General features: G+C 33.4%; 1 protein-coding gene across 1 annotated transcript; it reads left to right on the plus strand.

Annotated features, from left to right (window-relative positions):
- The first annotated feature begins 36,498 nt into the window (after nucleotides 1–36,498).
- Nucleotides 36,499–43,211, plus strand: SLITRK6 (SLIT and NTRK like family member 6). The gene is made up of 2 exons (XM_019444098.2): nucleotides 36,499–37,070; nucleotides 39,444–43,211. The coding sequence occupies exon 2, from the start codon at nucleotides 39,468–39,470 to the stop codon at nucleotides 41,988–41,990; it is 2,523 nt and encodes an 840-aa protein (XP_019299643.2). The 5' UTR covers nucleotides 36,499–37,070; nucleotides 39,444–39,467; the 3' UTR covers nucleotides 41,991–43,211.
- The last annotated feature ends 28,878 nt before the right edge of the window (nucleotides 43,212–72,089 follow it).

Here is a 72,089-nt window from a genome sequence, read left to right on the forward strand (position 1 = left end):
CATGGCCCTCTTGTACTTTGAATAAAGTACCACTATCATTGTGACATACATAAATGAGGAATCCAAGTCACATGGCCAAGACCATCATCAATGTGGCAAAGTGGGCACACTTTGTCCAGAGAGGGAGAGCACAGCAAAAACACCTTGGAGAAGGAAATGAAAAGTGAAGGACAATAACCCAATCTACTACAAACACTACTGGCACACCTATGAACACACAGAAATGATTTATTTTGGATTCAACACCTCTAAACATTTACCACAAACACATAGGCACATATATTCAAACACACACTACACTACATACACACATACACGCACTCACACACCCGCGCCTTTTGTTCTATTAGCCCAAAAGATGGCATTCCTCAGATATTTTTTAGAAATTGGTAAGTAGATTCCATTATTTGAAAAAAAAATTATGTAGAAGTCTTAATTCATCATATAGTACAAACAACACAAGCCTTAAATCTGATGACTATCATTTCCTTGTGTCTGTCCTGATTTCCTCACTTACAAAAAATGTGAATACTTTTATGTGTGAAGTTGTGCCGTTTATAGATTCTTCTCCATTTTTCATCTCCTACTATTCTCATCCCATTCCAATCAGTCTGAAAATGATATCTCCTGATACTGATAGTCTTTGCTAGCCTGATGTCCTAAGAATATTTGTGTGGAACAATATGAGCTTTTATTTGCAAGGGCCCAAATACAACAAAGTTTATTGGGGGATTATTTAGGCTAATACCTAAGGCAATCATTTTATAAGTAGATAAAAGACAATGAGATTATATATTTCTCTAATACTGTATTTTTAAATGTGATTATGAAACTAATTTAGCTTCCAAATAAAGCATATATATAGATTATATATACTCAGGCATTGAAGCAAATTTTCATAACTTATAAATGTGCAATGAGATCTATTCTAAAGGGGATTAGACATTTTAAACCATCTTCTTGTGTTATTAATTTAGATAATACCAGTAATTTCAGTTCTTTGAAAACTATGCCTTTTATATATTAGGAAAAATGTATTTTTAAAAATATTTACCAATTTATTGAGTTATATTAATTTAGCAGATTTAAAAACTGATTCACAGTGAGGTGGAAAATTTGATTCATGGTTTTCTTACATTTTACTTTCAAGCAGGAGTAAGAGAAGCATAAATTCTAAATTTTGCTTCATATCTTGTCCTTTTTAGTTGGGATGAAGTTTTTAATTTTTTTGAAAAATAAAAATACTTCTGAATTGTTTGGTTATTAATTTTTAATGATTATTTATTGTCTACTCTGTGCCAAGTTCTGGTTGGAGCTATAATAATGCGGCACTTTCAAGAACAGAAAAGACGAAGAAGCATACAGCCTGCCTCCACAACCACAGCATGCCAGTGGGGGGGGTCTGCAACCTGAGGAGCGCATGCCAACAGCCATGGCCCCTTCAGCTGCTTGTGGGCCCGGATCCAGCCCTGTCTCTGGTCGCTGGCATGCACCATGAGGCTCACCTGCCACCAGCCCCTTCAGCTGTGCATCTGCTCAGCCCTGGCCTGATTCCAGACACGAGCCTCCACTATCAGAGGCCATGGCAAGACCCAGCAGCCACGATAATATACACTGGCAGCCAGGGTCCCCATGCTGCCAGTTTGTTTCCATGTCTGCCAAGAGGACAACTAGATGGGAGGCTGGCTATAGTTGAGCCCGATGCTGCAGCCCAGGGACTAGAGATAAGGCTGCATTGGGGCCCACAAGCAGCAGTGAAGGCATTTGTTGTCAGCATGCACTCTCGTGGCTACAGGATCTTACCACGTACACACATGTCAGTGGAGGGGACAGGCCAGTGGCACACAAGTGCACAACTGAAGGGACTAACCCCAACTGTGTGCATGGCTGTGGAAATCAACCACAGGTATCTAGGTTAGCATCTTGTACTCCTATAGCCACTGAGGTTTGAGCTGGCTGCCAGTGTGGATCCCAGGCTCTGGCAAGGGCAGAGAGAACAAAGCAGGGAGAGACTCAGGTGGCTGGCATCTGCTAATGCAAATATTTCTGGGGCAAAGACTGATGAAATCTTCAGGGGGAGTCTATGACAGCTGTGCTGTTTCTTGGTTTCTTCAGTAGTGACAACTGCTGGGGTCCTCTGTAGAACAGATCACTGGAGGGAGCCCATAGCTGCTCCTGTTACGTGGTGGATACTGATGGCCCTGCTCTTCTTTCTTGGTCCTAGCAGTCTATAGCTTTCCACCTTTTCTGGTCTCTGGGTGAAACATAGCACAGCACTAAGCTGGGCCAGCCTGGGGGATAGGACACTGCAAGAAATATGGAGTTGTTCTTCCTTCCTTTTTGGAGCAATTATTCTCAGGGTTTTTTGTTGTTGTTGTTCCACTGTGTTGCTGAAGTCTCTTAAGTGGACTTCTAAACTCTCTTAGAGATGTTTTTGTTCCTGGATAGCTGTTTAACTGTTAATGTCCATGGGGCATGGATGCTGGGTTCTTCCACTTTGCCGTCTCTCAACTTGACTCTGATTTTTTTTATCACGTTGCCATAAAATATATTTAACGACCACAGACCTAAGTTTCTTGTCATGCATACTAATCGAAAATAAATAATATTATCCAGGGGCGCCTGGGTGGCTCAGTCAGTTAAGCATCCAACTCCGGCTCAGGTCATGATCACAGTTTGTGAGTTGGAGCCCCACGTCGGGCTCCGTGCTGACTGCTCAGAGCCTGGAGCCTGCTTTGGATTCTGTGTCTCCCTCTCTTTCTGCCCCTGCCCCACTCGTACACTGTCTCTTTCTCTCTCTCTCTCTCTCTCTCTCTCAAAAATAAACATTAAAAAATTTTAAAGAAGAAATAATATAATCCAAATTCATTAATTTCCATATTGATTTTCAGTGTTTTACAAATCTGTTAAGGACATGGCTCTACAATAAAGTAAAATCATTTATATTTCGTTAGTTTTAGAAGTAGAAATAATTTTCCCAAGCATTGCACCCTCAATATTTATGTTGTTACCTGGCAACAACTATTAAAATCATAACCTTTTTTTTTTCTAGGTGCTGTAGAAAGTCTAAGACATTACCAAGTTTGTTTAGTTTCAGTAATTTATCTGTGGCAAACCTAAAATGTTCCCAAATACTCCATTTATAAAGTTGATTGGGAAAGGTCCCAGTACTGCTGATACTTATATAAGTCTTCTTTGTTTTGTTCTTGCAAAATCCAGAAGGCACTAGGGAAATGATTGCAATGGATCACAAACATGAATATTTCAGTACTTTAAAGACTCCTCCTCAGCATATTGCAGAGTATAAAACAAAGTGCTATTTAAGCCAAGTTAAGGGAAAAAATACCAAGTATAAGATTTTCCAAAATGAAGCCAACCAGTTGCAAATGCTTTTCTAAATGAAGAGTTATTATGATAATATAATGGTATGAAGGATGATGACTAAAATGGAGCTAACATTTTTCATAAACAAACAAAAGAGACTTCTGGCCATTTTGGTAATTTTAGAAAAGGGAAAATCATAAGCCAACTGAGGAGTTGGGGGAAAATCAGGCTGTATGTTTTTCAATCACTCTCATACATCAAGATATTCATTCCTGTTATGTTTGTTAATGGGTTCTAGTTTGACACCCGACTGGTATTTAAAACATATTAATTATTGTTTTCTTAATTTAAATATTCAACTACAAAAATGAAAATAAATGATGATGAGACAAAAGTAAGTTTTTTGAGAACCCTGTAGCTTACTTGTTCTTCTCCTGTCTCTCTTTCTTGTTGGAGATGAAGCAGAAAATAGATCACATTAAAATCATGGAAAATTCCAGGACAGTTTAAAATAGGATATATAAAAAATTAATAGTCTTTTACAAAGAACATCTAAACAGAATAGTAAATCACATGAGTAAGCTATTCTAAAGAGCATATACTTAAGATAAACTTATTAATGGTATTTGTGAACATGGGGGGGAAAAGTCGTACAAGTTAAAATAGCAGAAGAAAGGTCACATAGGAAGAAATGTGCAGATTGCAATGATAATTCAATACTGAATAACTTCACTAAAATAACATGGAACTTCCTTTTCTGAAGATGTTTAGACTAGGTTATTTTCATTATAGAAAAAAAGGAGCAAGTGGCTGTATATTGACATTATATCTTAGACATAGTGCTACAAAGTGTCTTATTGATAACTGAATGGAAGTTCTTGTAATAAATTAGTTGTTTATCAGCAACAAAAGAAAAACGTGGTGGGGGGGAGAAAGAGGGAGACTTCTATTTCAAGGGTATCATAGATAGTTGCAACAGAATGTTGCCTCCACACAACAACACAACAAGCCAGACCTGCTAAAATATCACAGCTTCTCTGAAACCATCAGAGAACTCATATGTATAGAAACAGAAAGTTATCTGCCTTTTATAAGAAAGTAGAGACCTACGGCTCTTCTCGTTACTGGCAGAGCAATGAAAGGCAGAAAACCCACCACAGATGGAAGTAACAGGGACATGACAGAAAAGCTGAGAGGAATCCATCTTACGGTCCACCAAAGTCATGTCTCCACGTCTGCAAGCACAGAGAACATAAGTCAAGACCAAAAAAGAAAAAAACAAAAACAAATTACCCATTGGACGAAAAGCTGACAGTAGGTCAGATATAGGGCACAGAGAGATTTATAGTGTAGAAAGTGGAAGCTCAGCTGTAAAGCACAGAAAAGATCTGTTGAATCTCCTCTTTTCTCAGATCTCAAGTCCCAAAGAAGGAAAAATTTGATCCTAAAAATATTTGAACCTAATGGCAAACAAAATCAAGTTAAACATTCAAAACTACCCAGGTCCCGTTCAGCTACTGATCAGATTGATTCAGCTCCCGACTCAAGTAATCTGACTCAAGGAAGGGTATGTTGTTACAAAATAACAATAACAATATTACACTAGCATCACAATACACATAAATAAACAAGAAAATATGAGACATGGTCATAAGAGAAAGTGTCAGTAGAAGCAGACACAGAAATGTCCCTGAAATTATCAGAAAGTGACATTAAAGTAAATAGAAATCCTAAATACATAGTGAAAATTGACAACATGTTAACACATATTAAGATATGAGAAAAGTCCTCAGAAACAAAGAAACCAATAAAAAGGAATAAAATGGAATGGAATGTTACATTAAAAATACAGTATCATAAATAAAGAATTCATTGATTTTTTTAAAAGGAATTTACTGAACAGTGGGAGAACTTGAAGTCAATTAAAAATACATATCTATACTGAAAAACAATGAGGAAAAAAAGAGTAAAGAACAAAAAGTTGCAGACCCATGGTACAACATAAAATGTTGGAGTACATATGGGGTTTGGTTGCTGAAAAGGAGAGGAGAGAGAAAGTGGGGGAGAAGAAATAAAGACATAACAAATGAGAGTCTTCAAAAATTAATGAAAGACATCCACTACAAATATAAGCTTAGGAAACCCGAGCAAGATAACTACCAACATGTTGCCCAGGAGGTGGTTAATTTTATGTGTCAACTTAACTAGGCTAAGGAATGCCCAGGTTGCTGGTAAAATATTATTTCTAAGAATGTCTGCGAGAGTGCTCCCAGAAGATATTGGCATTTGAAACAGAATATTGAGCAGAGGAGATTGTCATCACCAGTGTAGGTGGGCATCATCCAATCCTTCAAGGGACTGAAGAGAACACAAAGGCAGAGGATGGGTGAATTTGCTCTCTGCTTGAGCTAGGACATCCATCTTCTGCCTTTGGACATGGATCTTCCTGCTTCTTGTGCTTCTGGGTTCAGACTGGTATAATTCTATCTTCAGAATGAGCGAAACATACATTAGTTCAGTGCATCTTGTTTTCTTAGACTTTAAGATCTGAAGGGCATATACATAAAGTAGTTACACTATTATAAGACTCATGTAAACAACAGTATTGTAGAAGGCATTTATGAATAACATTATGTTCTTTCAAAATAATTAAAAAGCTGATATGTGCTATTGGACTAGGTTGTTACACAATATCAGTGAACTGTACAATTTTAAGTACAGAGTTGATTATTTTTTTTGCTAATCTACCAAGTGGATGTTTTTCTTATACTTTAATGGAAGCTTGAAAAAAATAATTATCTCCATTGTTCTATGAAATCTGAGGAGAGAACTTCATTTTTTTAAATGACCATTTTATCCTAGAGCCTACTGACAAATGACAAATAGTTGCCAAATAACAGAGTAAATAACTTGGGCAAAAACTATTTGGAATAGCTTTTTACAATGTCTTCCATCATAACAAGAGTATTTAGATTATTTGGATTCTAGATATATAGACCTCTTTTGAATCATAACAAGTCTTTCAAGTATGCTTCATTTTTGGATCATAACATTCTAGACTTAGTGAAATTTCAAATAGCCTGAAGTCTGGAAATACATGCCACATGTAAGAGCTATGTGTTTATTAATATAAGGCTATATTTTCTGACATAGCCTTCTATAAGAAAATATCAGGATATTATAAAATTACTGGAAATAAGATAATTATTATAATCAATTTAATATATATATATTACATAATACTTGATTATATATCTTTATTCTATTTACTACTGATTTCTCCATACTTAGAAAAAGAAGATTTTTAAAAATCTTTTCCTAGTAAAAGTCTAAAAGAAAACAGAAGCTTACAACAACTTCTCTTATATTACTCTCAACATCTCAGATCCTGAAAATAATACTAAATTATTCCAATGAATATTTCAATGGAAATATTTCTGAATTACTAACTCTTAAAATGAAGACAGTCAGTAACGAATATGAAATGAGAAAAGGGAAATTGCCAGCTTTGAAGTGCAGTTTTAGACAGCCTCACAGTGATTTTAGTCAGTAATTCTAGTGTCATTGTGAAAGAAAATGTCAGTCTTCTGCACAATAACAGTGTAGTGATATTATGGGCTTTTAAAAGACAGTAACAACTTCAGTATTTCATCTGAAGCATGTCTCTGAAATGCAAGTTTAAAATGGAGGGTCATAGATACTATTGGGTACTTATAATGTTAAGAGACATTTTGTTATTTTATTTTTGAAGGCTCATTAGATATATATTTACTTTTAGTTTGAGATTTATAAAGAAAGAATAATCTACTTACTAATTTGCTGGTAATTATCAGGGGAAAAAAGCAAATATTTTGTCATTGAACTAATACATGTATCTCCTCATTATTTATAATACATAATTATAGCCTGATTGCTGCTCTTACTGAAAGTTTAAGAACCAAAAGGAAAGACTAATAGATCAAAAGGGGAAGAAGGCTCCTGAAAGCTTATTGTAATACTTTACTTTTTTATTATTATGCCAGAAACAAAAAAAAAGTTTAGCAATCCTTTGAGGTAACAACCATAATGGGGACAAACCCATTACTTTTATCTGTGCAACTGTACCACACATTATGGATATCCAAAGTTGCTGGAAGTTATAAAAAGGAATATGCAACATAAAGCCAATACCAAATTTTATTCACACTTTAATTTTGCCTTCTACCTTTTTAATGCTATCTATAACTTCCTCCTCTTTTTTCACAGGTCTTTCCATATAGCCTAGCAAGAATGGCTCAAAGGCTTTTTGTTTTAGAGATTCATAAAGTTGAACATAGAAGATGTAAAGATTAAGAGATAATTTTGCAATGTTTAATATGATTTAGACTAGGAAATTTTGAAGACAACACTCTAATTCATCTAGAGCTAATAGTAATGAGAAAAGTAAGGTAGTATATTTTGTGATCTAGACGCAAACACATAATTATGTATTATATACCTTAGGGGTTGCATTTATAGAAGATGAATTTATAGAAGCATTATAGGATAAAATGACTTCTGTCTTTTGTAGCATCTAGAAGAAGGAGATAAAAGGTGGTTTATGGAAATCTGAGTATCTTTTCTTCCAAAACAATTGTAAATCAGTCTAATTGTATATTGATGGGTATTTCATCTCTATCCTATCATTATTAATTGAACAACTAGATGAATATATTTTAGAAAAAAATATTATATTTTTGTTTTTGTAGAAGAACAAAAATAAGGAAAGCATTTCATTTAGAATTTATTTTAAAATATATTTTAGAGAGTTTTCAGTTTATTTTGTTGTGATTTTACATACAGGAAACTATTTTAAATAGACTACCTCTATTGATCTTAGTTTTATTTTTCCCAGATTCAGTATGGTATTTTTATTGTTGATGGTAAAATAAGGTCACTTAAGATAAAACAATCCATCCATGTCTCAGAGTTTGAGGTGAGTGTGTGTGCATGTTTGTATGAGCATACAAGCACACATCATTGTAAGTTTCTATATTTTTACAAGAATATGGCAACTTAATATTAACATTTTGGAAAATTTTCTCCTGTACTTTAAAAAGTCTGCATTATGACTATTAAAACTTGCATTACCTAGAAGTAAAAAAGTAAGATCAAAGATTTTTATTGCAAATATTTCTGTAAAGTTCTGGGGGGGATTATGCAATACACAAGGGTGTGTGTGTGTGTGTGTACACAAACGTGTATAGAACTGAATGAATAGGATAGAAAAGAACTGTAGGACAGTAAAGTCCACAAAGATTCACTAGAATCTGCTTATAGTGGATTAAGGATTTGGATAAATTTGGATAAGCATAAGTTTGAAGGCAAGTTCCTAATCTTCAGAGTATTCTAATGAAATATAATCATTTCCTCTAAGATCTTCCTTACTCACGTTTGCTCTGAGAACCTTCATATACCTTATGATGCCACTTGATGATATCAATTTAAACTACAATTTTCCTCACAGGAATTTAAAATGTAAATACCATAGGGACGCATGGGTAGCTCAGTCACTTGAGCAACGGACTCTTCTTTAGTGCTCAGGTCATGCTCTCAAGGTTCATAAGTTTGAGCCCCATGTCTCTCCCTCTCCTTCTGCCCCTCCCCCTCTCAAAAATAAATAAATAAATAAACACTTAAAAGTAAATAAATAAAATGTAAATACCATTAAAACTACATCATAAATGGATGCCACCATATATAAGTTCTGTTCTTACAGACTTCTTGGTCTCAGGGTCTCTCCCTTATCCCTGGAATCATTCTGAAAAGAATATCAACTGTTTCCCCTTTCATGATCTTAATTGTTTTTCCTGGTCATGATTGGACACACAGAATACTCTCTTTTACACTCATATGATTACCTGAGAATACTACCTGCCCTATCTTGATGAGAAAAAATTTAATGTGTAAACTGTGGCCAAATAATACCCATAACTTATTATTCATTCCTTATATTGTGTGTAGAGATTCTTAGAAACAGATTTAGCTACTAGTGACCTCCTTTAGAGGATAATGCATAAATAAGAGAAGAATATTTAGGAGGATAAAGGTAATAAATCCTCCCTTAAAACCACATATAGAAATTTATATAGCAATTATATATTTTATATATTTCATTCAATTCATCTCATTCACTTAGTCATTCACTAAATCATACTTTCATTCAACAAATGAGTATTAAGTATGTACTATGTGCCAAGAATCTAAGTTACTTACAATGTAAAATGCCATGACTTGCATAGTAAAGTCCTTACCCATTTAAAAATTTTAAGATTGTAAAACTATTATGTGTGGATACATTTCTAATTGGTTTTAAATTTATCATTTTAATTCATCTGAAATTCATTGCTTATATATTATGAGGCAGAAATGTAACATTGTCATTTTTAATTTAGGGCTTTTATTTTATTTTTATTTTGGTTAAACTGATTAGACAGTTCTTCCAAACCATAGTTTTAAGTAGCCTGTCATTTCCCCATTGACAAGAAATGTGATATCTATTATACACTAAGATGATGCAATGTCGTGGTTAGGGGCTCAAATTTTGAAGCCAGATTTCTTAGGTTCAAATCTTGGTACATATTTGCTAGGTCAGTTTGGTCAGGTTACTTAACCTCTCTGTGCTTCCATTTCCTCATTTTAAAAGAGAGAGAGAGAGTGAAGTAATTCTTGCAATTTAGAATTATTTAAAGAGAGAGAAATCATTCTTGCAATTTAAAATTATCATATAATTTACTTAAAATACTTGATACAAAAAGGAAAAATTGGCTATTTTTATTCATGGGTTCACATATATTCATGATTATTTTTTACGGGCTTTTGACTATTGCTTTTATCTATTTGACGTTCCTGTGTTCAAACACTGAATGTATTTTTGTATCAGTAGACATAGTCCTGCTTCTTTATTGTTGTTGTTATTTTGCAAATGTATTTGCTATTTAGCATATTTCCATCCACCATAAAACATCCTTATCAACTCAACAGTTTCATACTCATGTGGAAATCATGTATAAATTTTGGACAAACTGACATTTCTCAATATTGTTTTAAGAACAAGATGTTTTAGGGGTGCCTGGGTGGCTCAGTCAGTTAAGCCTCCGACTTTGGCTCAGGTCATCACATCATGGTTCACGAAGTTGAGCCCTGTGCCAGGTAGCATAGAGCCTGCAGCCTGCTTCAGGTTCTGTGTCTCCCTCTCTCTCTGCCCATCCCCTTCTCAGACTCTGTCTCCCTCTCTCTCTTTCAAAAATAAATAAACATTAAAAAAAAAAAAAAAGAACATGATGTTTTTAATTCAGACATTGTTTTCTGGCCTTATAAAATTTTGTTGGTTGATTTTTAAAAAATATTGCACAATTATTCTTTTAAGGTTACTGTTGGGTATTTGATAATTTTATTTTTGTTTTGAATGAGATAATTTTCCAAATATTTTCTAGTCAACTATTACAGACATATTGGAAATCCAGAGTTTTTTTCTTATATCTGTTTTAAGCATGTTGTATCCTCTCTTTAGATATAGAGATTTCCACATTAATATTGTAAACCTGTGTATAGAATATTATTTCTTGGACTTTAGTTAGGGCTTCATTTAGGCATATTATTTCCTCCTGTTACCAGTAAAATATGCACTTTTTCCAGCTTTCTTCAATTTAGCTATGCTTCCCATGTTTCCAAATTTGCTTACTTATAAAGAGAAAAAAATAATTTCATGCCGGTGCTTTATAATCACTCTAAACATCATGCACTACTCACATGCACAAATGTGTACATGTGGTACATGGATCAGGCTCTACTGTGATGCTCTGGAAAATTTGGAGTGAATAGACATGGTGTGGAGCTCCTGAAGAAATGGTACTAATGAAATAAATGTATTTACACAATTTCAGAAGAAAGCACTAAATTACATAAACCGAAACCTGTGGAAACTGCATATTTAAGTTTTATTAGCAGAAATAAAATTAATTATAAACTGGAAGCTCATTCACAATGATCAGGGATAAATTGCTCATCAACCTAGAACTTATTAACTTCAACCATTTTATGAAATTTTTCTTTTTTTCCTTTTAGATATTATAAGATTAATAAAGTGCTAAGAAACTATAAAATTAGATTCTTTTAGAATCACTGAAAGCCTAAAAATATAAAAATTGTAGCTTATTAGAAGAGATAAACATAGTGAGAAATATAAAAATATTAAATTCCTCACATTAACCACTTCTGCTTAATGTGTACATTTAGTTTTACACTTAAGAGTGTGAATATATTTGGTTTTATTAGCTTTCTAAAGTGTGTATAGCATTTACGAAAACTGAATTCGTTTGCTTCAAAATTTTAAAGATATAAGAACATTTTGCTGGGGCGCCTGGGTGGCTCAATCATTTGAGCATCCGACTAAGGCTCAGGTCATGATCCTACTGTTCATGAGTTCAAGCCCCGTGTCAGGTTCTGTGCTGACAGCTCCGAGCCTGGAGCCTGCTTTGGATCCTGTGTCTCCCTTTCTCTCTGCTCCTCCCCTGCTCACACTCTGTCTCTCTCTTAAAAATAAATAAACACTAAAAATTTTTTTTAAAAAGTGCATTTTGCTAAATAATTTTGTAATCAATGTACATGTATTTAGAAAGTTTAGTACATTTAACCAATAATTTTTATTTAATAAATTATGCACTTTAATACTTAGAAAGATCTAAATTATTTTGCACTTAAATACACTAATCATTTGAAAAATGTAAGCCTGATATTTTCAGCATTAAGAAAAATCATGATAGTAACGTGTGTTTTTCTTTTTATATTGGATTATTCTGTACAATAACTAATCTATTGACATCTTTTCAAAAGTATTTAATATTAATATTTTACAGCAGATGTGGTGGCCCATAAAGACCAGAAGTAATTTTCATATTGCATTTCTTCTGACAAATACAAGCTGTAACTGAATGTCACTCCCTTTTTTCCAATATATTTTCTAGATAGTGTATTTAATAGCAAAACCATGCTATAGAATTTAGCATGATTAAAATCCACTAGACTAATCTCCTTAAGATCAAATCTCATAATAGAGAGTCAGTGAATTGTGAACACATGCATGAAAGCAACTATTGCTTTTTTCTGCTTCACAGAAACTAGAAATTAATACTAAATTTTCTAATGCTCAAATATTTCTATGGTTTTAAATTAAATATAAGAAGAAATTATGTGCTAGCTTCAAACTTTTCTTCTGCAGCTTCCTCACCTCTCAGCCTTCACAGGAAAAGAGGGACTTGCTCTGAATTAGGCTTTGGCTTTAGGGAATGTTGTGGCTGGTCTGATCTTCTACCCAGACCACTAAAACCTTCTCCATATCAGCAATAAGGTCATTCACTTTTTTACTATCTGTGTGGCCACCGGAATAGCACTTTTAAATTCTTTCAAAAACTTTGTCTTTGTATTCACAACTTGGCACCACAAAATACTTACAATAGTAACATCAACGATCATGGGTCACAGATCATCACAACGTATGTAATACTAATAAAAAAGTTTCAAATATTCTAAGAATTGGCAAAACGTGATACAGACACAAAGCAAGCAAATGGTGAAGGAAAAATGGTGCCGACAAGCTTGCCCGACGCTGGCTTGCCACAAACCTTCAGTTTATAAAACGCGCAACGTCTGTAAAGCGCAATAAAGCGAAGCACAATAAAACAAGGTATGTCTACATCGTACTCACCTTTCTTGTAATGATGTAAGATGGCAATGAGATAAGGTGAGGTGATGACATTGGCGTCGTGACCTAGCGTCAGGTCACGTACCCAGTGTCAGGTTACGTACAAATCGGCAGGAGGGTCATCTGCTTCCGAATGTGCCCTTGTGGGAAGGTAAATGAAACCGCGGATGAGGGGGAACTATTGTGTCTCTAGCAAGGACCTATATGGATGCTACTGTCAGAGGAAAGCTTGCAAGGCTTAACCAAGACGGAAAAACAAACAAACAAACAAACAAACCAGAAGTTCAGCATCTCTTACTTGGTAGATAGCCACCCAGAGGCCAGAGATGAGTGCTGAGTAGAACGTAGCATGCAAAATACAGCTCTGACAGCCGCAGAGACCCCATTCTGCTGAAGGTTAAGAATGCTTTTATTATTCTAATCGGTAGGACTTAGAGTGGGTCAATCTAATTTTTAGGAATGTTTCTCTCTTAAAAAGTGTAGGACTGAGACGTTTGGGTGGCTCAGTCAGTTAAATGTCTGACTCTTGATTTTGGCTCAGGTCACGATCTCACAGTTCCTGAGTGAGCTTATATCGGGTTCTGTGCAATAGCTAGGAGCCTGCCTGAGATTCCCTCTGTCCCTCTCTCTCTGCTCCCCACCAAAATAAATAAATAAATATATTTTAAAAACTGTAAGACTGGATTAGATATCCTAAAAAAGATTTTATCTTTAAATTTTGTATTTTTTTACCAGTGATAATTCTGTGAAATATTTTATTCAGTGAAATACGTGTATATTAGAAAACAAAAAAAATCTAAGAACACCAAAGGTAGGGTATATCAAACTTAATGTATTAACATAGTCAGGTAAGTAGGAGCATGATTATAATTATAACATTGTTGTCTCACTGAGTGAGGCATTCTGTGTGTCCGAGACAAATGACTGGAAACTCAAACACCTCATTATAATATTTTTTCTGAGAAATAAGAGGGTGAGTAGGAGATGATTTCTTTCTTTTTTTAAAATGTTTATTTATTTTTGAGACAGAGAGAGACAGAGCATGAACAGGGGAGGGGAAGAGAGAGAGGGAGACACAGAATCTGAAACAGGCTCCAGGCTCTAAGCTGGCAGCACAGAACCTGACACTAGGCTTGAACTCACAAACTGTGAGATCATTCCCTGAGCCAAAGTCAGACACTCAACTGACTGAGCCTCCCAGGCATCCCAGAGATGATTTCTTACCCCATCCACATTTTTTGTTTGTTTTTTTTGCCTTTATATATGGACACAGCTATAACTATGCTAACAGAAAATATTTTATAACAATAGTAAAAATCTAGTAATATTATCATGTCAGGCTCTGTACTGACTTCTAGTTAGTCGATTTAAAATTCAATCCAATTGAACAATTCAACAATTCAAGAGGAAGTTATTATATTATTTTGCTTTATAAATCAGAAAACTGAGGCAGAGTGATTAGTATTTCAGTTTCATAATGTGGACCCAGAGAGTCAAGATTCTGAACCCATTCCTGATTCTTACCTATGACTTTATAGCTCCTCTTTTAACCATCTATGATACTGCCTTATATCTGTGGAGCACTAGATACGTGCAATGGAATTTATTCTGATGCCCATAACCTACTTTATTCCCATCTGACTCTTATGCCAGAACCACCTCAGTCTTAGGCAAACCTTAATAGTCACCCTACAGGGGGATATCTAATATGGAAATTTATAATAAAGTGCAGAGTTTGAGACCAGACTGACCTGGACTTGCCTTCTAACTCTTCAAATTTTTATTTACATGACATTTGGAAAACCACTTCTTTAAGCCTTAGTTTCGTCCTATAATATGATTGTATAAATCGTATAGAACTTATACATTTTTGAGGAAGACTTGAGATGAACATATGTAAATTTTTATAGTGCTTATCATAGACTAAGTAAGGACTGAGTTTGCACTTTTATTAATATTATCATTATAGACATTAAAAAAAAAAAAAACGCCTGTGGATATTACATGAAATATCCACAATGTATAGTTAGTGATAAAAAATGAGGAAATGTCTTTGTAGGTTGGTTCCTAAGTCAGTTTAATTTTAACTCCATGATAATGCTTTTGAGATAATTTGTGAATATATCCAGATCTTCAAGTCTTTTAATGGTTTAATCTTTCCAGCCATATTTTCTTTTTGCCTAACATGTTTCAAAGGACAAACTATTCCCTTTTTAAATGAACTTTATTATAAAAATGTACCTAAGCATTTCTCTTCTTATGCAGAGTTAACATGTTTGAGGTCATGGGGAGGGATCAAACATTACTTATGAATGCTGAAAAGTGTGCTTCTGATAGTAACAGAAGTTGTAGCTGCTGAATAGTCTCAAATTGTTCTTGTGTACAACTCTTTCATGTCTCAGTGTTGCTGTAATGTTTGCAACTGGGCTTGCTTGAGACCAGGAATAGTAGGGTTTTTAACCTCATAAAGACTGCAAGTTTCCATGGCACACCTGTAATAATTCTAAATTCCTCCAAAATTTATTAGAGGTTAATCCTTCTAACATTCATTTTATGTAAACTTGCCTCAATTTTCTTTGTATAAATTGTCCTATTAATTTCTAGTTTTCTCTGTACATGAAACAAGTTATATTCATTTTTGTTTTCTAAAATATTTACATTTTTCTACAGCATATTTTATTATACATGAAATTCATGATTTTACATTGACGTTATGGTTTCAATGACTCCATTTATTTAAAATAGTATTTCTGGGTGCCTAGGTGGTTCACCCAGGTAATCTTCCAACTCTTGGCTTCGGCTTAGGTCATGATCTCACCGTTTGTGGGTTCAAGCCCCACATCGGGCTCTGCACTGACAGCGTGGAGCCTACTAGGGATACTATCTCCCTCTCTCACTGCCCCTCTCCTGCTTGCTCTCTCTCTCTCTCAAAAATAAATAAACATTGAAAAAAATAGTATTTCTGAAACCCAGTTATCTATTCAGCAATTTTATCAATTGCCTGTACAAAAGATTAATGTTTGGCGCTTGGATTAATATTTTAAAATTAGATTTTTGAGGCAATATATTATGAATTTGGTAAGCTTTCTATATTATGCTTTATTTTACTGTGTTTTAATGATTTTAAGAAATATGTTTCTTTTTCTCTCCCAGTTACTGATCAATTTCTACCCTAGATAAGTAGTTTAATCACACGATCATGTAAATATCAGAAAGTGGATCATTATTTAATAATTGATGAATGTTTTAGGGCACCTGAGTGACTCAGTTGGTTAAGCGACTGACTTTGGCTCAGGTCACGATCTCATGGTTCGTGAGCCCCGTATTCAGGCTCTTTGCTGACAGATTGGAGCCTGGAGCCAGCTTCGGATTCTGTGTCTCCTTCTGTCTCTCTGTCCCTTCCCCACTCATGCTCTATCTCTCTTTCTCAAAAATAAATAAAAACATTAAAAAAAATTAAAAGAATAATTGATGAATATTTAGCCATAGGTTTTATCTGGTATAGTTAATAAAACCTTATTGGTCAAATCTCCTAGAATTAAAAATAATCACACTGTCAATTATCTAGAAGAAAATGTATAGCAATTTATTAATTTGTGCTAGCTTTTACTTAATTAAAACACTATGTTACTTTCTTATTTTTGTCATAATTATTTACTTATCTTTAAAAACACTTTTTTAAGATTCTCAATGTTGCCATCTGCTGGAGAAGTATCATTTGGGCAGTTAGGGTTGTATTGATGCATGGTTTTTAATTAGAATCTTTCAAAAATTATCATTTCAAATACTTAATATTTTAAAATATCAATAGAGAAAAGTTATAATTTATTCCAGATTTATTTTATTTAACAAAATTTAATTTAGTTCAGATTTAATTTATTTATGCCAGGAAATTCCCACTATAGTGACTTTAAAATTTGAATACAATTGAACATACCAATTAGTGATCTAAATTTTTATCCTGATAGATGTATTTCTTTTTCAAAATTCTAAGATAAATATATTTTGGGATTTGTTTGTTTTAGGTAAACTATATTTAATCACTGGGAACATCACTCCAAAATATTTTCAGTTGCCTGTAGCCTATAAAGCATGCAAAATTGGTGGCATCTGGCATAGTCCTAAGATACCAATTTCTTGATCTGATAATACGGAAAAACTGAGGCTGCTCTTTAACTCTTCAGAAGCCACAAGGCCACACACTGAAGATTGTTGGGAACTGATAAATTGGTTTCACAGTCAAAAAGTATCGGTGAATTGATATGTTTTATGAATTAAATATGTGAAATGTTTAAAAATATCATTCTACCTCATAATGGATTATTTCCCTAGTTTATATAAGTTTGAGGTTACTTGGAATTCTTATACAGTATTCTCTTTAATCAAATATAGAACCGTCTATTCCTTTCTATGCCATGTCAATAGTAGCTTTTTTACAGCAGATGGCAGCACTTGCAATATCATCACATTTTAAAAATAAAAAAAACCCTAAATGCTTAATTTTCAAATTATTGAAAAGAGTTAAATAAAAAATACAAAGATTCATTATTTTAGCATTGGTATTGTATCTGATGTACATATAAATTTAACATTATTAAGCCCGTAAAAATGACATAAAACATCTTACTGAAATATTTAAGATGAATTATTTGGGACAAAATATATTGAATGTGATTTAAAAAATCTTCACTAATAAATCACATAACCAAACAAAATTCAGCTATCCTCATCAAGTTTAGAATAATGTCTGTATTTAAAATAAAAAATAACCTATTGCCTGTTTGTTTAGTGGCTCAAAAGGGCCTATCACTTGATATGAAAATGTCTTGCTAAAACACTTTGGTTGGTGAATGGCATTATAAAGTTACAACTCTTCAAATATTTTTTTAAAAATTATTTATTCATCAATAAACATAAAGAGTAAAATTTTATAAATCCCATTTGGAATGGTTCCATATAGATCAATTTTCATATGAATGAAACTTGCCATATTAAGAACTCATATACATACATTTTTTTCTTTTGTATTTTGTTCTTATGGAATTAAGACTCATATGAAAATAATATGTATGGAGTATATATACATATATATATAAATAGAGTATATATACTCTATATATAGAGAGAGACAGTATATATACATATATATATAGAGAGAGAGAAAGTATATATACATATATATATGTATGAATTTCCTCAAATTAGAATATCCTTACAGGGCAAGCATTTAAATTAGTTATACAAAATTTAATACTGATAATTAGATGGTTGAAGTAAACACCTTTGTTTTGGCCCATTTAGAAATATACCAAATATCAAGAAAAAGAAAAGAAAAATACAAAACAAAAGAAACCAATACATGATTAAAAACCCCTAAAATCCAGGGTCACCTGGGTGGTTTGGTAGGTGAAGTGTCCGAATCTAGATTTCAGCTCAGGTCATGATCTTATTATCATGAGATCCAGCTCCAGTTGGGCTCTGTGTTGGTTGTGGGACCTGGTTAATATTTTCTTTCTCTCTCTTTTCTCCCTCTGCCCCTCCCTCACTCGTATGCATGCTCTCTCTCAAAAAAAAAAAAAAAAAAAAATTAAAGCCCCTCAAATCCAAAAATATATACTACTATTTAAATACTCCTAAATTTTAGTAACCTGTGGATTAAGACAAGTCACCTAGTTTCGCTTGTTCACATCCCAGGCCACTGCAATACACCCAACATGTCTCTATCCATTTCTATAGTATCTCTAATGCTCATAAACCAATATGATAATGTCCGTGATTCTGTTTTTCCTCTCCTTTGTGGCTTCCCATGTTAATTGTCCTCTATATTACTTTGAGTAATCCCATCAGTCAGGGGTTGTCGTCTTCTCATGCTGAGTGTATCTTTGCTATCTAAGCTCCAGCAGAGTGCTTCTGGTTTAGAAAGATTCTCCCCATCTAACCCACACTTTGTCACACATTAACAAGCAAACAAGTCAATACAATGTGTGAAAAGCCCACCCAAAACTTTGTCTTATGAGTCTCTTCTTGAAAACAACTTCTTCTGATTTTGCCTATAATTCCTCTTCTGCAAAAGCACAAAAATGAACACCCCTTGAAAATAAAATTTAAAAGAATCATGAGTTTGGATGTATTTGATGTGTCATAACTGTCACCAGCTAGACCCCAAGACATGACCTTTGCTGCTCCTGCTGTACCCAATGACCTTTGTCCCACATTTTCCCTTAAACTCTTCTCTCCAGTTTATCTCTTAACTTAGGCAAAAGACTGGACAGGTCTTTTCCATCCCATGATGAAAACTGAAACTACCCCTGGAGCATAACGACTGTCTGGAGGAAAGGCTCTGGCCAGCCTAGACCACCCAGTGTAGTTTGAAATTAATCCCTGACTCGCTTCTACCTCGATGGACCATGGCGTGACCCATGAAGTGACGGACAGTTACCTTTACCTTATTATAATACTAAAATATCTCTCAAGGAGGAGCACAAGCCTCATTTACATACCATACATGTATAGGCATGTTTCCTATACATGTGAATTATGTAGCATATATATGTATAGGCATGTTTCCTTAAGGTGCATGCACTACCTTAAGCCTGCCTCTACCTATGATGTCAAGGCACCCCTTTTAAATATTCATCCCAATCCTAAATGAAAAGAAACAATCCACCTTTGCTTGGGGAGTTATGGCTTTGTATATTCCCCTTGATCTCCTTATTTGCTACAAATAAAGTTTCCTTTGTGTGACAATTCATCTGGTGGTTTCTATCTGTGACTCATCAAGGAGTGAACTCATATTAGTGCCTTTACATAATGTCTATTGTTTTCATTACTTCTTCCCAGTCATAATGCATATATTTCTTTCATCCTGACCTATGTATTCATTTCCCCCAAAGACAAAACCCAATATGTCCTCAAAAAATCATACCTCAACAGACCCAATAGTCATACTTCAAAAAACATAACAAGAAGACTCTAAATTCCCTTTATGCAAAGCTCTAACTATAAAATATTGAAAGGATGGACTAAACATCACCAAGTAATCATGCTCCTCATTCTCCATACTAACTTCTGATCTATGCATACTAGAATGGCCATTATAAGGAATATTCCAACTTGACAAAAAGTGTACTTGAAAGTAAGGGTTCCTAAGACAAGCAAACAGAATGGAATACCTATTTTAACTGGCATGCAGACGCCTCTGGAAGTCTTCCCACTTCCAAAACAGCTTTATTGAAAGATTCATTGCAAAGGCTAGTGAAAAATTAAAGACACAAGGAGTACCTAAAATAAAAGACTGCAAGGCTGAAGTGACTCCTCCTACTTCCTTCTATCCTACTTTACTTAAGTACTCAGTCAACTAATCTTCTATCTGAATTGCCTTTCAGTCAGGAAGAGACCACAAGGCCATAAACAAAAGTCCATCAAGGTAGTGGCCTTACAACTGCAACAGCCTCAAGGCCAGAAACATAAAACACCTGGCCTCCCCCACTGCACCCTCCTACAAGTCCATCATCAAAACACTGCCCAGAAATTGGTATCTCATTTGTAATTACGCAGGACACTGGGGGGGGGGGGGACCCACAAAACATTGTCCTCAAAGATTTTGCCAGTTCCTTTGACACCAACTCAAATTTTCCCATATCTACCTGCTAAGTAGGGTTCCTTTATGGGTCAGTCCCAGAATTGACAGGACACAGAGAGATTCTCTGCTAAATTGCTACCAGCTATCCCCTCAAACAGTCAAGACAAAACTAAGATTAAAAAAAAAAAAAGGAAAACCTTGCCAAATTCCTTCAGTTTCTGGGGCTACATTTTCTACTCTTGCCTATAGTCGCAGACATTCACTTTTGAATGCCCCTTCTTTGTAAAGAGAGCCTTCATAACATTCTTCTTTTCTAATCTTATACTCTAGTAGACTTTTGTCTGCTGCTCATTTCGTATCCACTTCTTCATTCTTTGAAGCAGTGAGACAAAGAACCCAAGGTATTGAGATAAAAAATCCTGCAACAATAAGACCTGGGAAAACTGGCAGAAGCCAGTGAATGGTGAGAATTCTTACCAGAGTTAGCTCTCCTGGATCTCTATAGGTCAATTGATAGAGGAAGGTAAAATCTCACATTGTCCCTTATTGGTTATTGATCTTTTTTCTCCCAGAAACAGCAATGGCCTTCTTGTTCATCAAGTTTTGTGTGTCAAGAATTTGGTTTGGCTTTTTTCCTGCCTGGGTCACCCAGGCTGTCAGTTCCTGCAGATGCAGACAGCACAACCATCAGGTTGGGGGCCCAAAGATATGGTCATACAGAAATGTGAATTGTGGGGCACCTGCATGGTTCAGTGGGTTAAGCATCCAGCTCTTGATTTAGGCTCAGGCCATGGTTTGTTAGTTTGAGTCCCACTTTGGGCTCTGCACTGAGGATGCAGGGCCTGCTTGGAATTCTCTGTCTCTCCCTCTCTCCGCCCATCTCCCATATCTCTCAAAATAAATAAATAAACTTAAAAAAAAAAGTAACTTTTTCCCCATTTGCAGTGAGGACCCAATGGAATGTTGCCAATTTTAAAGTGAATTGCCTGTCTTTCTTTTAGCTATCTTTGGGAGTGGCTGAAGATCTTGAGAGAGTAGTATCTCTTTTACACCCTTTGTGGAATGTTTCCTACACCCATGGTATCATTCAATATCACCAGGAATATTTGCTGTTTATCCTAGCCAAAACCTGACGAGATATTTGAAAGGATTTTTTTAAGTAGATCTGTGGTAGGAAGTTGGCCAAATTAGGAAGCTGATATTAGGAACTTAATTGGGACTTTTTAAAAGGCTTCTTCCCCCAAACTAAAATGAAACTATGTACACAGAAAGAAAGAAAAAACCTTCCAAAGTCAAACAGCTCCAAATCAGGAAGGTAGATATTGTGAGAAGTAAGATAGATGATTCATTTTCAGAAATACCTAGTCTAGTTAACAAAAAGTTTACAACCTATTGGAAATAGGTACAGACCCCCACTCCCTACAATGGAGTCCCAAACCCTTAGACACTTCACTTGCTGGCTCTTCTCCCCCTCTCCTTTCAGGGGCTTATTTTTCCATGGGCTTTGCAATGAGCATGTGCCAAAGAACTGAAGTCTCTGAGTCACCTCAAGGACTGTTTGTTTCAATTTGTTCCAATCAGACTACTTTTTGCCTTATGTGGGCATAGCAGATTTCCTGGTAAGGCTGTAACCTCTGTAGTACTCAGCCAGTGAGGAATCAGGGAAGGAGTTAGACATTAAGAGATAAATTGTCTGCTGTAACTGCCCTTGCGCACTAAATACCCACTTTCACAAGAACATTGATTAAAGCCAAACTTCACTATACTCAGAATCTCTGCGCCCCTCCTTTAATTGGGTCAGTGGGCTTATTTCTCACAGATATCTTCCGATTTCCATCTTAGTTAAAGATCTTCTCCCTGATACAAAGAAGCAATTTGAAGATAATATAGTTGAATGCATTTCAGAGTGCAACCCAATTATTTGAGGAATTAAAAACACTTGTCTTAAAAATTGAGACCAACTTGTACAACTCTTTTGACAAATTGAGTCTTTACAAGAATGGAAAAAGCCCACTTATTCTGTTTACTAATCCCCAAACCTTTCCCATTTATCTCAAAAGGCTTATATGTACTATAAAAATTCTGGACTCAGGCAATAAAAAGTCTTTCTTGGAAGAACTTGCATTCATTCTTTATCTGTGGCTTTGAGATGTAAATTCTACTCAATATTTTCTAGGAACTCAGACAGAGCCTTCTCTATAAATGCAAAAATGGAGATAATTCTTATCTGAAGTGGAAAAAAGCACTGGGGGCAAAGACTATTTGGAAACCAGGCAGATGAAAAATCTTAAAAGTCTTCTCCACAAATAGTAAGTAAAAAGTTTAAGTCATCAAGTAACCTTAACTTACTCTGTCCATGGAAACATGAGTTGGATCCAACAGTTCTTTTGTAAGCTACTGAGTTTTGCACTATTTTGCCTGTTTCATGGCTAAAATTTTAAAACAAAAGCTATAAGAACTCTGTTTGCATCTGTCTGTATGTCTCTCTTTATATATATATTATAGATGTATGATAGTATTCATGCACTTTTCTAGATACTGATTCATTACATGTTTTCATCTACTTCAGCTCCGAGGGTGGGCGGGGTGGGGGGGGTGGGGTGGGGAACAAAACATGAAAAGGGATCTGCAGTTAGACACTTGGCCATATTGTTGGGAGGAGATGAAATATATGAAACCCTTTCATCTTCAGTGTACATAGGTCATAGGCTTATCTTAGTTTCCTCCCATGTTTACTCGTGAGGACTGCAACTGCCAGAATCCCAAATAGATCTTATCTTTTTCACATCAATCATCCCTCTCTCACAAATTTGTACATGGCATCAAGCCATTTTCTGACTCATCATTTTTTCTGAAAGTGTTAGCACAAATGTCAGTTCTATGTGGAGTCTTGCTTAAATGCTCAAATCCAACTTTGTTTCCATATTATAAATCAAACAATTTTTCTCTTTGCCATCATTTCAATTGTAATTAAGTATAATGCTGATAGTTCTTTTCTTACTACTATTATTGATATGGTGTAATCTAGAAAGGTAGGGATATTTTTTCATGCTGATTACTATATCCAATAGCTCCAATTGGTCTGGCAATAATTAAGTTCTCCATAAATATTTTTTAAATAATGTCATAAATAAATAAATAAATTTTATTGCCATATAATAAGCTATGGAAAAAGAGCAGTAGTGAATATAACAATCTGGCTTTCGAAAAATCAATGCTCAAAATAATGCCAAAGTTAAAGGGATATAGATGTACATATCTTTAGGTAAGGGTATGTGTGTGTGTGTGTATATTGTCTAATGGTGATGTGGTGATAAGATGTTGACACTGATTTTTAAACTTTGAAATAATTATAAATTGTAGTGTTATTTATTCTTAAATAATTGTTTAACTTCATTTGCCACTACTCTTTGCAATAACAAAGTAGTTCAAAGATGATGTTAATTTACCAACATCACTTAGCTTGCCAAGGAAGTTTTTTTTTTTATACTATTTCCTCTTAGATAAATTCATTCAAGTGAAGAAATAAGCCACTAAGCTAGAATTACTTAGAACTACTCAGATTTATCTGGGGGTTTTGGATAAAACTCTACATTAAGGAACAGATGGACAACTGCTATGTTTTTTGGCAACTTATTTTCTCTTATATAAACTAAATAGACTGTTTTCATATGTGTAGGAAATACGTCTTTGTCCTTTTCCTACAAATACTGCATATGTCTATTCTACAGATGCTTTTTAGAGAACATATTAGGTATGCCTGAGTGGCTCAGTTAAGTGTCTGACTCTCAGCTTCAGCTCAGGTCATGATCCCAGGCTCATAGGATCAGGCTCTGAGCCTGGAGCCTGCTTAAGACACACACTCTCTTTCTCTCTCTCTCTCTCTCTCTCTCTCTCTCTTTCTCTCTCTCTCTCTCTCTCCCTCTCCTTCTGCCCCTCTCCTGCACTCCTGGGTGTGCTCTCTCCCTTTCTAAAGAAAAAGACAAAAACCAAAAAACAAAAAAAAAACATATTAAATTTCTTAGTACTTATCCAATCATTTTGATACTTTGATATTGCTTTTAAGGCATATTAAAGGGCATAGAAAAGAAAGTTGGTTAACATTTTGTCATAAACTGCACTCATAAAATTAAATAATTAATTTTATTACAAGTATAATAATATATTTTTGTACAAGTCTAGCGTCAAAGAATATAATTGTGTTTTTGTACTACTTTGTACCTCTGAAACACCAAGCCAACTCAAGGTTGTGCTTAATTTTATAATATAAACTTTTGAAATGAAATAAAAATATAGACATAAACTGAAAATATTACTAAAACTAGAATTACAAAGAGAGTTCAGCAAATTAAAGATAAAACACTTAGCACTTTGAATATATGGATATAATTGTAATACCATAATGAATAATTTTTTTAATTGCAAGAATAAATGGACACATATACCATATTCCAGGATGGAAAGCAGACTCAATATATGAATGTTTATATTCTCCAAATGAATTTATAATATTGAATTAATTTTTATCACAAATATTAACTGTGTAATTTGATTATAATTTCCATCCATATGTGAAAAATGTATATGACTAGCTAAATTCAACAACAGCAATGGATAGTTCTTTTCTCATATAACAAAGATACAGGCAGAAATTTAAACTGTGCAGGAGAACATTGCTATTTCTTGAAAACCACAAGCAAATGTGCAAGCATAGGTATTAAGCTAGTATATCTATTACCCTCCCATGGGCATGGACATAGTTACATGTAGGGATATAAGTATTACAGATGTATGACCTCTTCCAGATCACATCCAGAAAAGTATATCACTACTGATTGCCTGTTCTCATGTAACTTGGCACTTTGTTGGAATACACTGACTGTGTGATTGTGTGCTTCTTTTTGCCACCCTACATCCAATAATAGCACATTATTATCTTGCAACTAGCTGTTGTGGAGGTATTTACATCACAAAAAGTGGCAAATAGTGTGTATACGAAGGTCCCTCCCACCCCACGAAGAAAACTTGATGTGAAATATTTACCATCAATCACCAAGGAGTGTTGTACTTGAATTCAGAGATTAAAAACAGAACATTTTGGGTCATGACAAACAACCATGTGTGGTCATGGAAATGAATAGCTGAAGAAATTAGAATCAGAGGTCTGCAGGTAGAATAGTGATTGCCATCAGTATAATGATTTAAAGGGGAGAGGAAGACGGTGAGTCAGTTTCTATTTCTCTAGATTGAAAACATGGTGAATCTCTGGGAGATTAGTTGCATTCCAGAAGGTTTTAAGGAAGAGTATGGGATAGTTAGTGACCTTTGGCCTCAAAGAAACAACGATTTTTACAAAGATGTCAGGGAATATATAACTAGATGTAAAAATGGGAGCAAACAGTTGTATTTTTAGCCCTTTTATGTTAAATCATTAAACTTGTTATTTCTATAAATAATATATTAATTTCATTTTAACATTTATTTCATTGCATTACAAAGCACTTTATGATTTTTTTATCCTGGATTTATCTGAATTAATTTAACTTTTATATTTTCTCTTTCCTTTGATAAAAGTACTTCATTTTTCCATTTATTATAATTTTCAAGTTTTTATTATTTTTGATTGTCATAAACAATAGAGTTTTAAAAGATAGCCATGTAATAATATCTACCACCAAATATAATTTTAGAAACTGCTTCTAAAAACATTATTCTTAGCAAATACAAAAATTATATGTTCTTTTTAATATCTATGCTATGTTCTCATCTTAAGAAAATTGTTGGTAATAATGTAATATTTTTATGTATGTATTTTATGATTGGGCTCTTTGTGTTTGTGTTTCTTTATCCATGATTAGGAAGTTGTGGTTAATACTGTATTTATATTCTATTTATTTACTAATGTAGCTATTGAAAAAATTGTATTTAGTTACAGTATTGTATTACCCTAGAAGTCTGTGACATTGGAAATACTTTTTTGCTTAAATTTCAATTTTGTAACAGAAAAAAAAAAAAAAAGAAAGAGAATTCCAGTGCCAAATAGTTGGCCTGGAAATGATTATTATTGGAGGTAACACAGAAAGAGTTTTCAGGTATTCTCTCACATGTAATACTTGTGTAAAACGAATACCCAAAACAACTATACAACATAAAATTTCAGTAAAGTTAATCATATAAATTATTCACTGTAAGTTTAATGTCTAGCATTTACTATTTTCATTTCAAGTAAATGAAGTGTTTTCTTAAATCTAATGTAGGATTCACAATTTTAAAACACGAAGAAAGGTTATGAAAATCTTAATGTATTTTATTGTGTTAATATATAAACATAGTCTACCATGTAAGTATATATGCTGAAACAGTTTTCATTAGTGTTTTCTAACAGCAGAGGGAGATATTGAACTACAAATTAAGTATTTTTCAGTACACATCTTTGCTGAATGATTTATAGCCAGTTAGACATTTGATTTTAAACTTAAGTTTCTTGAGATAACACCTTCTTTTATAAGTCTTTAATTAAGATGTCTTTTCTTCAAGGTATGTTTAAAAAACAACAATGTATTTTATAAAACCTAAAAATTCATATTATGCTAATATTTCACTTGATATTTTACTTAAATGTCTCAGCCTTAAACATTAAATAACTCAAACCTAATGCATTTTATATTTTATTAGAACTGCCTTATACAGGGAAGCATGATTCTTACACTCAGCCAGACCAGAAAGCTAGTTATTTACGAGCTGTGTGACCCTCACCAAGTTATTTTTCTTTCTTAATTTATCACTTTCCTTACCTGTAAAGTGAAGTTAAGAATATTATATCTCTTATAGGGTGTTGTGAAGAGTTTTTTTTTTTTTAATTGAAATATATAGTAGGTGCCTGGCACCGTAATTTCTTTTTTAAAAATATTAATATATATTTATTAAGGTTCTTAATAATATCGTTACATTTAGAATTCAAGTAATATTTATTAAATGAGTGACTGTATAACTAATATCCACAATGATGACTCTGAGCTTCTAAAAAATATGTGGAATATAATACCTTAACACTTTAAGAAAGAACAGCAAAATCAAGTCGGATGATAAGCAGTATTATGTTGTTTTGTTTGTTGTAAGAAGGAAGAACCGGGTAATCAGAATACCATAGCCCCTTGCCAGGCCTAGTGGCATATTCTCTCATATCTCACTCCTGTCCCCACTTGTTCTTTAGATAATCCAGGGGTTTGGTGAATGTCCACTCCCATCATTAGTACATGCACACACCTTCCATATCTAAAATATATTTGTGTCTATTATGGGCGAGGGTACATTGGGGGGATGGAGGAAGACATGTCTATTATGAAGGAGAGATTATGTATCCATTTGAGGAATCTTATGTGGGGTGTCTGGGGTCCACTTTAGGGCAGGCAGTGGGGTCCACTTTAGGTCAGGGAGACTACAGAGTTCATCGGATGTGGAGCATGCAACATGAATCTGATCCAAAGGGCTTCTGGATTTATATATTGCACAATAGGCTCTTCCCTCTTCCCTCAGGCACACCTAAAGTAAGTGGAGTAATATGTGACAAATTGATTTCCTCTAAATGTCAATCTTTGTAGAAGCTTGGTACTCATTGACTTAGAAGGACAAAGAAGTATAGGTGGTTAGTATAATGTAGTATGATGAGGATATCTATATCTATATCGATATCGATATAGATATAGATCACTTGATCAATTATACAGTTCTTCAGATATATCTATGAGCTAATCATATATATGTATGCATATGAAAAGTTCATGTTTGTGTTTTCAACCAATGCAATTCTTTGCCCACAATTGTCATTAATGCTTATGTATTGAATGAAATATGTTTTAGAAAAAGTATTTTTAATTCAAAAAAAACAAATTCTTTTTTAATTTATTCCTATTATATATAAGACTAAAATCTTATCTTATTACAAATTATGTCCACTTATGAGAATATTTGCCCTGACTAGCAATTTTATCTGCTGAATAAACAAATTCTGAAGTCAGAATAGATAGATAGGTTGAAGTCTAGACTCTGCCTTTACTAGTTCTGTAACATTGTGTATATTACTTTTATGCACCAATTTCCTCATTCCAAAAGCACTTGTCACATAGATTTGTTCTAAGAATAAATATGTTACTATGTATAGAGTGATCACACTAGTTATAAACATGATGAGAGCTCACAATTATACATACATACATACTACTATTTATTATTAGTAGTAGTAATTTAATATCTAAAGATAAAAAAAATTTTTTAAAGATAGTTGGACACTAATAAATAGCTGTAGCATGTTCTTTGTTGTTGTTGTTTAATTGAGGAACATTTATAAACCCTTTTAAGAATATGATGGGTAATAAAAACAATGGAGATTGTCAGTTATTCTTACAAACAATATATTCTGTAATACTTTGCTTCTAATCATGCTCAAATTGGTCAAATGTTTCTTAAAATATACTGTTAACACATCATGATAATTGTTACAGGCCAGCAATGGAACAACTACATACATAATCTACATGTTTAAAGTAAGAATTCAACGGAGCATGCTCTCTGCAGCTTTTAAAGTTGTTAAGAATTTTTAAAAATATCCACTAGAGGGAACTAAAAGAGTAAAAAAGCTCTGAACCAAAGGAGGTGTTAAGAATGATTCCCTTAGTTCTTAACAATATTATACAAATATCCAAGATTAGTTTTAGATTAAAAACTCTTGTTTTCAGTTTTTCTTCTTCCCTCAAACCAAGAATTATTAAACAGTGATTTCTACTAGTATCAAAAATTTGTAATATTTTTGTGGAAGACATGTATTTCTATGTATGGAAAGGAAAAGCAGGTAAGTGCTATTTTGAATTGCTTCCTTTTTTAAGATAGTTAAGCTATGTTTTTAAAATTGTTTTACTGCTAAACAACTGTTTAAAAAGCTGTGAGGTTTCTAAAAATCAGTTTCCTAAGTTGTAGTAGGTTGGAGTTGCTAATGAAAATGAGGAAATAATTTTTATAAATGCCCTTCTGATCATAATCAAAGAAAAGAATACAAATATTTGAGGAGTATTTGTCTTACTGTATCATGTGACTTCAAATTTAATACTCTTTGAGAGGGAGGGAATTTAAAGTCTTTATAGTTCAAATGAGTGTTTTATGAGGCTTGAAATTTTAGACTGCCTAGGAAAATCCCGTATGATACATCCAAAATTAATTTGAAATTAATTGTCAACTCCCTTTCCTTCCCCTACCCCCAAGACACAACAAAGGATATCTGTCCACTTAAACAGTCATTTGATTATTAGGTATTAATTTTTATTAGAATTTTATTGCTGTTGATATTTCATTGGTATTATTTATTATATATCACAATGGTCTATGTCCTATTACAATATTGGGAAACATGAAAGTTATAAATAATATTGCCCTTATTTTCTTAAACATGTAATATTATATGGGAAATATACAATATTGAACAGTCATAAGGAAGCCTCAATTATTTCAGAGGAAAGACTAAAGATTAATATAGGTGAGATGTATACAGTAAAATCATCAAAAGGATAATTATATTAATAAATATCCATATTTATCTTCATGTAGATATGCAGGTAAGGGATAAATGCATTTTTTGTACATTGAATATAGATTTTGAAGGAACGACTCCGTGTATCTAAGTGAATTATTTACAACTCAGAAGCTTTTTCTCTATGTTGTTATACTCTTTAAAACGTTATATACCGAAATGCAATATTCCTTATTTTGTTTTGGAGTTTTCATCAAGATTCCTGTTTAAAAAAAACAGCCAACATTATCGAGTGAAACCTGCCATTAATGATTTATTCACTTTCTTGTTTAATACTAATACTCCAGTGATGATAGTAATAGTTCAGTAACTGTCTTTTTATGTTAATTCCATTGTTATCAAGTAAAATGATGCAAAATAGAATAATTCCGGAGTCACTTCTTGAACTATGCACTTCCATTTCTCAATGAACATGTGTTTCATTGTCAATTATTTTCTTTACAGAATATAGATCCAATTGTAACAAAAAAATTTTATTACTATCCAAATGACTGTAAAATTTGGTATTTAGATTTCCATGTCAACTAATCAAGCCTAGACTGGAAAATGTGCTACTTTCATTCCACAATGTGGAGATCATCTCCATATAGATGATTTTAAAGCATAATTAAATAAATGTACATACATGTATGATATGTACAGTTTTATTTTATTAAAATAATACATTGAACTTAATGAAACTGACATGTTTTGTAAAAATGGGTGAATATCACAATTACGAGATTAAAACAGTTTGAATAAGTTATATTCCTCATGACACAGCAGTAGGTAATAGGGATAGTCACTGATGTCCAAACTGTGATTGACAGTAGAAGGACATCCAGAAATTTTAAATCTCCTGCAGGTGAACCACCAAGCTGAGCATCTATCATGCTTATTTGATTCAGTGGTATTTGCCTGGCATTATTAATCATCTGGTAACAAAGTGATCTGGTCACACAGGTTGTATTATAATAACTGCCAAACAACAATATTTGGAAAAATCCAGGGAATCAAGTTTTTAAAATTTTCAGTCTTGATCTTTAGCATTAGTTTTTGTTATATGGACAAAAATTTTAAACATATAATGTATATGCATCCCTAGGAATAGTAAGTGTCCTAAGATTACACTATAGTGAGAAAGACAAAGAAACTATTCAACTTGAATAACTACTTATTTGAGTGTTTCCTATGTGCAACTCACTCTATAGTACCAGAGAAAAAATACCAAGTAGATAATAGCTTTCCCTAGAGGAGTCTTTACCATCAAAGTAACTCCCAGTCTACCATTATTACACTGGACCTTGTCTCTTGCTACTACTCATTATTCATTGTAAAACATTCATCAACATTTTTTAGTTGTATATATGTATACATATACATATGTATGTATATATATGTGTGTGTATATATATACATAGATATGTATACATACACATCTATGTATGTATACATACATGTATACATATATACATACATATATATATGTTTAGTTATCCATTTGAAGTAAGGAACTTTATGAAATCACAAATACACTTTACATGAAGACAGAGAATTTCTAATCCAAGCTTCCAAGAGAAAGCTTTTGTTCTGTTTTGCTTAGGTTTTGCCAGGTTAAATAAAGGTATCAGAGAGTTCCTTTGTGTCAACAGATTTCAAATCAAAAACAGGAAGTATGATTGTAAAAGCTCTCTTAGAATAAAGCAATTCCATTATTAGTTTTATACCTTTGCTCCCAGAGCAAATTGACCATGAAAGAAACTTAAGATTTAAATAACAAATTAACCTTTTTTATTAAAGAGTCAATGCAAAAGGCAAGTTTCCTAAACCACTTATGCATGACTTTATAAAATATTGTATCTATCATATAAACTCCCTCTAAGACATATAGACTTTTCACTGTAAAGTTTGCTACTTAAATTTCAGTGTCAACTAATCATTGTTAGGTTGGTAAAATTATTACTTTCATCCCACTATATGGAGATCATCTCCATATAGATGATCTTAAAGCATAAATATATATAGACATGGAGATAGATAGAGATAGAGAGGTATATGATATTCATGGTTATGATATTTACATGGTATTACATGATATTTACATGTTTGGAAAAATGGCTACATATTATAATTATAGGGTTAAACATTTAAAATAATTTGCATTCCTCAGTGATTATTCTTGATGAATATATGCAAATGTCCTTCTCATGTACAAGATGTTATTGCCAAAAGTTGAGAAATTTTATATTCTTCTATATACAAAGGTCATGTTCCTTTATTAAATTGTATGTTATTGTCAAAAGAAAAAGTATCCATGATCATTATGCTCTGATTCTTTTAACAGAACCAAAAATATAAAATAAAATAAAATAAAATAAAATAAAGATGGCAAATTGTGGGGCGCCTGGGTGGCGCAGTCGGTTAAGCGTCCGACTTCAGCCAGGTCACGATCTCGCGGTCCGTGAGTTCGAGCCCCGCGTCAGGCTCTGGGCTGATGGCTCGGAGCCTGGAGCCTGTTTCCGATTCTGTGTCTCCCTCTCTCTCTGCCCCTCCCCCGTTCATGCTCTGTCTCTCTCTGTCCCAAAAATAAATAAAAAACGTTGAAAAAAAAAAAATTTAAAAAAAAAAAAAAAGATGGCAAATTGTTTCAGGCTTCTCTTCCAGTGAAGCATGAAAGAGAACTCTAAGTTCAAGATTTGGAAAACAAATTCTAAGGTTACTGTATGGCATAGTATTATGAAAGATAGAAGACAACATTCTTTAATTATTATCTTTTATGAATAAGATTTGTGTAAATAAGTTCAATTATACATTTTAAGTAGACTTTGCCCCATTATTATTTTTAAAGATTTTTTAAAATTTTATAAGAGGTATTAATTCTGTATACAATAAACAGGATAGGAATACAAAATAAATATTTGAGTTGAAGTTAATCTCTGGGATTGTTAGTAGATTTAACTTTTTCTGTTTCTTTAGAGTTTTCCTTTAGAGTTTTACAATGGAACATACACATTTTCAAAAGTATATACAATTTTAGAGAAACTTTTAGCTTGAAATAAGAAACAGGAAATAGGTCTTTATTAATGTTTGTGAAACTAGTGCACAAGTTTTCTACATATCTGTAAATTTAGATGTTACTCACAAATTCTGTAATATTAAATTTTAATAACATTATCTTGAGTTTCATTGTAATTCTCTGAAAGTACATAGCAGACAGAGCCCACAGGAATGCTGTTACTCAAGAATTTGTTTTGAATATATTTTTTAATAATTATGTACATACTTTCAAAGTGACATTATTTTGGGATTATTTCCTTGTTTAAATATCTCTTCAGAGAGTGAAATCATCAATGAATATTTAAAATGCATCTATAGTATTATAATCCCCAAAGGGTCACCAAGGGTTATACTTTCTACCTTCAAAATATGTTAATATACCTCAGTCTACACCACAGACAGTGTAAAGACCTTTCTCTTCAAGCCTTCCAGATTCTTGTGTTAAAATCAATCAGACATATGTTTTCATTTTACCACTTAAATGTGGCACTGAAAAAAGGTGGGCAGATGTTCTGATGTAGAGCTAGTCCTGTACAGCATGAATCAATCTCTTTCACTGTTAGTAATTTTTCTTTACTCTTTCCAGCGCTTAATATTGATCTTTTCATTCTATTTGTCCCACATGCACTATCAGTCCAGTCCAACAAATTACATAAAATATTCTTCCATCTGGCCTTTGTCACCATTAGATATGTAAAATGATTCCCCACCCTACCCACCTCCCATCTACATGAGCAGAGAAGAGAAGGCATTCTCCTGAGTCCTGGTGTTATGACTGTGCACTGTGACTTGTGTACACTGCTGCTCTAAAATGACTCACAGAGGTAGGTTTATTTCTTCTGGTTGCTTGGTTATTTTCATTATAATTAGAACTTTCATGTTTTCCCTTGAAGATGCACATTCTAAGAAGCAGTTAAAAGTCGCAATAAAACATAATGTAGACTATGTGGTTAAAAATAATTGATTACGTTTTAACATCTTCCAATATGGAGTCACTGGGGGTAAATTATGTGGAAAGGTTAATAAAATCTAGTTTTATTAGGATCACTTATTGAATTTATTGCTAAAACTTGGAGAAAGATACACTGGGAAAGTATTTTTCCATGTAACAATTGGAAAATAAAAACAATGTTAAATTAAATGTCCAATAATCAATAACACATTCTGCCATAAGCAATTTGGAAAGAATGGCAGCATGATTGATTTAGTGAAATAACTGAGGAATTACCATTAACAAAATCTAGAGAATAATGGATTTAGCCATAATCATTTTGTATGTACTATTATATATATATACATATATATATATATTTTTTTTACTATTGAGTTTAAGGTAATGCTGAATAATTCTTTATCAATACTACTCCTTTGAACTAAGTTCAAAGCTACAGAATGCTTCTCAATCAATTCTTTTTACCCAACCATTCTTTGTGTTTCCACCCAAAATCTAGAGAAAAAGTAAAGAATAATAAATATAAAAAAGGGGTTGTTAGTTACTTCTCCTCTTCCTTACCTTTGAATTGACCAGTAATTTATGTATGAGGACAACATGTCATGTATAGGTAAGGGATTAGAGATAAATAGCTTGAAATACCTGCTAGGTGTACATTATGGATAAAATAGACACATAATCAAATTGGAGGAAATGAGAGAAACCTGGGTCGATCTATAGGGAATTTAATTCTACTTGTCCATGTGTCTGTTTGAACCACTTTCCTCCACAGACTATACTTCCAGAACATTTCTTCTGTGGCCTCAATTCCAAAACTAAAGGAACACATTTGGAGAATTGTGTATACAGTGCTGGAAGGGAAGTTACTAGTTCCTTGTTTTCCCATTGATTCTAACTCCGTTTTGTCCCTACCTATCTAAATCATTAGATTGAGTGAAGCTAATGTAACCTGGCCATCAGCGAGCAGCAAATTGGGCCTGAGATTAATTCCTTACCTTCATTTTCTCTTATTTCCTTTAGTCTCTTTATCTTTATCATCTTTCCCCATCCCCCTACCTATACCATTATCCCTATTTCATTTTAAAACACCCAGTGTCATGAAAATAAATGAGACACTTAATGAGTGAAAGAATATAATATTAAGGAATGAGAGAATATTAAAAACTGCTTCAAAATCCATATCTTTTAAAGCAACTGTTCCACACTAAGGATATGAAAACTTTATGAATTTGAATGCGTAACGGCACACAATCATTAAATAATAATCCAATCTGATATTCTCCCATTTTGATGATTTAACCTACATAAAAACCTTTTTTTTTTTCCTGAAATGAGACCTAATATTATACAGGCAGCCTCTAGAACCTAGGGTGAACGGTGTTTCTAACCATAGACTATTTCAAAATGAATAAATAATGGCATCTAATATATTCATTTTGGATGTAAAAAAGTTCAGGTACTTAGAATGCAGGTAGAAGGAATGATTTTTTAAAACACAGGCATTTTGGGAAATAAGGAATCTGACAGTTGAGAGTTTTATTAGTGATGATTCAGAAACTTTTGAGAGTTGAAGAAACAAGTAGCTTTATAAATAGAATCTTTTTAGGAAAAAAATGCTCTCTCCAGCTAGTACCATAAAAATCAGGATATTGTAATTTCTACATACTCATTCAACTTGTTTCATTTTACCTGAAATGACATCATTTCATATTTTGGAGAATGATAAGCAAAATGTTCTATTAACAATAACCATCTGTAATAAAGATTCCTGAATGAATTTCATAGTAATAATATTTCCATTCCAAATAAATATTATCTTAACTGCAAAAGAACCTCATTTCTAGTCTCATTACTGAACATTAGCTGTAGGGAAAGAAATAATGAAGTATACTACTGAGAGTCTCTGACATGAGGCTTTAAAAAAATTAAATGGTAAATCCAAAACTGCAAATATTGCAGGAAAGTAGTTCACGTGAACATTTTAATAATTAGTGCACCGTTTCAACGATAAATACCAGTAAAAAACAAAACCAAAAAAGCAAAACCGAACCTGAAGCAACCATTCTACAGGCCACATGGCTTGCAGCTTTTCTGCACACGTGTGTGTAAACAGTACAGTACTGTGCTAGCTGAGAATTTAACATAATGTGTTAGTTAGCTTTTATACAACGTTTAAAATGGTACATCATTATTTCCATCAAAATTTACTTGCACTCTCTCTGGTATTGAAAGGGAGGGGAAAGGCCATTTGCAGAAAGAGGAGGAGTTGAGCAGTCCCAAGGTGGAGCTGTCTCTTGTGTTAAATGACACTGGCAGGGTAAAGAGCTCTGCTGGGGAAGGGCTTAAAGGCTGAGTCAAAAGCCAAGAAGTCTCTTTATTTACGCCTACCTCCCAGCCCTTGGCAATCTGACTAATAACAAACTGAGCTAACAAGAAAGACTAGAAAGGGAGGAAAGAGAACACTGCTGCAGCTTGGATCTACAACCTAAGAAAGCAAGAGTGATCAATCCCAGCTCTGTGAAACATCTTGTTTATTTCCTGTGTTCAGCAGCTTGCAAATGGTTAACTATATGCAAAAAAAGTCAGCATAGCTGTGAAGTATGCCGTGAATTTTAATTGGGGAAAAAAGGCAACTGCTTCAGGATGATCTAGTATGCACTCTGCCTGAAATATTTTCAATGAAATGCTCAGCATTTGGTCTTTGAGCAGAGGTTTTTAACTTTATGAAGCAATGGGACCTGCCAAAAAGTGAAATTTGAGAAGAAAGTACGTGGTGGTTGGTGTTTTCTTTTTTAGTAAGGAAACTGAATTTACTTTGAACATCTCTTCCAGCTGTGCACTACAGATAACGTCAGGAAGAGTCTCTGCTTTACAGGTAAGATGAATGTTTTCAGGCTTTTCGAATGCCTATTTTTGCATTATCTTAAAGTGATTCAATTTGTATGTTTGTCCTTTAAAAAAATAACTTTGCATTAAAAGATATCCAGTTTCATTCCTACTCATGGGCACAACTAATGCTGTAGCAGTTGCCCGTTTTCTCTGAGCAGCAGACAGTCCAACAGCTGGCTGCACAGAGGAGCAAATAATATAAGATGCCACTATTTATTTCATGGCATGCAGTGTGTTGTTGGAAACTAAGTATGTATGCCTTCTGAAGGAGAGAGCACTTCCAAACACCATTGTTGATTTTAAAACATAAGCAGAATATTAAAAGACTCTTTGTATTTTGTAGGCTACTTTTATTATTTCCTGACTTGAAAATACATATTTTTGACCTCTTTAACATTGGATCAGATGTTGTCAATATGGAACCAGTGTTCAAATTTGTGTGCATTTCTGAAAAGATTGCAAACTGTTCCCTAGGACATTTTGAAGAACATAAAATGAATATAAGATTTTAAAAAAATAACCAGAGATTGTCATTTGGAAGTTATTTATTGTTTTCTCAAGATGATGTGACTGGTGAAATGAATAATATTATTTCTTAGTAATCTATGAAGAAGTACTTTTAGTGTTTGTGGAAGCTAATCCACAAGTTGAAGACTCCCAACTACAAACCGTTGGATTCTAAACATAGACTCTGAGCTGTTTAAAATCAATTTCCCCATGGAAACATTTAATCTGCTAACTTTTCCTTCATATGGAAAGGCACTATACTGTTTTATTTCCTCAGCTGCCTTTTACCATTCAGAAACTTCATACTAGATATGTTTTCAATAAAACAATGTATTTTCATGGGATGAAATTTTTTTTTCAGGATTCTTGATTGGGGTTTGGTAATGTTCTATCTGATTGTGAATGTTAATTAGGTTCAAAGTTATTGTTCACATTCCATTAAAAGTAAATAGAAGCAGATACCATTTGGAAAAGTTGAAGAGTTTTGAGATACGGTGTTTATTTACCTTTCAATTTAATTTATATGAATTTAAGATATACTACTTAAAGGAAAGAAATGCCACTAAACGCCACTAGAGTTACATGTATTTATCTTGTCACTGCTGCCTTCTCAGAGTTAAATCTTTTTTAAAAAATTGCTATTTCAGCTGCATGTCTTAAATTTTTAAGAAGTTGGAATATATGATGCTGTTATCCTGAACTGTCATTTTTTATTTACCTAATTAGAGGTATCCTCAAGTGTTTCAGGATCGTGCAGTTTGTTGTAGAGTTCATTGTTTGTGACTTTAAGCCTTATTATAAAGGAGATCCACTGTTTAATTATGTGATGACATTCAGTGCCCTAAAGCCTATTTTAAGACCTTGTTAGAAAGTCATTTGCTAGAAGTTTATATGAGGCATTGCTTGTTCATTTACAGCAGCTAGAAATGTGTTACAAAGCTCAGCTTTTCTTCTTCAAGGTTATGATATTAACCTCATACATAACAATTTAAAAGCAGCAGGAAATATCCTACCTTTAGAAATTCAGTATACAGTCCGACAAGTGAAATTTTAATGGGCACCCTTAACCATATGTATCTAATACTATCAAGCTTATACAAAGTGCCCTAGACAGCATAGTTAAAATGAAATTCTTTTCATAGTGAACTACCATCTTACATGGTCAGAGACTTATTTTCCTCAAGGTTTTTAAATAGATGATAAAATTAACAAGTATCTTGAGCCAATCATCAAAACAGGTTAAAACACAGACACAAGTATTAGATGTTACATTGTAACGTCCAGTTCAAAAATATAAATAAATAAAGGAATTGCATTATTAATGCATATGTGCATACATATATACATACATTTTTTCTAACTCTTTCTAACATTTTTGCATTCCCTACAGTATTCTCTGCTTCTGGCTAATATCATGTATTTGTCTTATATTGCAATCCTTCAGCCTTAGATTCATCAACTTTGTGTAAAAAAAAAAAATCAGCATCTTCTCAAATACACACCTTTACATCATATCAAAGTACTGATGGCCCAATTAAGCAGCACCTCTCTCGTCTATTAAAATGCAGTTTATTTGGCAAATGTGAATACCACTGATGATATAAAATTTAAAATTCTCCTTGAGCTAAATTTTGTATTTTTATCACAGGGCAAGTTCGAAGTAAAGCAAAACATGCTTGTCATAGTATTAGAAAAAAAAAATAAAAGAAAATGTTGCTGCAGAAGGTATTCATAGTTTCAGAGTAATTTTTTTTTCCTTTTGGAGGAAAACCTTCTATTTTGTGATTGTGAGGTTCATCTCCTTCCTCCCTCTGCCCACTAAAGTGCATTGCTATTGCATTTTGTTTTACAGAATCAGATTTCATCACACGACAACATGAAGCTGTGGATTCATCTCTTATATTCATCTCTCCTTGCCTGCATATCTTCACAGTCCCAAACTCCAATGTCCTCGACCAGAGGTTCTTGTGATTCTCTTTGCAATTGTGAGGAAAAAGATGGCACAATGCTAATAAATTGTGAAGAAAAAGGTATCAAGAAGTTATCCCAAATAAGTGTACCACCATCACGACCTTTCCACCTAAGTTTATTAAATAATGGCTTGACAATGCTTCACACAAATGACTTTTCTGGGCTTACCAATGCTATCTCAATACACCTTGGATTTAACAATATTGCAGATATTGAGTCTGGTGCATTTAATGGCCTTGGCCTTCTTAAGCAACTTCATATCAATCACAATTCATTAGAAATTCTCAAAGAGGATACCTTCCATGGACTGGAAAACCTGGAATTCCTCCAAGCAGATAACAATTTCATTACAGTGATTGAACCAAGTGCCTTTAGCAAGCTTAACAGACTTAAAGTGTTAATTTTAAATGACAATGCCATTGAGAGTCTTCCTCCAAATATATTTCGGTTCGTTCCTTTAACCCATCTAGATCTTCGTGGAAATCAGTTGCAAACATTGCCTTATGTTGGCTTTTTAGAACACATTGGCCGGATATTGGACCTCCAATTGGAGGACAATAAGTGGACCTGTAATTGTGACTTATTAGAGCTAAAAATTTGGTTGGAAAACATGCCTCCGCAGTCTGTAATTGGTGATGTCGTCTGCAACAGCCCTCCAGTTTTCAAAGGAAGTATACTAAGCAGACTGAAAAAGGAATCAATTTGCCCCACCCCACCAGTGTATGAAGAACACGAGGATCCATCAGGATCGTTACATCTGGCAGCAACTTCTTCAATGAGTGAAAGTCACGTGTCAACCAAAACCACACCTCTTTCAAAACCAACCACCAAAGCACCAGTTTTGATACCCTATATTACAAAGCCATTCACTCAACTCCCAGGACCCTACTGTCCTATTCCCTGTAACTGCAAAGTACTATCCCCATCAGGACTTCTAGTACACTGTCAGGAGCGCAATATTGAAAGCTTGTCAGATCTAAAACCTCCTCCACAAAATCCCAGAAAGCTTGTGCTAGCAGGGAATATTATCCATACATTAATGAAGTCTGATCTAGTGGAATACTTCACTTTGGAAATGCTTCACTTGGGAAATAATCGTATTGAGGTTCTTGAGGAAGGCTCATTTATGAATCTGACAAGATTGCAAAAGCTCTATCTAAATGGTAACCACCTGACCAAATTAAGTAGAGGCATGTTCCTTGGTCTCCACAATCTTGAATACTTATATCTTGAATACAATGCAGTTAAGGAAATATTGCCAGGGACCTTTAACCCAATGCCTAAACTTAAAGTCCTCTATTTAAATAACAACCTCCTGCAAGTTTTACCACCACATATTTTTTCAGGGGTTTCCCTAACAAGGATAAACCTGAAAACAAACCAGTTTACCCATCTCCCTGTAAGTAATATCTTGGATGACCTTGACTTATTGACTCAGATTGACCTTGAGGACAATCCCTGGGATTGCTCCTGTGACCTGGTTGGATTGCAACAATGGCTACAAAAACTAAGTAAGAACACAGTAACAGATGACATCCTCTGCACTTCTCCAGAGCACCTGGACAAAAAGGAATTAAAAGCACTAACTAGTGAACTTCTTTGCCCTGGTTTAGTCAATAACCCATCCCTGCCAACTCAAACTAGTTACATGATTGTCAGTACCCCTGCAACCACAACTACAGCTGATACTATTTTGAGATCACTTACTGATGCTGTACCACTCTCTGTTCTAATACTAGGACTGCTGATTGTGTTCATAACCATTGTGTTCTGTGCTGCAGGGATAGTGGTTCTTGTTCTCCACCGCAGGAGAAGATACAAAAAGAAACAAGCTGATGAGCAGATGAGAGACAACAGTCCAGTCCATCTCCAGTATAGTATGTATGGCCATAAAACAACTCACCACACTACTGAGAGACCCACTGCATCACTCTATGAGCAGCACATGGTGAGTCCCATGGTTCATGTCTATAGAAGTCCATCCTTTGGCCCAAAGCATTTGGAAGATGAAGAAGAAAGGAATGAAAAAGACGGAAGTGATGCGAAACATCTCCAAAGAAGTCTTTTAGAACGGGAAAATCATTCACCACTCACAGGGTCAAATATGAAATACAAAACCACAGACCAGTCAACTGAATTTTTATCTTTTCAGGATGCCAGTTCATTATATAGGAACATTTTAGAGAAAGAAAGAGAACTTCAGCAACTGGGAATCACAGAATACCTAAGGAAGAACATTGCTCAACTCCAGCCTGACATGGAGGTACATTATCCTGGAGCCCACGAAGAGTTAAAATTAATGGAAACTTTAATGTACTCAAGGCCCAGGAAGGTATTAGTGGAACAGACTAAAAATGAGTATTTTGAGCTTAAAGCTAACTTACATGCTGAACCTGACTACTTAGAAGTCCTGGAGCAGCAAACATAGATGGAGAGATTGGGGCTTTTGCAGAAATGCTGTGATTCTGTCTTAAGTCCAATCCTTGTAAATAAGTGCCTTACATGAGTGTGTCATCAATCAGAACTAAAGCACAGCAGTAATCCTATGGGAAAAAAAGAAGAAAAAGAAACTCAGGGATCATTGGGAGAAGCCATTGCATTGTCTTTGGGCAATTTTGCCTACCCCCGATAAAATAAATCCTTGCATGTAAATCATCCAAGGATTATAGTAATATTTCTCCATATACTTAAAAGTGTTTCAGAAAAGTCCTCTTGCACATCTAAGAGGGTTGAGTCTTTAAGCAACCCTTATTTTCTTGAATTACCAGTGGATGAAATAGAATTGGGTTTTGTCATTTAAAAGCTATAACTGTATATGTAGTTATTATAATATGTAAGGAATATATTGTTTATATAATCAGTATATACCACAAAAATGTACATTGTCAGATACACCTAATTTTCTTGAAATAAAGGCAAAAGGAACTGGAACTTCAAAATTACCACTAGTAATAGTAAAGAAAAAAATAGAAGGTTGAATTAGTAGGCTATGAGGAGCCCAAGACTTCAAAGTTTTCATTTGAGGGTTAGAAAAATACCACTGCTATGCTTTCTGAATTTGAAAATAGGAGTGATTAATAGTTCAGGTGGATAAATAGGCAAACTTTTTTGGTTTTTCTGCACATTTTGTGTGGACAATCTTATTGTCAATGCTGCTGTGAACTAAGGTATGTCATTTGTGCTCAAAGTTCATTTTTTTTCCTTGGGATATTTTTAAAATGCTACTGATACTCAATTGTAAATATGATTAGTGCATAAATTAAGTTTAGTTTCTTTCATAGCATTAATCCTTTGTAAATTTGAATGACCATGATAGAAATATGTTTCTTGTGGCAAGTAATAATTCACAGGTGTAAAACAAATAGGAAAAATTGTGTTTTTAAAAATCTTTATTGATGTAAACTGATAGTTGCCATAAATTAGTAGCAAAAGGCACGTCTAAGGGTAAGTGTTTTAAGTTGCCTCAGGAGTGGGACAATGTAGCTTTATTTTACAAGAAAGTATAGCTAGATTTCTATGAACTATTTATTCTGTACAGTTTTGTATATTTTTGGTTCACAAAGGTAATTATTCTTGGGTGCCTTTCAAGAAGATTAAAAATACCACTCACGACAATAAAAATAAAATGAAAACTCTCTTTTTAAATGAACTTTCTTCAATTAGTTTGATTTGTAATTCAGTCAAGTCAGGATTAACGCAAACACACGCATGCACTGAGGTACATGCATGAGAAGGAGATTTCTGTCTGTTATCTACACAGAAGCTTCTTGTTCACTATCTGCAAAAAGGCCATTCTGTGTCTGGGTATGATTGACATGGAGGCAGACCTAAGTCTGACCAGTAGTTCCCCCTTTCCAGCAGATTGTTTTCCCACTGACTACAAATGAAAGTGATTTATTTTTCTTCTTTCTGATTATAGAATCAATGACAAGCAGATTTCCACAAGGCAAAATAGAATTAATCAAGGTGATCTAATTCTGTTTTCTGAACACCATGCAGATCCATGCACAGGGTTAGTAAGGAACATATTTCAAATTAGAAAGGACTTTTTCTAATTTACTTACTACTATTTTAGTGATTCCTGAATGTTCTATTAAATGTTTTGGTTTCAACACCAACTGTCTGCAATACTAGCAAATTATACATTATTTCCTTGATTTTGAATAAGAAGCCTTTTTGCTGATAAAGACAGTAAGGGTCTGTACTTCCTGGTATGAAAACTAATTATGAGTATGCTGTGATATCATAACACTAGGTTTTCTTTTTTACTAAAAAAGTTTTTAATGTTTATTTATTTTTGAGCAAGAGAGAGAGAGAGAGAGGACAGAGTGTGAGCAGGGGAGGGACAGAGAGGGAGAGGGAGACACAGAATCTGAAGCAGGCTCCAGGCTGAGCTGTCAGCACAGAGCCCAATGGGGGGCTTGAACTCACGAACCATGAGATCATAACCTGAGCTCAAGTCTGACTTCAGCCACCCAGGTGCCCCACTAGGTGTTCTTTTAAATCATTGCATATATTAATAGAAAACAATAAATGATTATGTATTTAAAGAGTTCATTGAAAACCTAAATTTCTCTACTAATGCGCAAGGTTGGAAAGAACAAAGATGAGAATTCTTAGTGAGTTACACTCATTAAGGGAAAATCTTTGTGTATATGGGGTGCTATATATATTTATCCACTAAAAAAAAATCAGCACAATAATGACTAAAAGTTACATTCTAAAGACAAAAACAAAGCAAGAGGAGATTTCATGTTATTGCACTACTTCTATTCACTAGAGTATTTGCCAATATTATCTGATTCCAATCAAGTGCATAGAGGTATTAGAAAGACTTAAAAAATTCCCATGCCTGGAGGATCCTTGGAATGGATCCATGAATGCAGACAGAAACATGTCCTTAGGAACATTCTTGTTTTTTAGGTGAGGTAATTTTTTTAAGCCTTTCATTGTTAATCACCTAAAGTAGTAATATTCATTCTCCAACTTATATCAAGATGGAAGAAAGTTATATGTTAAGTCATGTAAATATATCCTCCAAATTAAATATAACTTCAAAACTAAAATCCGGTGGGAGTCTGGATTAATGTTGTAGAAATCATTATGATTTCCAAAGGGTAACAAGCTTTATTTTTATTTTTTTAAGTTTCTTTATTTATTTTGAGAGAGAGAGAGAGAGCACTGGGGTGGGGCAGAGAGAGAGGGAGAAAGAGAAAGAGTCCCAAGCAGGCTCTACACCGTCAGCATAGAGCCCTATGTGGGGCTTGATATAGGGCTCCATGTAGGGCTCCATGACAGGCTTGAACTCAGAACCATGAGATCATGACCTGAGCGGAAATCAAAGTTGGACGCTTAACTGACTGAGCCACCCAGGTGCCCCACAGGGTAACAAATTTTAAAGACTTAAATGTTTCAGTCATAATGGGATCTGTCTTGTGTGATTTGCTTCCCTACTACAAGTAGTTGAGAGTTGAAACAGCCAGTGATGGTCTTTAACTCTTAATGGGTCGTGTGACCTGTGATAATCACTTAGAACTTTGGTGATTTTACCTGCATGTTCTATTTCTTCTCACTCCTACTAAAGATACACTTTTATTATAGTCCCTGTTTGATTATTTGCTTAATTAAATGGCCAGTGTGTTTTCTTTCTTTAATTGTTAGATTCAAAGTCCCAAGTCTGAATTCAGTATCCCCAGCCTTATTCCTATGTACCTTGACATTCTAACAATTAAACCAACAAAATAAACTTATAATTATCCTAGTTTTTTTTCTTGATGTACATGGAAGTTACAGTTTTCTCACTGCATATCAGTGCAGCTTCTGTTTTATGTCTGAATCTTGAATTTTTGTAGGATAGTGATACTAGTGCATAATCATACAGGATCAAGTCTTTTTAAATGTGTCAACCTGTTAGACATAGATGGCATTAATCCTTATTTAAGAAATCATTTGTCACTAAATAACCATGAAAATTCTTACTGCAAATATATGAAAGTATTCTTCAGATAATCTTCCATTGCTCTCCAAACTGGATGGAGATTTTATAATACATGTAAGAAAGGATTATATCAGTAATGTTGATTCTCCATTTTGAATCATCTTTATAACATGGAAGAAGAAAGCCTGTCTTTACAACTCTAGTAGTAAGTAAACTGAAGTACCAGCTAAATGGCCTTTAAGCTGCCTTGATATTTTCACCCACTTAATTTAAAAGGCTTACACTTTGATCTAGGATTGAAAATGTGATATGAGTATCCCCTTGTCATTAAACACAACTTTTAAAAATATAAATAAATAATAAAATAAGATTGAGTCTTAATATACATGTAATTTATTTTGTACTTTTTTTCTTTAAGTTATTTCTTATTTTTATTCTTCTATGGTAACTAATGTACAAACATTTGAAAAAGATGATGGATACTACTAATTTGACGAATTGACAATACACATTTTTTAATATAAACAGACACAAATAAATAAAGAAAGCTCAACAAATACTTCCACATGTAAGACTTTGTACATAATTGTCATTGGAGACTATTCTTTACGTGAAAAGAAAATTATCCATGTGCATTAAGTGCTGACTATTTGGGAAGAGAGGTTTAGATCTCTCGGTAATTAAGAAATGTTTCTACAATGGATTTAAGGACTCCTCTCTATTTCTTTTCCATGAACGTTTTTATTATACAGGCATAAATGGCTGCAGTTCTCTTCTTGAGTAGATGGGGGATTATAAAACCTTGTTCTTGATAGGAAAGGAGACAATTACAAGTCTGTCTCAAGAGGAATGATCCTATATCTGAGCACCCATATCGACTGATCTCATTGATAAGGAATGGATAACTTATTAAAAATACAATATTCCTTTTTGCATTTTCAATTCCATACATCTGTTTCATCTGTTTCAAGATTCCCTGAGGTTTTTAACCATAACTGTCTCTAATTAAAAGTTCGATATAATAGTTTATCTTTGAATTACAAGAGTTATATTATTAAAACTATATTGTTTAATAAATTTCTGTACTATATGGAAATAAACACCAGTATCTGTTTTATAGAATGCAACTAGTTTTTAAAAGAGGAATTTATGTTGACTATATATACATTCGTTCTTATGTATATGTAATATAGAGGAGACAGCCAGATGTAGAATTCTCTTCTAGCTGCTTTGAAAGTGTAATCAAAAATAGACAAGTACTCTTCTGTTTGTAAATGTCTTTCAGAAGATTAGTGAAGAATAGAAACAATGCAAAACAACAAATTGATCACACACACAACACACAAACATTCATGTATTTCCAATTAAAATAACTTACAATTGTACACCTTTTAAATAGAGTACTTTTGTCTCATAATTTTTAAACATAGAAAGCAGAAGACCTTCCACAAGTAGTTATTGCCTCCTACATATCTTAGGTTCCATCAGTTAGAAAAATCAGTAATCTGCATTTAAGTAAGGTATTTTGACTTGCTCACTTAGTATAAAAATCTCTGGTCATTTAATTGTCATGTCATTATATTTGGCATTATAGGTGGACTTGAACAGATTGTACACACAAAATATCATTTTTTGCCCCAATTAATGCCTTCAATTTTAAATTCAGTGTTATCAGTGATGAAATCACCATTAGTGAATGGATGATAAGTGTGTTTTCATCCCATTACTTAATGGTATAAGCAATACAAAGACATATAAGCTCCTGTTACCATGTTTTATGATTCACACGTATCATAAGGCAATACATGGTAGAATAAGAAAGTTAACAATAGAGTTCAGAGAAGTCATGATTCTAGAAGAATAGGATCAATTTAAATGCTACATATGATTTCATCAATTAAGATTTTCATAGACACATTTTGGGCCTATTCCTAGCATTCTGCAGTACTTTACCGGGGAAGACATTGTATTATGACAAAGCAGACACATTTCTCAGATATCAGAACATCATAAATTTCTAGAGTTTATATATTCTATTTTTTTATTTTACAAATAAAAGGTTTGAAATATTTGTCCTGTATTATATAACTAGTAAGAGTAACAAGATCAGAATTGGAACCCTGTTTTATTGTTGTTATTTTATTGGGTTTTGTTTTATTCTCAGGGCTGTGGTCTTCATCAGACTGTCATAACCATGAATATTTATAGGCCATATGGAGACACAGAAATGTATGTCTTTGCTTCTGTATTTAGGTAGTACATTCTTTTTCTAAACATTTAATTGAAAGAAAAATCAGACATTTCCGTAACTCTGGACATATATCATGTAACTGTAGATTGTTCAAAATGACATATAAGCACATTCTAGATACAGGTGGAAAAATGCTAAATGATTTGCTATATTGAACAACATGTGCACATGGCAGATAGAACTCATAATGTAGTTTATTTTTTCAAATTCAGAATAATTAATTATTTATCAATAGTCTATATATTTTTAAACACAATTTAGTATGAATTTACTTTCTCTTCTATCTCGTAGACTTAAACATTGACAAAGAAAATACATACAGATAGTTTTCATGATGCATTGCATTAATTAAAAACTTCATGTATAAACATGTAACTTAAATGTTGTTAGAATTGCCTTACACATAGAGATTGTGGTATCAGATATTTTCATTATTCTATTTTTAAGACTTCTACTTGCAACAACAAAACAACCTTTGCCAGTGCTTGTAAGTTAAAATAAAGATCATCAATTCAGTAAATATATCATTTGAATCCTAGAGAAACAACTTTATAATTTGAGGAATTTTTTAATTATTATTTTTTATTTATTGTTTAAGTTTATTCATTTTGAGAGGGGCAGAGAGAGAGGGAAAGAGAGAGAATTCCAAGCAGGCTCTGTGCTGCCCAATAAAGGGTAAAGACCCATGAACCGTGGGATCATGAAGTGAGCCGAAACTAAGAGTCAGATGCTTAACAGATTGAGCCACCCAGGCACCCCTTATTTTTTCTTTCTAAATAAACTTTAATTTTAGGGCATTTTTTGGTTCACCACAAAACTGATCAGAAAATAAAGGTCTCACATACCTCTTGGCTCCACAGAAGCCTGGCTTGCCCACCATCAACATTCCCTACCAGAGTGGTACAGTTATAGCAATTGATGAATATACATTGTTTAGTATCACCCCAAATTCCATAGTTTGCACTATAATTCACTATGGATGCTGTGCATTCTATGAGTTTTGGCAAATTTACAATGATATGTATCCACCAGCATAATGGTATGTATCCTCCATTATAGTAACCTAGAGCATATTTTCACTCCCCTGTAAATCCTCTGCTTTGTCTAATTCTTCCACCCCTGAACAATTACTGATCTTTTTACTATTTCCATTCATAGTTTTGCATTTTCAAGAAAGTCATAGAGTTGAAATCATAGTATGCAGCCTTTTCAGATTAGCTTGTTTCACTTAATAATATCATTTAGGTTTTCTCCATGGCTTTTTATGGCTTAATACCTTATTTCTTTCTAGTGCTGAATTATATTCCATTGCTTGGATATACCACAGTTTATTTATCCATTTTCCTACTGAAGGACAATTATGGTCATTTCCAAGTTTGAGCAATTATGAATAATGCTGCTATAAGCTACTTAATAAGCCACTTGGGTGGCTCAGTTGGTTAAGCATCTGTCACTTGATTTTGCTTAAGGTCGTGATCTCACAGTTCATGAGTTCGAACCTTGAGTTGGGCTCCGTGCTGACAGTGTGGAACCTGCTTGGGATTCTCTCTCTCCTTCTCTCTCTCTCTGCCCCTCCCCTGCCCTCTCTCTTTCTCTCTCTCTCTCTCTCTCTCAAAATGAATATACTTAAAAAAAACACACACAAAAATAACAAAAACAAAAATAAAAACATATGTATGTTGGGTTTTATGTGGACATAAGTTTTTAACTCATTTGGGTAAATACCAACTAGCACAGTTGCTGGATCATATAATAACATTTGTTTGGTTTTGTAAGAAACTGCCAAATTGTCTTCCAAAGTGGCTATAACCATTCTTCATTCTCATCAGCAGCAAATGAGAGTTTCAGTTGTTCCACAGCCTCCACAGTATTTGTGTTGTGAGTATTCCAGATTTTGGCCTTTCTAATAGGTGTGTAATGATATTTCATTGTTGTTTTAATTTGTCTTTCCCTGATCACATATGATGTAAAGCATTTTTTGGCATATATTTTTGTCATCTTTATATCCTCTTTGGTTGGGTGTCTGTTAAGTTATTTGGCCTATGTTTTTAAGTTTATTTATTTATTTTGAGAGAGACAGAGAGAGAGTAAGTGCTAGCAGGGGAGGAGCATAGAGAGAGAGAGGGAGAGAGAGATTCCCAAGCAGGCTCTGTGCACTTGGGCTGGACCTGTAAGCTCATTACCGGAGCCGAAATTAAGAACTGGATGCATGACCAACTGAACCACCCAGGTGCCCTGGCCTATTTTTTAATCAGGTTTTTTCTTATTGTTGAATGTTAAGGGTTCACTGTATATTTTGGATGGCAGATGTTTATCACATATGTTTTTTGCAAATATTTCCCCTAGCCTGTGGTTTTTCTTCTCGTTCTCTCTACAGTATGTTTTATAGAGCAGAGGATTTTAATTTTAACGAAATCCAGCTTGTCATTTTTAAAATATAGATCATGCCTTTGATGGTATCTATAAAATCATCACCATGTTTTAAATCACCTAGATTTTGTCTGATGTTATCTTCTAGCAGTTTTATAGTTATGAGTTTTATATGTAGGCCTACCATACATTTTGAGTTATTTTTGTGAAAGGTAAATCTAGATTCTTTTTTTCTTTTCATATGTGGATGTCCATTTGTTGAAGAGACTATATGAAGGATTTTAAAATCACATACAATTTATGGGGTGCCTGGGTGGCTCAGTTGGTTGAGTGTCTGACTTTGGCTCAGATCATGATCTCATGGCTTGTGAGTTCAAGCCCCACATTAGGCTGTAGCTGTGCTACAGCTCAGAGCCTGGAGCCTACTTCAGATTCTGTGTCTCCTTCTCTCTCTGCCCCTCCCTTGCTCACACTGTGTCTCTCTCTCTTTTTCAAAATGAATAAACAGTAAAAAAAATTTAAATCACATACAATTTAAAAATAGTTTATTTATAATATAATTCATTTTAGTCTTTATATTTAATATTTGAGTACCATTAATACTATGTATTATTGCATGTCTAAAAGAGTATAACATTTAAGAGAGAAAAATGTGAAGTTACAAAGATTAGTATTGTGTAGTTACAATGTTAAAACTGAGCTTAACTGGACTTTCCTTAGCAGTGATCCTTTATAAGATCTACCCATAAGTAAATTATACATAAGTGATAAAGTTATCTAAAATTTAGTGTTAGCCTACCTATACTCAGTTGTACATGCTTTATATATATTTAGTTTAGGCCTCATGCCAAACATGCAAGTAATGTCATTACTACCATCTTACCTGTAGGTGAATGAGGCTCATGAAGTTAAAATGCCCAGAGTTAAACACAAAGTAGTGCTCAAGTTCAGATTTCCCTCACTTAGAAAATTCCAGCTTCTACTGTCTTATCATTCCTCATCTTATGATGATCTTAAAAAAACATTTCAAAATCTGTTACCATGTCATTTGAATGGGTTAAACACTATATTATTCACATTTGCAAACATCATACTTTTTCATCACATTTATCATATTTTAATTTTGAATATGTTTGTTTAGCTTCCACTCATGCCTTCAACTTATCAATATAAAAAGTAATCTTTGATATTTCAGAGATCTGAAGTCTCCCTACATGTGTTGACATTTTATTTAATTTCAAGAAGAAGTATTGAGAAACACATGTATTTCAGACACTGGTGAATCACTTCAATAAAGATTCTTCATCATTCACACCTTCAACATTATATCTGTGATATATATGATAACACAGGAGTAAATTTGCCTAATTTAAAAAATTTGATTCATGTAGGTAATTAAGAATAAACAACAAAATTTGCTGTATAATGAAGAGCTTGGTTTCCATTTATAAAATACATGTCCTGATTCCTTTGGATTTTTAACCCTATTGCCTGTTTCCTTTTTCGTCAGAGACACATCCATAAACCCTACTCTAGGCAATGCTTATACACCTTCATTAAGAAGGAGGTCTTGATTTTTCCACACACCCCACATTATGCTATAGAAATAGTCACAGTTTTATTCTGTCTTCTCTACTGTAGATGGGCAGCCAAAGGCATGCAAGTAATGCATAGCATGCCTGCTGGTTATAAGAATATGCAGGTCAAGTAAGCTCCACCCCCATGCCCTCCCACACACCCACCCTGAAAGTAGATTCTCTCCCACATTTTAAATCCTATGTCTTTCATTCATCGCCTGCCTCGGAACTTGTGGGAACTCTAAACTTACCTATCTGGTTTCCCATGGTGGATTCAGCAATCCTTAGGAAACAATTCCTAATAGGTATTAAAAACAAAATGGAATAGAAAGAGTTTATAGAGGTCAGTTTGTAAAAGATTATAACTTGAGGATGAAAAGTAGGAGGTTGAGAAATTGGATGAAGATGGTCGTTTGATTCCTGCCTCCTTGTATTCTTCGTCCTTCTCCATGCTTGATGCCTCTTTTCCCGTCATGTGATTATTAGCCTCCCATAGCCAAATGGTTGCCAGGGCTCCACGAAGGTTCATGCTCTGGCATCCCTTGGGACAAGGGTTTTACTCTTTTATTTTTCTCCCTAAGTGGATTGATTTTCCTCTTTGAATTGTTGCTGTTACCTCCAAACTAAAACAAAACAATCAAAACAAGTTATCTCAACTACAGCCACACCAAGATGTGGGCATTTTAGGAGGTTTATCAGCTGAAAAATCATATGAAGCTTTAAAACATGGAATTTCAGATAAAATAATAAAGTAGCCATTTCGAGAGTAAAAGGAAGATGCTTTGAGAAGAGCAAGCCATAGGCTGTTTATAATCCTATCATCAATCCAATCCCTAAATCTTACTTGACACAATTCTTTAAAAGATAAGTTTACTCAGGATAATTCACCTAAGAAACATGTGCTTTGTACAGCCACAATGATACGAAAGAAACATGGCTTATCAAAATTTGAAAACTTTCTGCAACCCACTCATATTTTAATGTTTCAATTTTTAACTAATGTATTATTTCTTGTTCAATAATGAAAAAGTTCCCCTCTGTAAGATGGGTCTGGATCACTGATAATTCAGTTAAATTCAATATTCCTAAACAGGTACGTAATTATAAAATGATATATCTAGCATTTTAAGTGGATGGGTACTCCAAGAACATCAAGTCTAGTGTCTATCTAAGTAAATAATTTCTGTCTACAAAACCTTGATAATGTGATACTAGAAGAATGTGAAAAGAACATCTACTTCAGGGTCAGAAAGATATGAATTCCAATTCGACTTCCTTGGTCTATTACATGACCTTGAGCAACTTATTTAACCTATAGGAGTCAAAGTGTTTTCATAAATGGAATAATAACTTACTTTTCAGAGTTGATTTTATTGTTTATTAACACATATAAAATAAATCTTCTGCTTGTGCATTTTCAGGAAAGTTTAGAGATAATTGTACTGTAGCAGTGGAAAAGCAGCTTTTTTTTAGGAAAAACAGTTAGATTCTCTGAATTTCATATCTCCTATTTTTAAAAGGAAAAAAAATAATAGTATTCTAATAATTTTAATATTTTTGAAAACTTATTGAGGCACTCTATGTAAAAGGAATTTGAAAGAATTCAGCAAACTATGAATATTCATTTTTAACTCCCATTGAGAATTTACTAGGACTAATTCTTAGAAATTCCTACCTATTTTCAATTCCAATATTCCTCCTTAACACAGCTAACTCTTAACTTTATTTTCCATATGATAGTTCATTATATATTTTAAAGAAGATCATTTTATCTATTTTTATTTATTCCGATAGTACCGTTTACCTAGGATCATTTACATAATGCCATTTGCCATAATACCCTTTATAGTAAAAGTGACAGTTTTGTTTTGTTTTGTTTACCATATGTGTAGTCTAGCTTCAGTACTGAAAATACATTTCTTTATGAACTACATAGTTATTTTTCTTTAACAAATTCAGATGGAATTTAGTAAAATACACACACACATGAAGTTAAGAAGGAAGTTGAAAGAAAAAGATAAAAAGATGTAATTCTTACTCCTTTTCTATTCAAAAAGATAAAGCAACATATATTTTTTTAACTTACCACCTTTAAATTACTGTGTATGCTTTCTAAATAACCTGTTTTTTGTTTTGTTTTGTTTTGTTTTGTTTTGTTTTTAAGTAAGCTTCAAGCGTAGCACAGAGACCAATGTAGGGCTTGAACTCACAACCTGAGATCAAGACCTGAGCTGCTATCAAGAGTCAGACACTTAACTGACTGAGTTACGCAGTCACCCTTAACCTGTTCTCTTAAATAAAATTTTGTATCTTTTTGTTTCAACTGGATTCAAATGATAAATACATTTCTTTGTGATGAATCCCTTTCATATATATTCATATGGAAATCAGGCAAAACACCCACAATTTAGAAGGAATATGTGAAATATATGACAGTATAAAACATACGACAGTATGAAAATATGACAGTAATATTAGAATAATATGAGAAAAAAAGTCACTTGTCAGGAAGTTTACACTTAGTGAATTAGGAAGGTGTTTGCCCTATGATAGAAAGAATACCTGCATGAAAGACGCTGAAGTGCTGTGTGTCATTGCTGCAATAACACAAAACAACAACAAAAACTGGAAATAACTGATTTCTAAACTAGAGAATGTGATTTTCTTCCTAGCCCTCATATTGTGTTATGCGATCATGGAACACAGAATCCAACAAAATAGGGAAAATAAAATCTTAGTCTCAGCACTTCTTGGGATGACATTGAAAAATGAAGTATTTAGCAAGAAGACACATGCATCTATGTGTTAATGTATGGAAACATGTGAAATAACCTCAGAATAAAGTTTCAAAATTATATTTATGCAGCCCCAGGTCTAAAAACACATTCCTATTGATGTCTAAAGGATTCACGATGAAGTAATGTCCAACCCATATCTTACAACATATCCGGATGCGATTAGACCTCTCAGTTTTACTACAGGATCATAGTTCACCCAATAATTTCCTATTGCTTTTGTTAAAGTTAATACTGCCTTTCTGTATTCTGACTACTCTTCTCAGTAGAGTTCCAGATTAAAGGGGCACACTATATTTGAGTTTCTTTAGCTTTTTTCCTTCTACAATACTTTTTTTTTTAACCCCCGAGGAATAGAATTCTACAGGAAACTAATTACAAGTGACCTTGACCTTTTCACTTGAAAATTAACTTCTCTGATAATCAGTCTTTTTGCTTTGAAATTTAGTAAAATAATAATGCAATGACACATAATTGTGTAATTAGTATAAAGTTCAAAGGAAACATGAATTGATCTAGGGCTGGCTAGTGTTTCATCTTAGGGTATTGAATCCTTTCAAAAGAATTTTTTTGTTACCCTTCTTTTTAGCGCATGAGTCACACATACAGCAACAAGACATCAAATAGAATTAAAAAAAGCATTTAATTGTTGGAGCTCTCAACATTTTTTGAAGACTCAACCTTTTGCGACTCAATCATAAGAAATGTGAAGTTATTAACTGATATATGAAGATATGTGAGGATCTTATTTGTAGATCTTATTTGGAGAACAATTATTGGTTAGAGAGATTAAATGAATATAGTTCAGTGTCTGGGTAGGAAGAATGATATGTATGTAATTCAAAGAAGCTGCAGGTTCTTAGGGATACTTATTTTTGCAGTCATTATGACTATGCTAATGAGAGGAAATTTAAAAATCTAAGATAAAAAGCAAAAAAAAAAAAAAAGAAAAGAAAATGATACACTATATTGCTTAAATTACACAGAAGGTCTCAGGAAAGATGAGTGTCAGGATTTCCTCTACTTAATTCCATGGAATTTTAGAGACTTTTCCATTATCTTTTAAAAATCATCATGTGTAGCCAGAACTTCAATCACTGAATGTTTAAGTAGTGTAACATAAGGAGTCCCACAAACTGATCGTAAGTGATCTGCAACATAAAGGAACTTCCCATCTTTCATTATTTTGACAAGAAATAACATCGTTGGATTAGGTGAATCTATTCCCTCAAACTCAATTTCAGTTCATAGCATCAATCTTATAAACAAAGACACAATCTTAGCTGCTAATAAAACTGCCATTGATGGTTTTATGTTTGATGTACTCATTTTTCCCCTTATTCATAGTTGAATGTGCTATAAAGATAAAACAAAAAGATTGGCAAGAAAAAAAATATAAACATACAAATAATTAACCTGTGAAGATTTTCAAATGAATCATTTTTTTTCTAAAAATTTTTGTCAAAATATCTAGAGAGTTGAAGAAAACTGTATCTGGAAATATTGAGCTGTACCATTCAAAGTGTATCCAAAGTGTTCCGAGTATCTACTATCCAAGGAGAAAAAATGTTTGTAAAAGAGAAGAAATATGTTGTACCTCTATAAAATAAAAAAAATATTGTATACTATTTTAATAACTTTGAAAATGTTACAAAGTATCATAAAATAACAAAAGACATTTAAATCTAATATTAAAGAAAGGTTAAAAATTATAATGTCTTTTAACTGGAGGGGAACTTATAAAGAAAACATTTTGACAGTCATTTCTATGATAAATAATAAGATTTAATGCCTCATATATATTTAAATTTTGAAATCAAAGCAAAACTCTTAAGTAATTAATATACACATCTAATGTTAGCTATTCTATATCATTTACATTATTTAAACAATACTTCTTCATTATTAGAAGACACTATTGCAATGTCTCTATGTTTTTTTTTTTCCATTTCACTATTAAAGCTGGTGTTGGTCAATAGGGACTAAAGTAATGAGTGTTTAAGAATTCAGGCTTTGTAAATGTCCAACAACTGATGAATGGATAAAGATGTGGTTTATATATATAATGGAATACTACTTGGCAATGAGAAAGAATGAAATCATGACATTTGCAGCAACATGGATAGAACTGGAGGGTATTATGCTAAGTGAAATAAGTCAGTCAGAGAAAGACAGATATCATATGTTTTCACTTATATGTGCATCTTGAGAAACTTAACAGAAGACCATGGGAGAAGGGAAGGGGAAAAAAATAGTTACAGAGAGGGAGGGAGGCAAACCATAAGAGACTCTTAAAGAGAACAAACTGAGGGTTGATGGGGGCTGGGGGAGAGGGGAAAATGGGTGATGAGCATTAAGAAGGGCACTTGTTGGGATGAGCACTGGGTGTTGTATGTAAGCCAATTTGACAATAAATTATATTTAAAAAAAGAATTCAAGCTTTGGATAGTGTCAAAATATTAGCACCATTGGAGGTAATAATAAGTGGGTAATTGTGAATTTACTCACTTACTGAAATATTCTTCATACATATATTGAAGCTATTCTCTCCTCAGCACTTAGAACCCTATGTATCCAATGTGGGTAAAAGGGAAAACTGGGCAGTGCTGCTGGGAAGCCTTGTTTATTATGGGGTTGCCATCTCAGCAAGAGTTAGGCTTCCTGACCTGGATTTCAACATCAGCATTAATTAAGGTAATTCCTTTTAACCTAGAACCACCTTAATTTTATTAAGAAGAACCTAAGAATCTTTTGACAGGTGCCTAGATCGTGATAAACTGAGATAATATATGCAATGCAACAATTTGCCTTGAAAGGAACGTGTATTTATATAACAATAAGGTCAATTGATCATAGAACCTATTTAGATGAGGAATTCCTGGAAGTTGGAGGAGTGCTTATGAAACAGAATTTATTTTGCTATAGGTATTTCCTAATATTTGATTATTTCCAGAGCTGTAAAAGTTTGATTAAAAAATGTAATTGGAAGGGCATCTGGGTGGCTCAGTTGATTAAGCATCTGGCTCTTGATTTCAGCTAAGGTCATGATCTTGTGGTTTGTGAGAGATCAAGTTTCACAGTCTGGCTCCTCACTGATACCAAGGAGGGCCTGCTTGGGATTCTCTTTTCCTCTCTCTCTGCCCCTCCCCATGCTCTCTCTCTCTCTCAATCTCTCTCTCAAAATAAATAAATAAACTTAAAAAATTTAATTGCAGCTTATTAGTTCAATAGGTCCAGCTCGCTTTACTGAATGCAAATTATAGGACTAGGCATTAGAGGGTATAAAATGTTTTTAAAATATCAAAATTTATTCTCCAAGTAGTATTTCATTTTATAAGAGAGACCTAGCACACAAACCAAAACATATAACCAGTTATGATTAATTTTGTGTAAGCATTTTACACTGTGCCAGTGGCATTGGAGCTTCAGTATTAACAATTTTAGGAAGTGAATGGATATTTTCATTCAGTGATGGTGGAGCAAGAAACCATAAGCTAGAGTTAAAGAAACACTGGGATAAAGCAGTGGAATCAGGGAACATTTCTGGAAGTGAGAGAAAAATGAATACACTGTACTTAGATAAATGATCTCAAAAAAAGAGTAAGATAGTTTCTAGGAATAGGAGAACTACAAGGAAGGGAAATGATTTTAGGAAATTGAACAGTTTATAGACTACAGAATTTGAATGGTGACAGGTCTCATGAAGAAAGACAAGATAACTCAGAAAAAGAATTATAAATTAATGGTTAATTTTTAAAATCAGAGTTCTCATTAAAATTGGGGTAAAGCAGATAAATGGTGTAGATCAGCGTAATCCCCAAATCACTTTTTTTTTTTTTTTACCATTTATAGAAAAGTAGATTACATATGTTTGAGCAACTAAGACAAGTATTTTCAACATTTTCCAAAACTTAAAAACAGATTAATGAATAATTTATTTTCATTGTTTACAGACACCTAAAAACTGACCCCTCCCAATTTTCCAGATTCACTATGAATATTCCATCTCTGTGATTCATTCTTTAGAACAAACTACCTAGGGGCGCCTGGGTGGCTCAGTCGGTTAAACGTCCGACTTCAGCTCAGGTCAAGATCTCGCAGTCCGTGAGTTCGAGCCCCGCGTCGGGCTCTGGGCTGATGGCTCAGAGCCTGGAGCCTGCTTCCGATTCTGTGTCTCCCTCTCTCTCTGCCCCTCCCCTGTTCATGCTCTGTCTCTCGCTGTCTCAAAAATAAATAAAACGTTAAAAAAAATTTAAAAAAATAGAACAAACTACCTATAGATGTTTCTATGAATATTTTGTGCACATCCCATACTGTGTCATTGATTTATGCTACGTCTTCTGTCTCTGAAGCACTCAGTCCGTGACCTCCTTTCTCAATGAGTCTTGCCTCAATACTCTATTAGATGTTAGCATATATTATTGCTGTTTTGTCATTACCCAATCTGTTTGTGGATTGCAAAACTTTTGATGTCAGAAGGTATACTTTATACTTCCTTTGTTCCCATCCCAGATATAGCAGTGGCCTGCACAACAGGAACTCAAACATATATCCATAATTCTATAATAGATATTTTTTTTCCTTTGTGAAACTCTATTAGCTGTTTGAGATCACTGTTTTTCCTTTTGCGTATAAATGCCATTGAAAATCTGTATTCTAAATATTTTAAATCACTGAACCAATCTGTGCACTAATCCCTAAACAATAATCTGATTTCGATACCACCACTAACTTATTTTCTAAAAGGCAATAAATATTTGTTACTATTACCATGTATGTTTAACATCCCAAAATTTAATTACTGAAAGAAAATTATAAATATGTGCTGGGAATGCTTGATTGGTTCATTATATACAAACTATAACTAAGACAATGTATTGTAGTAAGTTTACTTAACATAGCATCTACCCTCTCAAACAGATTTTTAAGTATACAATGTAATATTAACTGTAACATGTTGCACATCAGATCTCTAAAACTTAACCATCTTGCATGATTGAAACTTTATACCTGTTGATCGGCAACTCTCCATTTCCCTGGGGGACACGTTTCACTATCTGCTTCTCTAAGTTTAGCTATTTTAGACACCTCCTGTAAATGGAATCATGCAGCCTTTTTCCTCCTCTGACTGGCTTATTGCACTTACCATAATATCCTCAAGGTTCATCTATGTTGTAGCAAATATGCAGGGTTTCCTTAATTTTTGAGTCTGAACATTTCATATGTATGTATATATGTACGTATGATATGATATGTATGTCTATATCACATTTTCTTTACCTATTCATCTTTCATGAACTGTTAGGTTTAGGTTGCTTCCACGTCTTGATTATTATGGATAGGACTGCAATGAACATGGGAGTGCTAACATCCTTTTAAGTTCTTGATTTTAATTCTTTTGGATACTCAGAACTTGGATTGTTGAATCATATGGTAGCTCTATTTTAATTTAAAAATAAACTGATTACTGGTGGTGGGAAAACTGGATATCCACATGCAAAAGAATTAATTGAACCTTATCTTATACCATACAAGAAAATCAACTCATAATAGATTAAAGACATTAACATAAAGTTCTGGAGTTGTACACACTCCTATAAGAACACATAGGAGAAAAGGTATATGACATTGGTATTGACAATGGTTTTATAGACATGACACCAAAAACACAGGCAACTAAATCAAAAGTAGGTAAGTGAGATTCTAACAAATGAGAAAGCTTCTGCAAAGCAAAGGGTAAAAGAATCTACAGAATGAAAGGCAATCTATGATATGAGAGAAAATATTTGCAAATCATACACTTGTTAAGTGGTTAATTTCAAAAATATATAAGAAATTCCTACAACTCAATAGCAAAATATCTAACATCCCAGTGAAAAATGAGCTAAGTACATGGGTAGACATTTAACCAAAGAAGACATACAAATGGCCGACATACATAAAGACGTGCTCAACATCACTGATCATCAGGGAAATGCAAATCACAAACCACAATGAAGTATCACCTCAAACTTCTTATGACAGCTATTAAAGAAAAACAGTTTAGAAGTGTAATGAAGATGTTGAGAAATTGGAACACTTGTACACTATTGGTGAGAATGCAAAATGGTGCAGCCATTAGAAAACAAAGCTGCATTTTACTAAGAAATTTCAGTACCATGGTATGGTGATTTAAGACAACAGCAGAAGATATATATGCCTATAATTGAATTCTCTTTTCCCTAAGTTTATATTGTGTAAGGATGGTGACTTACTGTCTTGCAACTTAAAACAGAATTATCTCTTTGGTCAACTTATTAGGGATAAGGGAGTTGCAATAGATTGGTTGTTAAAGAAACTGAACAAATCTATTATGTTCTGATCACATGTCATAGCATCTATTTTCCTATTTTTATGGCACTAAAGGTTTCAATGTATTAGTATATTATCTTCAGATTATTATAGATTGCTAAGGATCATAGCAGGAAAGTAAATGTACACTCATTCTATTATTTTGGAAGGTGCTAATCACATCCATGATTGTGTTTTATTTATAAACTATTTTGGAAAGATTACAAAATAACATAAGGATATAGAGCAAGGAAGTAAAATAACTTGTTAAGAGAGAGGTATAATTAAAGGTCTTTTTAAATGTTTGATTCAGACTTGACAAGTTAAACAAAGATATCAATGGACAAAAGCAGTTGAAAGGTTTATGCTGTCATTCAGAGTTCTATAATTGCTCTTGATACAGCTACCCTCTATGGAAAGATGTGAAATGTAAGAAACATGGAAAATAATTGCAGACATCGTTAATGCTACTATTCACTAACATGTTGAGACTGGTATTAGTGACATGTCATGAGATTATTGTTAAGATATTTGGAAACAAAAGCTGAGCAATAACAACGAGTTGGAAAAAAAACTGAGAAAAATGAAAAAAAGGGACTTTTTCCAATTATCTACAAGCAGTAAATAGTAAATTTCATAAATAATTTCAGCCACAAATAGTTAAGCTTATGCATAAAATAGAAATAATTTACCATATTCTAACATATTATAAAAGTATTAATACTATACTGAATTAGCTTGCTAATGAATTATGAAAACATATTGAAGCATAATATCTTTGTTTCTTATTTTATTGTGTAGTTATTCTGTACTGGAAAGTTGTGAAAACAATGATATAAAGAGATTTTCATATGTTTACTAAATTTGTTTTTATTTGTTTTGTTAGTATGTAAAATTTAATGAACTTTATCTGTTTTCTGATGAATTTGCTTTTAGAATACTTCGGAATATTTTAATTTTCTACCTGGTTCTAAATATTTTGCATATTTCTAAATGATAAATTATAGTAGGCACTTAAACATATCTTTCGTCAACAAATTTTCCTTTGCAGAATAAATTTTAGTTTGGTTTAGGTTTTTTTTCCATTTGATTTTTTTATCAAGTTTTCAAGTAATCATCTGATTATTTAGAGGAACATCCTCTCAGAAAAAAAAATTGATAAAGCCATCTGCATTAAAATATGTATTTGAAACACTATTTTTCAAATGTTCCAATCTGCGATTGTAGAAAGATGCTAAGAAGTGTTGTACCAGATAAATATTATGATTGTTATTTTGCTTTCACTGAGCATAATACTGTTTTTCAATTGGCTACTGTTTCCTACTAAAGTTATTTTAATTCTTTCTTTTATCTAAATATCTCATAATAAAAGCACCACATTGACTGAAAATTCTTATTATTGTAAGTTGAAAAGTTATTTGCATTCATTATATCGTCATAAATTAATAACACTGGCATGGATCTCAGGATATCATTACCAGTCTTGAAGGGTGATAATGGCTATGAAGAGAAGCAGAGATACCTTCTGGTTTTTAAATTAAGTTCTTATAGCAGCAGCTTCTTGTCTGTGATTTGTGTTCTTGTAGGAGGTCTATTTTCATGATTTATTTGACTTAATTCTAAGTTCTTTTAAATTTCATACTCTTGGCCGTAAAGGTTTCTGGTTTTCTTGCTACCTGACAAGTCATATCTAGCACCACCAATGCTATTAAGAGGCTTTAGGGGCGCCTGGGTGGCTCAGTCGGTTAAGCATCCAATTTCCGGCTCAGGTCATGATCTGAGGGTTTGAGCCCTGCGTCGGCTCTGTGCTGACAGCTCAGAGACTAGAGCCTGTTTCTGATTCTGTCTCCCTGTCTCTCTGCTCCTCCCCTGTTCATGCTCTATCTCTCCCTCTGTCTCAAAAATAAATAAACATTTTAAAAAAAGAGGCTTTAAATATAAGTGGCCCCTTATGATTTGAATAGGTCAAATATACCTGTGATGCTGGCAGCCATTAACAAAACTATTAAATTAAATTTAATGACATTTCTAAATTATTTGTAATTTCATTGGTGATATAGGTCAGTATAATTTTTAATTTCTCAATTAAAAAACTCTAAAATTTATGTCTTTAAAATAATTGCAAAAAAATGGCATGACAGCCTGTCTCAGTCAGTATAAAGTATGTGACTCTTGATCTTAGGGTTTTGAATTCAAGCCTGATGCTGAGTGTAGAGCCTACTTAAAAAAAAAAAAAAAAAAAGTCTATTTGCCTCCATATTTATAGCAGCATTATCTATTATAGCCAAATTTTAGAAAAAGCCCAAATGTCCATCATCTGATGAATGGGTAAAGAAAATATGGTATATATAATACAATGGAATATTACTCAGCCATTAGAATGAATGAAATCTTGCTATTTGCAATGACATGGATGGAGATAGTACTATGCTAAGTGAAGTAAGAGAAAGCCAAATACCATATGATTTCACTCATATGTGGAATTTAAGAGACAAGCAGATGAACATAAGGGAAGGAAGAAAAAAAAAGGGAAGAAAACCATAAGAGACTCTTCACTATTGAGAACAAACTGAGGGTTGCTGGAAGGGAGATGGGTGGGGGGATGGGTTAAATGGGTAATGGGTGTTAAGGAGGGCATTTGTGATGGGCACTGGGTTTTGAATGCAAGTGATGAATCACAAAATTTCACACCTGAAACTAATATTACACTGTATATTAACTAACTGGAGTTTAAATAAAAACTTGAAACTACAAAAAATAAAATAAAATGGCACATTCAAATTTCAAAACGAAATTACAAAACATTTCTTTGAACTTATAAAACATAATTTAGCTATTAAAATGCAACACTTCAATAATTAAATAAATATATTTGCTTTCTGATTTGGACACTATGATTTTATAAAAACAAGTAACCTCCTATAGTCTGTAATAATCTGTTAATTAACTTCAGGGAGAAATTGCTGGAATTAGATCTTTTTTTTTCCAAAAAATGTTATTCCTCCTGTTCTCTAAACTCTTTTTCTGTAATATGACATTGGCCTTCTGATTGCTTCATTTATATCACTCTTGTTTCTACACAACATTTACAATGACCTTTTCAAAAATTTCCTTTGACAACTGTGGTTCAAAAGGGTAATTTTTTTTTTTTTTTTGCAAGATGTAATGAATTAGAATGAGCAAAATCCCTCCTCCTTCCCCAGTCTGACCAGATGTCTTGATCTATAACCCTCAGACATTTTACATATGATGCTCTCTCCTCCAGGAATGACTCCTCTCTTCTCTTTGAGTGGACAGTGTGAACTCATTTATTAGTTCTAAGCTCAGCCTTTCCTGATGTCCGATCCTGGAAACATTATTGGGTGTATATACTCATTTAACATTATATACCCTTGTAAACATTTACCACGCTTAAAAATTTATACTTAATTATGCATTTCTTGATTAAATTGATTAAAGCCTTTTTATTTATGATCTAAAAAGATCATTTCTTTTCTTGCATACCATTTTATTTCCCAAACCCAACAACATGTTATGGCACATAACAGACAGTGGATGAATGTGTGTAGAATGAATGGACAAATGAAAGGTTTCGTTTTCAGGAAGCATAGAAACCTGAAATTAGGCATAGAAACCTGACAAAAATGATGTCCAAATGCTAAAATATAAAAAAAAATTAAAACCCCAAATTTTCATATTTTTGGAAAAGCATCTTTGGGACATAATGTACTGGTAAGGTGAACTCATATCTCCTGGATACAGATGGATAATCGTTATGGACAATAGGTTACTAGTTTGAATCTTCGGCTTCCTTAACTCCAAAACTGGAATAATAAACATGCTCACTGTTGAGTAGGAGACTATTATGTCTATTTAGTGAGTAATGTATGAAGGTATTTAACATCATATCTGCTGTAAAGAGCTTAGTAGGCAGCATCCATTATTATTATTATCAATCCTGGTCAAGTGTCAATCATAAGCTAGTTACTATGATAAATGGATAATAGTGATCTCTTGCCTTAATAAATATTTTTTTTTTTGAGAGAGAGAGAGAGAGGGAGGGAGGGAGGGAGCATGTGTGTACAATCAGGGAAGGTACAGAGGGTGACAGAGAGATAATCTTAAGCAAGCTTCATGCCCAGTGGGGAACCCAACATGGGGCTCATCTCATGACCATGAGATCATAACCTGAGCCAAAGTCAAGAGTCGACGCTTAACCAAGTGAGTCATCCAGGCACATCCTTCATGAATATTCTTTAATGAATAATTAAATAAAAATGGGATTATAAAGAGATACAGTATAGGGACATTTCTTTGGGAAAAGAAAGAAGTTGCTATTAATTTTATCATGAAAGGTCAGCAAAAATTCAATGAGTAAATAACACATATGGTTTCCTCTAAAAATGTAGAAATATATTTTATCACATAGTGAGAAGAGAAGGTTATCTTAGAGGGAAAATTACGAGCAACAAAAAGCGGTGTTAAGTGAATTGAGCCCAAATGTCATTATGCCATTCTAAATAATGTAGATTTTGTGATTAAACACTTAGCATGTTCCAAATTCTCTTCACATTATCCTAGAAATGTGGCCAGCATAAATATTTTAGAAAAATGTCAACACAATTATAAAACAATAATTAGCTAGCTCACAAGAAATAGAGAGTGAGTAAAGCCTAAGTCCTGGTTCACCATCGTTTTCATGCAAATATTTGCTAAAGGTCCTGGTATTAGTTCTCCACTGTTGCTCAGCAAATTATCCTGAAACTTAGAAACTTAAAACAATAAGTAGGTATTATTCATTGTTTCTGTAGGTCAAGAATTCAAAAGACACTCAGGATTTCTTATTAGGCTACAGTCTAAATATGGACTTAGAAGTTCTGTGACTGAGGGGTCTGCTTTCTAAGAAGCTCATCCTTCCAGATATTGGCAGGAGGCCTCAATTCTTTGCAATGTGTACCTCTCCATGGCAATATCGAAGTGTCCTCATGCCATGGCAGATGGCTTCCAAAGGACAACTGACACCAGTGAGAAAGGAGGACACCACAATGTCTTTTGTAATCTAATCTTGGAAACTGCACACCGTTATTTCCTCAATATCCTAGTAGTTACAAAAGTCAGCCATATGTAATACAGGGCTAGAACACAGAAGGGTGTCAATATTAGGAAGCAGTGATCAATGTGTGTCACCACAGTCTTGGATCATTCAGTAGTTATAGTTACATCCAAATGCAATTAGTGATATAATTTTGTACACTTTGAATTGTTCTTTGCTGAAATTAACTTATAAAATTGAGGTATTATGAATTATTTAACATAAAAATAATGATTTTAACATATTTATAAACACATAAGAAATGTGTTTATTTGTACCCATATGTGATTTATTTGTACTCTTATTTGTTCTTATATCGTCTTACTTTCTCAGGAACTCATTTCATTCTCCACAATCCACATAGAATTATCTTCAAAGTTGTAAATTAAACATTTTAACTTTCTCTTTGCAAAAAATACCCTCAATAACTTTCCACTATCAAAAAATTTAATCGTGAATAATCAACAGTCATCCATATACCTGAACTTGATAATACAAAGTAGTGAAGAGGGTCCATGCTTTGTATTTACACAACTCATTGCTTTCACATACTGGACTGTTAGAATATGCCTGTGGAAAGTTACAGCATGTGATCCTTCCTAACTCACTCAGGGTAGCTATAATTGAGTCTAAGCGTAGATTAATAACTTCCACTAAGAACAATTCTTTCAATCGACTTAGAAATAATTATCTGGCAGGTACAGTTTAAGGATAATAGTGAATGATATTGCCAGCTTTCTCACTCAGTCTTGCTACCTAGATGCTTATTGTTTGTTTGTTTGTTTGTTTTGGTTTGATTTGGCTTGGTTTTTTTTCCCCACCTATTATTTCAGAAAGCCAAAATTCAAACTAACTTCATTTATTCCTAAAAAATAGTCTGAATATGACCACAGAAAATACAACAAAATTACATTTGGTCATTGAACCTCAAAAAATCCCCCCTAGTTATCCATCATCTTGTCTACAGGGTGTTTGTTCATGTTGATCTGAGGTGTTGTGCTGTTGTACAACTGCTTGAATTAAGGGTCTCACATTTCCAGGAAAAAAAAGTGGCTTACATTTATTCTTATGGACCTTTCCTATGCAATTTTCTTCAAAGGCATTTCATCAATACAGAACTATAGCAGAATAACAATATAGATTTCAGAGTTAGGCATCTCTTTAGGATCCATAAATATTATAATGCTTGCTTCTGGCTGCAGGCATATGTGTTTAATAGTCCAGTTTCTTTGAGCTAGTGGTCTGCTCTAATACTCTGATGCCACAAGATGTGAAGCATCTGTTATTATTCATCAGTGGCTAAGAGGATTTATGGCTTTTCATTAATCACCTGGAAGAGAAACTATTTATTCACTTAGATGGCAGCTCTTCTGTGATTACAAGCAGTGCGGAGAGGAAGCACAATTTCAAAAGAGTGAAGCACAAAGGCCAATGAATGACTGACAAATAAGAAACATGAAGGAAAGCATGTAGCATCACATCCCAGGAGGCCCCTCAGATTTTTGCTTTTTGTAATGACTTCTTAACATAAGGAAATAAAGTATTCTCATAAGACGATGATATATTAACTCTGTTACTTTCAACTTTCATTTTCAAAAAACTGTTACACATGTAACTCTTTAAGTGTTTTCAGCATTTAAAAAAATAAGGTTTTTGAAGAAAAAAAAAAGGCAGCATGGAAGGTCTGCCCTTGCACTTAACATCATGACAGACAACTTCTAGGTACTTCCTTTTCATTTAGCAGTGTGATCAATGTTTTCAAGAGGACATACACATGCATACACATAAGTTTATTTGGTAGATGAAATTTAACACATAATAAATATCAAAAATACTAATTAACAATAAAATGGAGAAATAATGATAATAATACTTGTTACCTTAAAAAAAATTCTCCCAGTGGGATTTTTTCAGCTATGCACAGCTTGTTAAGCATTCAGAAGTCAATTAAGATAACTCATCACATCAATAGGTTAAAAAGGAAAAAAAATGATATGACCATATCAGTAGACACATACACACACACACACACACACACACAAATTTGACATAATATACATCCAGTAAGAATAAACATTCTTAAAAAACTAGGAGTAGGCAAAACATCCTCACCTTGACAGAGAACAACTAAAAACCAACAACTAACATCACACTTAATTTAGAAGGAATAAATACTATCTTTGTTCACAGTTGATAGAATTATCTATTCAGAAAATCTCAAGTAAAAGAAAATGAAAATAAAAATGAAAGTAAAACAAAACAAAACTCCTGGAACTAAGTAGCATTTATAGCAAGGCTGCAGGTTATAAGGATAATATGTAAAAGTTAATACATATGTATGATGATATGTATATATATATATATATATACAATGAAGAATAGGAATTTGAAATTAAAGACACAACATCATTACATTGACACACACACACACACAAAACAAAAGAAGGAAGAAAGGAAGAAAGGAAGAAAGGAAGGAGGGAAGGAAGGAAGGAAGAAAAGAAAGAAAGAAAGAAAGAAAGAAAGAAAGAAAGAAAGAAAGGTTGAAGTATAAATTTAACGAAATATGTGCAAGGCGTATATCAAGAAAATGAAAAATTCTGATTAAAGAAATCAAAGATCTAAATAAATGTAGAGCTGGTTCAAGTTCATGAATAGGAAGAATCAATATTAATATATCAAGGCCATAGCTGATCTATAGATCCAATGCAACCCCAATAAAAATTCCAATATGGTATTTGTGGGTTATTAACTGATTCCAAGGGGTAAAGAAAATTAAAAAACCCAAAAGAGCCACCAAAATACTGAAGAAAAAAATAATGATGATGTTAAAGGAGCAGGAACTGGTGACTTCATGACTTAATATAAATGTGCAATAATCAGGATGGTGTGTTATTGGTGAAAGAATGAACAAATAGATAAATGGAAGAGAATAAAGAACCCATAAATAGACCCACCCAAATATAGTCAACTGATCCTTGACAGAGAAGCAAAGGTAACTCTATGAAGAAAGAATAATCTCTTCTACAAATGGTCCTGGAACAACTAGACATCCAAATGTAAAATAACATCTGTAGACACAGATTTTATACGTTTCAGAAAAATAATTTCTAAATGTATTATAGGCATAAATGTGAAATACAGAACTATAAAGAAAATATATTATCCAGAAGATAATGTGGAAGAAAACCTCAATGATCTTGGCTTTGGTAATGACTTTTAAGATGCAAGAAACACTGGGGCGCCTGGGTGGCTCAGTCGGTTAAGCGTCCGACTTCGGCTCAGGTCACGATCTCGCGGTCCGTGAGTTCGAGCCCCACGTCGGGCTCTGGGCTGATGGCTCAGAGCCTGGAGCCTGCTTCCGATTCTGTGTCTCCCTCTCTCTCTGCCCCTCCCCTGTTCATGCTCTGTCTCTCTCTGTCTCAAAAATAAATAAACGTTAAAAAAAAATTTAAAAAAGATGCAAGACACACAAAAAAGCACAATCCATGGAAGAAAAAAATGCTAAGTTGAACTTTATTAAAACTTAAAATCTTCTATTCTGCAGAAGACACTTGTTAAAAGGATGAAAAGAAGAGCCACAGACTGGGAGAACATCTTTGCAAAACACATATCAGATAAAGGACAAGTGTTCAAAATATGCAAGCAAATCTGAAAGCTGAACAATAAGGAAAAAAAGTAAGAATTAAAAAGGAGCAAAGTCCTAAATAAACACCTCACCAAAAAAAGATATATGGATGACAATAAGCATATGAAAGAAGATTCAACATCTGATGTCATTAGGAAATTGCAAATTAAAACAACATTGAGACACCACTGTAAATCTATCAGAATGGCTGAAACCTCAAACACTGACAACCCCAAATGCTGGTGAGTATGCAGAGCAATAGGAATTCTTGTTCATTGCAGATAAGAAGGAAAAATGGTACAGCCAGTTTGGCAGTTTCACAGAAAGTTAACTTAGGTTTATTATATGATCCACCAATCATGCTCCTTGATATTTATTCAATGAGGTGACAATTTATGTCCACACAAACCTGCACATACATATTTATTCACAGCTTATTCACAATACACACACATAGAACTTCTGAAAAAACAATCTTTCCATCTGAAAGAACATAACCAAAATGACACATAAAGACCTTAAAATATACACAGTATCATATTAAGTATATATTTGCATTCTTCATTGCAACAGGTGTAAAGCAGGATGGATCAACTATCTCCACTTCTGATGTTCTTAAATAGGTGAATGGATAAACAAACTTTGGTGCATGCATATATTAAAATAATATTCAGGAATAAAGAAAAAATGAACTATTAAGTCACAAAAGATATGGAGGAATCTTAAATGCATATTGCTAAGTGAAAGAAGCCAGCCTGAAAAGACTACATACTATATGATTCCAACTATATGACACTCTAAAAAAGGAAAGACTATGATGGTAAAAAGATCAGTGGTCACCAATAGTTCAGGGATGTAATGAATAATACAATGAAACCATTCTGTATTTTACTGTAATGATGGATACATGACAGTGCATTCAACAAACCAAAAGCTATACAACACAAAAAGTGAATCCAGATATAAACTATAAACTTTAATTAAAATAATGTATCAATATGGGTTCCCCAATTGTAACAAATATACCACATTACGGCAAGATGTTAATGAGAAGGGAAATTATGTCGGGGGAAGGAAGGGAAGGATTTGGGTACTCCCTGTTCTTTCTGCCCAATTTTTTTGTAAACCTGAAATTGCTCCAAAAAGAAAAAAACACAATTGTAGAGCTAAAGCTCTACAATTATATTTGCAAGATTTTACTGTAAAAATAAAAGATAGTGTGGAAGTATCTATTTTTCCTTAGAACTATAGTTGATTCTGAGCTCAGTATTTGCACATCAACTTCCAGAGGAAAAGATTTTGTCCTTCATTAGAGATTGTTTTTAAATTCAATGTGATTTTAAAATATTGCCTTGGATCCCATTTTTATTGACATTATTTCCATTATTTTAAGTCTATAAAATAAGAAAACTTTAAACCACACTGCATCAGACACACATGTAACTTCTAAAAAAAGATGTCATTTCCATTTGAAAGAGCACAAACAAAATGTAGATATACAATCTAAAAGATAAACTATAATTTTTGAGTATATATTCACAGTTTTCATTGCAAGGAAAAGAAGTATAAAGCTGGAGAAGCACACTGTTTCCATTATTAATTAATTTAATTGGTCAGTCTTAAAGTAGAGTTTTCTAAAAATTCTATTTAGTTATAATATATATTTCCTGTAAAGTTTGTCTTCAATAACATTGTTCATCCATTCACTCCTATATAGCTAGGCCCAGGGCCTGACATAGAGTAGGAACCTTCTTAATATTTAGTAATAGTTGGATTTTTCAGTCAGTTCTATCAAATGTCTCATGATCTGTTGAGCTTACTCTCATTTTAGCCTTCACGCAAGGTCATGAAGTTGCTAATTCATTTTGAAACATTGTATCTCAGAACCATTACTGAGTAAACATTTCTTCTATTTCCAGATTCAACTTTTCAAATTCTTGGCAATGAAGTACGTGATGTGGGGTAACGCTATTTCCCTAACAATATTTTGTTTTCATAACAATTCTTACTCCCGCAATTGAGCTCCTGAATAACAATTACAAAGTTGGATTGCCTTTAAAATTTATCTTCATAGTTTTTTAAAGTATCATCAAAAAATACCTTCAATCATAAGAAAATTGTGATGTACATAGAACCAGGACAAATATTAAGTACATTAACATTTCCTATGTAACCTTGGAAAGTATTCGGGTTCTAAGAATACAGACATTTTTATGCAGGATAGATGTTTATCAATTAAAATTTACTAATCATCAACCTCTAATCATATTACTTAAGAGTAAAATATTGTGGAATTTATTTTAAAATGGTTTTAACAGTGTATAATAATCCTTGTCTTTCTTTTGAGATCTGTTTTCATAGAACATGAAAAAGAAAAGAAAACACTGAATAAAAAATGAACATCACCAACTCTGTGTTAATAACATTATCGGGAGGGTGTGTTGGTAGAAGAATATCTGTTTGTTCTAACTTGAATGTACAGAAGTCACTGGATTAATGTATTTCATTCTATTTATCCTTAAGAGGAAGATAAGCTGGCACCTGTCGAG

The sequence above is a fragment of the Panthera pardus genome, unplaced genomic scaffold (genome assembly GCF_024362965.1).
Source record: "Panthera pardus isolate Hobbes unplaced genomic scaffold, ASM2436296v1 HiC_scaffold_1, whole genome shotgun sequence".
NCBI classification, from domain to species: Eukaryota; Metazoa; Chordata; class Mammalia; order Carnivora; family Felidae; genus Panthera; species Panthera pardus.

Bases quoted from the DNA above. Each gene is read 5' to 3' on its own strand.
- SLITRK6 (XM_019444098.2), top strand. From the start codon at position 39,468: ATGAAGCTGTGGATTCATCTCTTATATTCATCTCTCCTTGCCTGCATA.